The following is a 72,089-nucleotide window of genomic DNA, read 5'->3' as shown; positions in this document are numbered from 1 at the left end:
AAAAATTTAAATTTTTTTTTCTTAAAGAACCCAAAATTTTAAATTTTCGGTTCTTCAACCAAATAAAATTCTAAATTTTTGGTTTTTCAAGAACAAAAATTTGTGTATTTTCGGCTGATAAGCAACCGAAAATACTTTAAATTCGGTTGTTCAACCATCGAAAAAAAGTAAAGTCATCTTTATTTTAAAAAATATTACATTTTGACAAGAAAAAAAAGAAGGGACATCATGGTAAAAGCAGAAACAATTCGGTAGAGCCGTAATAACGAAAACTATAACGAATATATATGTAATTTTCCCTTGATTAAATATATACTACGGAATAACTCAACCCAACCACCCAAATAAAAAGAACATAACCAAATTTACAATCCCAAACCCACAAAGAAGAATGAAAAACATAAAAGAACCGATTGAAAATCAATAAACGGATTTACACAGCTCCCTCAGAGAGAGAGAGAGAGAATCAGGGTTAATATCTGATGGAAAGAAGGAGGGAGTCTCCCTTCTAGAGAGAAAGAGAGAGACCAAATGGTGTTTCAGTTTCTCTCAGCTTGATTGTGGATATCATTATCTGCCTTAGCGTTGCCAACATTCCTTAGAAGAGGAGGATAAATTGGGTCTGGTCTCCCCTTCACATAGGTGCAACCTGATGGCTCAGAGGGAGCCACCGGCCTGCTCTTCATTGCTCGCAACATCCTCACTTCTTTCTCTCTCTTCTCCCACACATCACCATTCAATACTCTTGATCCTTGCACACTCTGCAAGCACATTAATATCACCAACACAACCAAACCCATGCTTCTCAGCATCTTTCCAGGAGAAAGAAAGGGATTTTTTTTTTTTCTTTTTTCTCACTTTTTCCTGATTGGGTCTCTGGTTATAGGATTTCAGGTGATAGAATATTGCTCCTCGCGACGTTGATAACGCGTTTGATTCTGAGGAAAGGAAAGGCTGGGGACTCGTCCTTTTTCACCGTAGTTTGGCTCCTGGTTCCATGCTCCCTCATGGAAGTTGCGTTTCGCCCCAAACTCATCTTTTAACGCGATTATTACTCGACCTTGCTATAATTTTTAATATTTTATTTGTTGGTCCTCTTGACAGTAGAAAATTGGCAAATTTTAATTTTCTAGGGTATAACTCACTTTGATATTTGCAAGTATATGCTCCCGTGACATACATGTTCAAGGGTTACTATATTTTTTCTTTCATTTTTTTTTTCAATAAATTTTATGGAGTATTTCATTCAAAATAATAGGGCTAAAATATCTGGTTTTGGATGAATTTCAAGGGCTAAAAATGAGTGACCTCTTAAAAATCTGTTTTTGAGATAGATTTTTTGCCCTACTTTCTTAAGACATGTAATCGCTAACTTAAAGATCATGAATATGAAAATTAATAAATCTTAAAAAACATTAATAATTTTACTAAGATAACATTTGGATGGTTAGTTTCAATTATTTTTAGATGAACCACGGATTTACATCCATATTTAAAATGAATGCTGTATGTAATGCAAATATAAAAATGTTAATGTGTTCCCTGCCGCGTTGAAACACTTTTCCAAAAGTTATTGATCAATTTAACAAAGAATGACACCCTGACCCTAAAATATTTTTGATCTATTAGATTTTAGTAGTTTACTAAGTCTAAAGCTACAAACTAATAGGAATTATCATTTACTATAAAATAGCAAGAAGTCATTAGGGTTGCTCTATGGGATGAATATGAAGTAAACTGGTCAACTCTTAAATGTTCTTGAGGTAAAAAGAAGGAAAGAACAAATTTGGTAATAAAAATCATTGCACTCAAGGGTTGGGAAAGTAGAGAGTTAAAGATGCCTAAATCCCCTTCCACTGCTCCAACTAATTTATATATGGGAAAATTTATAAGAGGTTGCAACTTTAAATTACAGAATCCAAATGATTTACATATGGAAATGTTTATATGAGCTTGTAACTTTAAACTATAGTGATTCACCTCAAAAATCCATATGCGAAGGCTGTTTTCACAAACAAGGCAGTAATTATTGCAAAATTACACATTCAGAGCACACAAAGCATGCGATGTGCATGTGCATGCATATGCTTGTACGAGGATGTGGGTGCAAAGTGTTTGATGACGTATTTTGCACTTTACACGCTTTTATCAACATATGAGGCGTCTTTCATCTGAACACTTGTACCTTACACGCTTCTATCAACACATGAGCATGAGGCGTCTTTCATCATCTGAACACGTATACTGGTCGGGCTATATATTTTTTGAGCATTGTGCGTGTGGGATATCCAGCGCTCACTTTCCAACTGTTCTGTCATTCTACAAAGATGAGAAGGTGAGGTAGGAGAGATCACGAGATGAAACAAGTGTGAATAATAAAATTAATTGATTATAATGAATCGTTTGATTAAATATATACAACCGAAGAACTGAACACCAACCACACAAATAAAAAGAACAGAACCATATTTACAATCACAAACCCAAAAAGAAAAACATAAAAGAACCGATTGAAAATCAATAAACGGATTTACACAGTTCCCTCAGACAGAGAAAGAGAATCAGGGTTAATATCAGATGGAAAGAGGGAGGGAGTCTCCCTTCTAGAGAGAAAGAGAGAGACCAAATGGTGTTTTAGTTTCTCTCAGCTTGATTGTGGATCTCATTATCTGCCTTAGCGTTGCCAATAGGTGGAGAACTTCGAACTCCTGCAACATTCCTTGGAAAAGGAGGGCAAATTGGGCCTGGTTGCCCCTTCACATTGGTGCAACCTGATGGCTCAGAGGGAGGCACTGGCCCGCTCTTCATTGCTCGCAACATCCTCACTTCGTTCTCTCTCTTCTCCCACACATCACCATTCAATACTCCTGATCCTTGCACACTCTGCAAGCACATTATAATCCCCAACACAACGAAACCCATGCTTCTCAGCATCTTTCTAGGAGAAGGATTTGAGGACAAAAAATGGGATTTTTTTTTTCTCACTTTTTCCTGATTGGGTCTCTGATGATAGGATTTCAGGTGATATATATATATAGCTCCTTGCGACATTGATAACGCGTTTGATTATGAGGAAAGGAAAAGCTCTTTTTCACCGTTGTTTGGCTGCTGGTTCCATGCTCCCCAATGGTAGTTGAGGTTCGCCCCATACTCATCTTTCAACGGGAGTATTACTCGACCTTGCATCTCATCTCATGATTTTTAATATTGTATTTCTCTTCATAGTACAAAATTGACAAATTGTAAGTTTCTAGGGTACAACTCGTGGGTTTCTTAGTGAAGGCCTTACGTATTTTAGCTGTAAGTGATGGTCTTTAATATAGTAAAATGATGGATTAAGATTCATGTAATCGACTCCAATTAATCAGAAAAAAACTAAGATGAACACAACGCAATAATCCCTATTATATTGATACTCAATCAATGCTTCAATATATGGAATTATTCAGACGTATGCTGGGTCTCCGTATCTCTTTCCATAAGTAGCGGAAAATATTCAACACTAAACCGTTATCAAGCTCAATGCATTTTCCTTTGCATTTTTTTTTCTTTTGAATATTAATTTGGGACAATTTCGACAAATCGGCCGGTCCAACTCAAGACTGGGCATTGGGCGAGCCAGTTTTGGCTTGTTTACATGGTCATTGGTTGCGCCAGTTTTGGCTTGTTTGCATGGTCTGGCCTGTTATTTTTAAAATTGATCATCTCAACTTCAAGAGGCATGGGCATGAAAAAAAATGGACTTCAAGTTTTGGAAAAAGTTCATCTTGGAACACATTTTTGGACTATCAATTTTCAAGATTTTCAAGTTTTCATAGATCTGCTTAAAAGTTATCTATGGGGTAGCGTTGGTGACAGTATCTTTTCAACACGTTTTCAAGGAAGCAAATAGAGATGCTGATGGCTTGGCTAAAAAAGGACCTCTATTTGACTCAATAGTTATTTCTTATGCTTTATTGTAATCGATGTTTTAAAAACTATCTTTCTATCATTAAAAGTCAAATACTCTTGTTAAAAATAAAAAAAATTTCATATATCTGCTCAATCTATACTATTTTTTAAGCTTCAAATTTTATAATTAAATATGAAAATTATATTTTAAGGCTATCAAGAAGATTTTCATTATTGAAACCACATTTCTCGACACTATTTGAAGGTGCGCTTTACTTTGATTGTTTAGACCCTCGGCTTTATACAAACTACACCCTATATATATAATCCCAAAAAAATGAGGGATTTGTTTATAAGGTTTTTTAATATTTTTAATCATTTTGACAATATTTTGGTCATGAATACCTATTTTTATATTTTTCCTTTTTCCTAAAATACCCCTGGCTACAAATGTTTTTTTAGAATCCATTTTTTTACTACTTTTTAAACTTCATTTGGATGTGTTTTGCTTAATTGCACTTTAAATATACTTTTTACGTTTTGTTTTGTAACTTTTAACACTTTTTGGTCCTCCCAAGACCTCCCCAGTTAGGCCGGGTGAATCGGCCGATTCTCAAGTTGACAGACTTCAATTGTAATTTTCAGATATAAATGGAGCAACTCGTGTTTTCCTAACTCGTATTTTCCTAACTTAGATCCATACATAAATAACTCTAAAAATAGGCTCAGGCTGGGACTTGCTAGAATCCAAAACTCGCAATGCCCAACCCGAGTATTCTTTTTTGGATTGAGCTACCACGGAAACAAGCACTCGAACCCAAAAATCCTGCCCATATTCTGGAAGGAGACCTAACTAGTGTTCAACAAATTGAACCGGACCTGGAAACCAGCCAAGCGCCAGTTCACTTGGCGTAACTGGGCAGGTCCCGAGCAGGACAAAAAGTGTTAAAAAACCTAAAAAAATACATACTAATCCTAAAAAATATGAAAAGTATGCGAAGCGGGAAAGGTGTATATAGAACCGAAGTTCTAAACAATCAAATTTAAGCCTACCTCAAAACTTTAAGATGTTGTTTTGATGCTCAAATATCCTCAAAGTGATCATCTCGACATCAAGATGCATCTGCATGAGAAAAAAACAGATTTCAAGTTTGGGAATTAGTGTATTTTGTAACGCATTTTTATACCGTCAATTTTCAAGAATTTCAAGTTTTCATAGATCTGTCGATCTACACTATTTTTGAAGCTTTAAACCTTATAAATAAAGATGAAAATATATTTTAAGGCTATCACAAAGATTTTCAATATTGAAACTGCATTTCTCGACACTATCTGAAGGTAGGCTCTAATTTGATTATTTAGAGCCTAGGCTCTATACAAACCACACCCATTTGAAGCAAACTTAAATCAAGGGTGCTGTAGAGGTAAGGTGTATCTTTACATTTTATCATGGTATATAATTTTGATGTAAAACGTTTTTAGGATTATCTCAAAATATATTTTTATATCTAATTATAAAATTTTAAGTTTAAAAAATGGTTAAAATTAAGTAGATCTATAAATATATGAAAATTTTGAAAATGGATGGGTCTAGATAATATGTTGTAAAATGCACTATTTATGAGACTTAAAATCTTTTTATTTTTCATGGCTATGCATCTCGATGTTGAGATGATCAATCAAAGGGTTGTTCAACATTAAAACTATCTTTTTCGATGAATTTTTTAGGTGCATCCATGACTGTAGAGGTAAGGTTGCAACCTTATATAAACTTTTTCCTTAAATCAAATACATCCAAATGAAGTTGAAAAGTGGTGAAAAAAAATGAATTCTAAAAAATAGATTTGTGCCCTGAGACGAAGAGAAAGGTCTATCTATTTGATTTAGTTATTCAGTTAAACCAATGATTTGTTATTGGAGCAGATAGCAACAACCATTTCATCGGACATGCGTATTTTTTCTTTTCCAATAGATTTATTTCATTAATGGAAATTGTTTGATGTAGTGAGTAATAGGTTTTGGTTGTTCGCCGTTCAAGAATTCTTGTTTAGGCAGTTCATACCATCCATACATAGTTTTTTTATCTAAGATTTCAATTGTTCCATGTTTAGCATATTGTTCCGTGGAGCTAAGGTCCAAAATATGGAACTAGGGTTATTTTAGAAATAATTAAAAAAAGAAAAAAAAAGATGTAAAAATAAGTATTCATGGCAAAAATACATTCCAATATTTGTCAAAATGATAAAAAATATTCAAAAACACATTACAAACAAATCTCTTATTTTTTTGAGATTTTATATAATATTTTTGAATTATTTTTAAAAGAACCAGCCCGACCACTAAAACCAGCCAAAATCAGCTCGTTCAGTGGCAAGTTCCAGTTTTTTTTTTAAATAATTCAAAAAATAAGGAATTTTGGCTAGTTTGTATAGAGCCGAGGCTCTAAACAATCAAAGTAAAGCGCAGCTTCAAATAGTATTGAGAAATGTGGTTTTAATACTATAAATCTTTGTGATAGTCTTAAAATATATTTTCATCTTTAATTATCAAATTTACAGCTTAAAAAATAGTGTAGATTGAGTAGATCTATGGAAACTTGAAAATAGATGATCCAAAAATGCGTTACAAGATGCACTATTTCCAAAACTTGAATTATATTTTTTTCTTATGTCCATGCATCTTAATGTCGAGATGACCAATTTGAAGATATTTGGGCATCAAAACAACTTCTTCTAGTTAAATTTTTGAGGTGTCCTATAATTTGATTTTTAGAGCCTTAACTCTATATAAACTTTTTCCGTTTAGATATCATAAGACATATTAGCTTCCAAAGTAACACACGTTCACTATATTTTTAAGCAGCCGCAGCTTCTATACCGCCCCATAGAAGCCACGGCTTCTGAAGTACCCCTTCTACCAATTAAACTGGGTTCGTTTGACACGTGGAGTTTCTAGGAGTAGGAGGGACTTTTGATGTGGATAAAAAACATGTAGATTCAAAATTTTATTTTATTTTTTATATTTTTATGTTTTTAGGGATGTAGGTAGAATTTTTATTTATTTTATTATTTATTTAGGGTTCAATGTTACAAAATAGATTTAATCTAGGTTTTAGGTTTAGTAAATAAGATTCGTCTTCTTGGATTGTGTCCGTTTACGCTTCTGGGGATATATTAGTTAGAGTATGTTTTTTTAGAGTCTTGTTTTAAAATAAACAGATAAGTACAGGAGGGGTTAGTTGGAGGTTCCTTTTATTAGGGAATGATTTAGTTCTTGGTGCATGAGAATAAATGATAAGGGTGTAGTATGTTAATTAGGAAGGTTTGATAAGTATTTTTTTGTATAAGTTCGTTTTTAGTACGTGATGGATTTAGATCGGGTTGGTCTTTTTGGGTTGGAATGCATTTTATAAGATGAGGTTTACCTTTCTTGTGTTGGAACCTCAGATATTGTGGGGAAAATAAGGAAAGTTGGGTTTTGAGGGGAAATCATTTAGAAAATGAATAGTTATCTTTCTATGAAAAATATGACTTATCTTTATGTGGGAAGAGAATACCTTTTTATTTATGCGAAGGTTTTCTATGTCACCCCACCTATATATATATATATATATAGTATATGTGATCCCTAGATTTAGTCATGGCTAAGATAGTTTAAGTCACAATGTCTGGTTTTTAACAATCAGTCATGGGCTTATTGTTAACAATCAGATATAAACATTGTTAACAATAAAAAAGGTAATGGCCTTTGAGGCATGGGCTTATTACACCCCACAAAAACCACAAATTGGTTTTTTATACCTTTTTTGATGTGACATTGGCGCATAAGCAATCGTTGCCGTTCGATTCAGATCGAACAACTAAGAATTGGGATCATATAACTCGTATGTTGTTGGGGTCACATCATTAAATTTCCCTTTATGGAATGCATACCAATGTAAAGAAGAGATTGGAATTTATGAAATAAAGAAATCGATCTTTTCAGATCGTAGAGAGAAAGAGAGAGGGAGAGAGAGGCTTTTTGTGGGTATTTTCCTCACATTTTTTATTTCTCTCTAAAACGAGGTCATTTTTGCCGGGTGTTATTCGCTGGTAAATTTATATTACGTCAGGTGATATCAGAACGTAGTCGATTCTTGTGGATTGTACGTTCTGATTCTTGTGGATTGTGGGTGTTTTTTTTTCTTCTCTTTTGCTTGTGGGCTCGTGCCAAAAATTCGGATTCGCACATTTTTGTTCTTTCTTCTTATAATTCCCTTCACGATTTCATTTCTCTTTATAAAACGTGCCAATTATTTTATATTGCATCACTTTCCCACAAATTATGGAAGATTGGTCTTCCATCATTTTTTATGCGAGAGATTTCTTCTAAAAATGATACTATTTGAACAGTAAAAAAAATTGTGGAAGGTCGGTCTTTTACTTTATAGCTTCCGCACAAACAAACATGAAACTGGGACATTTAAGTCTCAGTTATAAACGCGCAGCGCCCTCAAAGTAACCAAAGGCTTCTGACGATCCACTCGCAAATGTGAGCCACTCAGTAGGAATGCTTTAGGGCATGTTTGTTACGTGGAAAAGTGAAAGCCATCATTTAACAAATATGGGAGTGCTTGTGCTTCCACACCTGCCTAACAAATATGGGAGTGCACAAATAAGGTTCCAAAAAGTTCCACCTGCCCTCCCTCCCTCCCTCCCTTGATATTAACGGTGGAAATAGAATCCTAAACATCACCGCCACCCTCTCTGCCTTGATCCCATCCCATCCCCAGTCGTTTTGACAGTTTTGCACCAAGTATGGACCCACGGTCAAGTCGGTCGGGTCTAGATCCAGTCCAGACCAACGACCCATTATTTTTAATATGGAATATCTATTTTTCCTAAGATCTTTGTTTAATATTTTGACTCAGATCCAACCCGACTCAACATCCGAGTCCAATCGGCTGGACCCAAGTTCAACCTTGGACTTGTCACCCCTGGTTGACCCGACCCATTTACATACCCATTGTTGGGGCCCCTGCCTGCAATTAGGAAAAAGGATTGACAAAGTTAAATATAATAAGGGACACTTACAAAGCCTCGCAGGGAGGCCTGCCTCTCTCTCGCTCTCTCTACCTGGGTAACAAAGGCATGCTTTTGGAACAATACTTGCTCGGACATCTTATGTTTTTTTCAACAAGATGGGTACCTTATGTGACTAGTTTTGGGTATTTTGGTAATTGAAGCTGGCGGTTCGATAAATCGAACCCGACCCAAAACTGGTCAAGGGCAGGGTCCGAGTAACTCGGAAACAATGTAAAAAAAGAAAAATCTTGGGACCGTGAAAGCAAAATCCCTTGAATTTTTCAAGAGTGTAAGGGGCGTTTAAGGTATATATTTTACACTCAAGTCCTACTTATTAAAGTATATAATGTATTTTAATTTTATTGTTTTCACTATACATCGGATTAAGTTTAAATTTGGTACATCTAAATTTTTACCATCACACACTTATGAAAACTATTTTAAAAATAAAATACATAAGAAAAATGTTCTCTATACATCAGATTAAGTTTAATTTGGCACATCTAAATTTTCACCATCACACATCTATGAAAAGATATTTCAAAAATAAAATACATAAAATTATTAAATTACCCATGAATATTATAGAGGTATTTGGATCATTTATTACTATTTCAAATATTTTTGTATGATAGTGAGAAATATGAACAAACCAAATTTGAGCTAAATCTAATGCATAAAAAAATAGATGAAATTAAAATGTGATTTATGCTATCAAAAAGCAGTATTTAAATGTAAAATATGAAATATATAAAACTATTTTAAAATTTGATACATAAAACAAGCTTTTTCTGTAAATTTCCCCCCAAAAAATAAAAATTTGGCCATTTCGAGCAAAGGAAGACTAGCTTGTGCCGAAAGAAGAGATGTCATTGAGAAGGAGAGGAATAGAAATTCATGTGTTTTGAAATAAACAGAGAGTCAAAACATTTTTCTTCCTTGGACCACATATATTTCAATGGTGAATTATATCCTACAGCCTTTTAATACTTATCACCAGGCCTGTTTCTCATCCCCACGCTCTTCCTCTCTCTAAAGTCTAGAGCGTGGAGGTGAAAACCTTGGTTCATACGTTTTGAGTCAAAAAGGAAATGAGCTTAAAATTTTGTTAGTAAATACTTGTTAGCATTTATTTTATCAAAAAAAGATTATATTGTATTTCAAAATCACATGATTTAAATTTCTCTTAAAATGTTTCATTATTGGGAGAGAAGACGTGGCTTTTTAATCCCACATTGAAAACAGATAAAGGAAAGTGGTATAATACTAGAAAAAGAGCCCGGGCTTAATTTGTTAGCTTTTGACAATTTACATTGCTATGTTTTAAGCTCAATTCCTACTAAAGATAAGGCCCTTCTCCCCACTTATTCATCCAAAAATAAGCTCAATTCCTACTAAAGATGAAGCCCTTCTCCCCACTTACTCATCCAAAAAAAAAAACAAAAGTGGTATACCAATATAAAAAGACTTTTTACTTTTTAAATGGAAAAGTGTGAGGGCTTATTTGAAGCATTGGGGGTTGTGCGGCCCCCCTTTGTACCAATACATGGTGCTCAATTCCTACCAAAGATAAGGCCCCTCTCCCCACTTACTCATCTAAAAAAACCTAAAAAAAGAAGAAAGAAGAGATGGTATACCAATATAAAAACACTTTTTACTTTTTAAATGGAAAAGTCTGAGGGTTTATTTGGAGCATTGGGGGTCCCTTTTGCACCAATACATTGTGTTGGTACCCTTAGACATGTATATGGCATCTCTAAAGGTCTACTATTGTATTTTTTAAGACACGTTTCTTTTTTTAAAATGACTTTTTTTAAAGAAAACTCCATTATTTATTGAAGATTATTTTAATTTAAAAGTAACAAATACTTTAGAATAAAATAAGTAGTTTACAATAAAAAATATTTTTATTTGTTAAATTAGGATTTTCATAAGCCATTATTACTATGAATTAAGTTTATTTCAACTACCATAAAACTTTCTAGGGCTTCTCCATCCCCAATTAGTTTCTCCCTTTGTAAGTCGTGGATCACTAGTTTTCCTGTCCGAGCCCGTAGACCACTAATTTCTCTCTCTCCAAGTTGTGGACTACAGGATATTCATTTTTTTTTTTCAAGTTTTCTCTCTTCCCATTCTCGGTGTGTCATATGCCATGTAAGAACTTTATTATTTTATTTTTTTGTTATTAATAACATGAATTACATTGTACTTTGTCTCATCCTAACAATTGACTTTTCCTACTTTTGAAAGGTTGTATTTTGGATGAATGCATAGGAATCTTTTTAGTAGCCAGACAATAAAGATGCTATATTTTGAATTAAAAATTAGCCAATATTTTGTAGCTTTTTTTTTGTATTGTTATGATGCAACGTTGGATTGGTCTATAACAAATTTTAAAGAATAAAATTGAAATTTATAAAGTAATTTTTTTTGGATTATTAATTTAATCATTATTTTTTTGAATGCTTTACTATTGTTGTATAACATGAATTGTTGTACGTATAAATATATATATATGAACTGCACATAGATTTTAAGATATGTATATATAGACGTACAAATGATCCAACCGTATGGTCTTTAGTCCTTGTAACAGAGCTTTTATTTCAGTTTCACTGGTGGTTTCCAAGCCACAAGGACCTCAATATGACATTAAAGTGCTCTCCATGTAAAGACAAATGTCTGAAAGGTGAGTATTCTTAAAAGAACTACCACCAAAATTGAGTGCATTTCGCCATTAGGCGGAGGCTTCCAAAACCCAGCAACTCTAATTTTCATAACTCCCAAATTGCAATTTCTTCCAAGTTGCTAAAGAAGTCAATTTATGACAAGTACTACACTCTTTCCTCACCAAAATGCAGATGATAAAAAACTCCATAATTCTACATTTAGGATTATCTATTTCTATCACTGTTTAGACCCAATTCCAAGACAAAAGAAAATTGCTTAAAATCCATTATGTCTCTGATTCGTGTCTAAACTAAGTTAATTTGAACCGGTAGAGAATGGGTTCCGTCAATTCAAAGAACCTATTCTTCACAAACTGTTGGCCAGGGCCAACTTAGGTTCGTGTAAAACCAAAATAAAATATAAAAAACAAAAGGAAAATAGATTAACAAACTCAATCAAACGTGAATGGATAGGGCGAAAATTAACATTACCCTTATACTATATTAGAGTCTCAGGTTTCTCTGAAGCAATTCTTTATGTCCATTTATCAATATGAATATACAAGCTTGTCTTATATAACTAAGGGTGCGGTTTCTATAAGGTTGCAACCTTAAACAATTCAATTAAGGCACACTTCCAAATTTTATCATAACATGTAATTTTATAGTAAAAAATTCTTAGGATTATCTCAAAATCTATATTCATATCTAATTAAAAAAATTAAATTAAAAAAATGGTTAAAATCAAGTAGATATATAAATATATGAAAATCTTAAAAATGACCGGTCTAAATAATGTGTTACAAAAAACTCTATTTTTTTTCATATTCATACATCTCGATGTCGAGATGATCGATTAGAGGGTTTTTCAACATTAAAACATTATTTCCGATAGATTTTTGAGGTGTATCTGTTATTCTACATTTTAAGGTTACAACCTTATATAAACTTTTCCCTATAACTATATACAGATGACAAGAATAGAAATAAACCATAGACACATGTACTATATCTAGACTTGCCACAGAATATAGGATATTGCACATGTCTTTCCTATGAATATTGATTATAATAAAGGGAAATGATGGAGTAGGCCCAATAGCCTATAGCTACATATGAGTCCAACGACCCAGATTGAACTTGCACTGATCCAAAGGTCACGAATGTATTTCTTATTTTAATTTTAATTTTTTTATAAATCCAATTTACTTGAAATTTTAAGCGTGTGTTCTTTAAAATAGAAAATTCCAATAAAAAATATCAAAAAAATATTTAGTGTAAAATAAATTATCCAAAATACCCCTGAAACATTTTAGGGGTATTTTAGTCAATTTATATTTAGCGAATTATTGTTTTAATATTTTATTAGGCGTGCCTTGATGAGAAGAATACGCGCTTAAAATTTTATGTGATTTGGATTTGTAAAATAAAATTAAAATTAAAATATAAAATGAGGTTATGACCGTCGGATCGAACCAGAATAAATCTGGACTGGTGGACTCATACCTTATACCTTCTATTTAAACACATACACTTTTCTTAACATATAACTTGTATGTTTTAGTCGGTCTTAAAGGTTATGAGGTTATGACCATCGGTTTTAGTCGGTCTTTTTTCACAACCATTACATTCAAGTGGAGATGATCGATGCAAAGGTTTTCCAGTGCTTGAATTACAATTTTAGATGATTTATAAGTTGCAATAGTTATGAGGTAAGGCTTTATTTACTTTAATAGGGATGCAGCCCTATCAAATCATATTCATTTATTTAATATTTTAGTTAGAAAAAAAAAAGTTTATATAGAGCTGAGGCTCTAATCAATCAAATTAGAACCTACCTCAAAAATTTTAGAGGTTGTGTTGATGTCCAAATATCCTCAAATTGATCATCTCAACATCAAGATGCATAGATATGAGAAAAAAAATGGATTCCACGTTTTAGAAATAGTACATCTTGTAACACATTTTTGGACCATCAATTTTCAAGATTTTAAAATTTTCATAGACCTACTCAAACTACACTATTTTTTTTAAGGGTGCAGTTGGGATACGGATGCATATGTAAGTGTAGAGGTAAGGTGCACCTTCAAATTTTATTATGGTATATAATTTTGATGTAAAATGTTCTTAGGATTATCTCAAAATCTCTTTTTATATCTAATTATAAAATTTTAAATTTCAAAAATGGTTACAATCAAGTAGATCTATAAACATATAAAAATATTGAAAACAGACGGTGTAGATAATATGTTGTAAAATACACTATTTTTTAGACTTCAATTTTTTTTATTTTTCATGGTCGTACATATTGATGTCGAGATGATCAATCAAAAGGTTTTTAAACATTAAAACTACCTTTTCCGATGGATTTTTGAGGTGCATCCGTAGTTCTATATTATAAGGTTACACCCTTATATAAACTTTTTCTTTTTTTTAAAGCTTTAAATTTTATAATCAAATATGAAAATATATTTTAAGACTTTCACAAAGATTTCCAATATTAAAACCATATTTCTCGACACCATTTGAAAGTGCGCTTTACTTTGGTTGTTTAGAGCCTTGGCTCTATACAAACCGCACCCTTTAGTTTGATGCCCTTAACTTGAAGTCCATCCTCCTCGAGATAGACGTCGGATTCTCACAAAAACTTACTCTTATCGTAAAAGTCTAATTACAATGAAGAAAGACTTACACCCAAAGCAGCCGAACCGTGGGACCGTCAAAAGGCTCAAAATATTACGGCCCATTCCCAAAAGGTAATATTTCATAGATTGGTTATCCCTTGGTTCTGAAGATAAGGACACTCACAGTATTGAAAGGGAAGGTAAAGGGAAGGAAAAGGAATAGGAATAGTAATAGGAATAGGAATAGGAATAGGAATGGAATAGCCCCCCTTTTCTGAAGGAAAGGGGACACAGTATCGATGGGAAAGTAAAGGTAGGGCAATGCGTTCATACCTCTTTTCTCTCCTAAAAGCCATCACGTCGGCGCATTCCATCTCTTTTTTTTTCTTTTTTTTTGGGTAGATTTAGAGGCAAAGTACCCTACTCTGATAAACATAAAACTTAGGTATAGTCAAGATGTCATCATGAAACCATGTCGTGGCACCCTGTATAGCTTTAAGTTTATTTTTGTACCTCTCGGCATATTTGGTTCGCATGAAATTGTTTTTTAAAAAATATTTTCATAAGAAAGAATTCTTTCGTGTGGTTAGGTGTTGAAATATTTTTTTATCAATTAGTTGCTAATGGATGTGAAAAGATGCACTAAGACTAATTGATATGAAAATAACCCCACATTTAACCGTATGAGACGATTCTTTTCATATGAAAATATTTTCTACAAAACAATTTCACATGAACCAAACTTCACTAATTAATTATCTTTTTTGTTTGTTCCTTTTCCCTTCATGACAATGCTGTGGGCAAGATTATTCAGGATGCCAAGCTAATTCAGCTTACTGTTTTACAATACGTTTCCTTTGTGGGTTTGGGAGCCATACCTTCTGAAAGATGGACCGTAAGTTTGGTTCTGTTCTTTGGGTTTATGTAATCAAATAATTATTATAATGAGTGATTTCATTTTCCGCTCCTCATACATTCTGTGATCTCTTCTACCAGACCATCTCGCATTCATATAATTACAAAAGTTTTAACTTCTCTCTCTGGGTGGTCGAATAGAAACTGCCCATTATTTTCCATTTTTATCTCTTTTACTGAATCTTAAACAAAATTTAGAGTTCAAAAGAGCTGTTAAGACTTAAGATACATTATCAAGAGATAAATTAGCAAAACTCAGATCCGGGCTGTTAAGTGGATGGTGAAAAAGTTAAATTGTTTCGAAAATTGAAAAATTAGGTGACAATCAACTGTGCAAACCAGTCCAGCAAGGGATGGTATAGAATCAACATTACATGAGACCCTAAGTTGTGCATCTGTATAAGAAAAAACTGCATGGCCATAATTGTATTTGGTAATTCAACTTTCAATTTTTAATTGAGATTTAAGTTATAGGAAATTTTGCATGTGTTTAGTCCGCGTTACTGGTTTTGAGAATCCGGGAAAGATCGCGGGACCATGACAGCAAAAATCCCCTCAGAATCTGAGAATGAAAGGGGTGTTTTAAGATTTACAACAAAAGATAAAGCCACAATAAATATTTTGGGGTGGGAAACGGGTCGAATGGACCTATGAATATGATGGTGGAGACAGCTGGGTCCAGGACCTAGACAATGGACCCGAGGGATCGGTCTGGGTCCACTTGAACTTGGCTCGAACTATCAATTTGGGTTTGGGTCGAGGCGGACTCGATCCAATTTATATGTATTTGACACATATAAATATATACTAACCAATGGTTTAAAAAGCGAATCGGTGACCTGGAACGGGTACCTCAAAAACAGATCCGGATCGACGAATCGGCGATCCGGATTGAAGAATCGACGATCCGGATCGGGAATCAAGTGAATCGGTCAGAATAAAGCTTCAAAAAAATCCGAAAAAATTATTAAAATTCATTATAAATATTTTTTTTTAGGAATTCAATAAGAAATGAGGGTACTTCATTAAGAATTTTCATGGTTTTGCATGAATATTGCGAATATTGATATGTTCTTTCCCTGCATGAACTACTATTCAGCATTTAATTTGCATCACACAAAAGGATAAACATAAAATTATCATGGAATAAGTATATCAACGTACATGGACTACAATAAAGCATACAATTAGTAACATACGATCTAAAAATAAAATGACAGACGACGTTGTTGTTCTTCTTGATCACGCTAATGCCATTGATTGAATTCGTTTGACAATTCATTGATTCGATCTAAAAACGAATCACCGATATTAGCAGGTGTCTGACTATACCCAAATCCCTGAGTGTTAGTGTTTTGTTGTGTTTCCAATCCAAAATCCTCGAAGCTTGTCCATCTGTCATGCTCACCTACACTGTCGTGCTCATCTCTACATTGTTGCTGTTGGGACTCGATATGTGAATAATATGGTTGGGATAGGGTGGCCTCAGAATCATCGTCTCTCTCATTTTCTCTTAGACCCTCGTCCCACTCTCCCTCATTAGGTGTAATATCACCGACATCTCCGACGAATTGTGGATACGTTGGCTGGCTGCTTCCTCTTTCATGCTGCTTATCACCTTCTTCAATATCTTCACCACCGATAGCTTCAAGGAACGTTTTTTTGTGCAACATTGGCTCATCCTCTTCTACTACCCATTGGTCTGCTGTGTCTGTGACAAATATTGTGTCTAAGTCTATCGGTCCATAGTCTTCCAGCTTCTTTCTTTTGGTCGCTCTCGGAGGTTTAAATTATAATAAACGTACACTAGTTTATGAAGCTTCTCAGAAGCAAGTCGATTCTTCCTAGTAGTCTGCAACCATTGGAACGTACTCCAATTGCGCTTACAGCCAGTAGCAGAACATGTTTGGGAGAGCACCTTGATTGTTATCTTCTTTAGGTGAGGTGCATCAGTACCATTTATCTCCCACCATTCAACTAGATTAAAATGCAAAAAGCATTGTAAGGGCAAGAACAATTCATAAGATTAAATATATGAATGAACAAAATATTAGTGAGGGGATAATCTGGATCCATCATAGTTCGAAAATTCCTAGAAAGTTTAGTTCCGAATGATCCTATAGTATCCCTATACATAGCAAGCTAAAACAAATATATTACATTTTAGTGCATTATTCCTCACAAATATAACAACTCAATGAGGTTCTTACCGAAACATTAAATAATACCTCTTGTATTGCTGTTATTTGGTTTCGATGGCTTCTCTCCAACCTTGCAATAATGTATCTAACCCCTTCCATAATCTTGTGGAGATGTTCAGGTATCAAATAAAAAAAATTTGGATTGAAGTAGTAACCTACAAAATATATAAATAGAAAATTGTCATTTACAATTTCATAAAAAAATGATTTAAAATGAAACATTGTAATGATATAAATATATATTTACCACCATAATGAATTGGACGTCCAAATTTGGTGTTCCACCTCCTTTCTATAATCTTGATCACTTTGCTAGCAAAACTACACTTCTCCCCAATAGCTGATTTCGCCCTCTCAATACCTTCATAAAGGATACCCATGGTAGCTTTCTTGTCAGCATCCACCATTCTTAACACCGTGACCAAAGGGGCAGTGGCCTCTACAACACTGGAACATCGAGACCAGAACCGCCTATTTGAGACTATGTTGTCCACTTTTATACCGGTACTGGACTTCGAGAGGCGGTCATTTAACCACTCTTCACAGGTAAACAATCTCTTTAATGCACCTTCAGATTCTCGAATGGAGTCCACAGCTAAGTAATCAGTTGCAAAGCGGGTTATGGCAGGCCTGATTATCTCTTTTTTCTTAGAGTATTCTCTAAACAGAAATAAAATTTTAGAGTGGTTGTATATAAATCTCGACACCAACCTTGCTTCCTTTAGAGTCTCCTTCACAATTTTGATATCACCAATCTTCTCTAACATAAGATCGATGTTGTATGCAGCACACGGGGTCCATACTAGATGCTTCCTCTTATCCATCAACTTGCTGCCTACATAAACACATGCACGGGCATTGTCCGTAATAAACTGGACTACATGCTTATCTCCCACCTCCTCCACTATCTGATCATATAGTCGTACGTAGAAGTTTGCATCTTTCTTCGTCTCTGATACTTCTTTGCTAAACAAAAAAGCTGTACCTTTTGAGGAATAGCCCAAAAAGTTTAAAACTCATTTTTGCTAACTTTATTCAACCAACCATCACTCATGAGAGTAATGCCTGTCCTTGGCCAACTCTGTTTATATTCTTCAAACCACTTTGTAACTCCCTCCACCTCTTCATCTAACATTGGCCCACTGAGCTCATATGTCGTCGGGGGTTTTACCCCCGGCTCGACTCTCTGGATTGCACTGACTATAGGTGGAAAATATGGGCTATTGGCTACATCAAAAGGAATCTCTTTATCGTAGAACCATTTACCAACATATCTCCCCAATATGTTTCTTGTACCTTTAACCATGCCTTTTAGGGTCATCTGTTGTGACTTAGGCTTTGAGAGAAATTGGTCTTTACGACCATGACCTGCAATACTGGCACTCCTAGGTAACTTAGAAACAATTTCTTCAATATCTGATTCTCCTTGATACATATTGCCACCAACCCCTCCATACATATTTGGGCTGGGCCCGCCATACATGCTCGAGCTGGGCCCGCCATGCATGTTTGAGCTAGGCCCACCATGCATGTCTGAGCTAGACCCACCGGGCATTCTAAACCCACGTTCCTTCTGATATTGTTCATGTAAACTCAATCTTGTGGCCATGTCCAGGTCATTATTATATTGCTCTTGTAGGTCATTATTATATTGCTCTTCTGTATCATTCATGCTTGATGGCATATATAAACTAGCTATCTCCTCATTCATCTTATGTTTGGCAATTTTTTTACCTTTGTTAGCATTAAGAATTGCCGCCATCTATTTTTTTACATTATTAGGGACACTAGTGCATGCAGAAACATCTCCCTTAACCCCTGCCAAGTGTTGCTTGAACCTATGTACCCCACTACTTATCACTCTTTAATAGTAATTACAAATAATTTTGTCTTTTTTGTTGGGATCAAGTCTGACCCCATGTTGTCATGCAGGGTCTTCTGCAGATCTTGACATGATTCAACTGTTTTAAGATGTAAAAAGTTAAAAATTAACCTGACAGTTCAACAAGAAAAATAATCACCATGTGTAGTGATAATATGTTGAGATAGTTCATGTAGTCATATTTGTTATTATTTGTTATTGCAAAATACCTCTATTGACAATAATATTTTCGTACATATCAATTACAAAAATTTGGGATAATATAATACAAAATGCAAGCTCCAAACATGGCTACAACTATTTTATCAAGAACATACATTTTTTGCATTAAAAATTAATAATAAAAACAATTCTTCACAGAGCCACCTAACATCAGTCATTCCAACTAAAAAATGCATTAACAACAGATTAAAAAAATACAGTTTTGCATTAAAAATATAATAACATGCATTTTTTTGCATAAATAATCTATCCACATACAATTTGTTCAACAAAAACTTTAACAATAAAAATTTTAAATATGGTTTAATACCTCATGATAATTAAAACCTTGTCACGATTTTCACATTTTTTTGGAAAATCATCATTTTTTAAAAAATTCGATCGTGGAAAAAAAAAAAAAATACAGCAAACTCAAACAATAAAAATTAAAAATTGGGTTTAATACATCATGATAATCAAAACCTTATCACGATATTCACATCTTTTCAGAAAATCATCATTTTTCGAAAAATTCGATCAAGGATAAAATAAAATAAAAATAAAAAATAAATCAAATTTTAAAAAAATTCGATCATGGATTACAAAAAGAAATTCGATCATGGATTAAAAAAAAAATTTAACAAATTTTCAAAAAATTAGATCATTGATTACAAAAAAAAATTCGATCATGGATTAAAAAAAGAAAAATCACAAATTTTCAAAAAATTCGATCATAGATTAAAAAAAAAAATCACAAATTTTAAAAAAAATTCGATCATTGATTACAAAAAAAAATGTGATCATGGATTACAAAAAAAAAAACACAAATTTTCAAAAAATTCGATCATAGATTACAAAAAAAAATTTGATCATGGATTAAAAAAAAAAAAATCACAAATTTTCAAAAAAATCGATCATAGATTACCAAAAAAAATTTGATCATGGATTAAAAAAAAAAAATCACAAATTTTAAAAAAATTCGATCATGGATTAAAAACAAAAAATCACAAATTTTCAAAAAATTCAATCATTGATTACAAAAAAAAATTCGATCATGGATTAAAAAAAAAATATCACAAATTTTCAAAAAAATTGATCATGGATTAAAAAAAAAAAAATCACAAATTTTAAAAAAATTCGATCATGGATTAAAAAAAAAATTACAAATTTTCAAAAAATTCGATCATAGATTACAAAAAAAAAAGTTTGTTCATGGATTAAAAAAAAAAAATCACAAATTTTCAAAAAATTCAATCGTGGATTACAAAAAATTCGATCATGGATTACAAAAAATTCGATCATGGATTACCAAAATTCGATCATGGATTACATAAAATTCGATCATGGATTACAAAAAACAAAAAAAAACAAAAAATTCGATCATGGATTGCAAAAAAAGAAAAAAACAATTCGATCATGGATTACAAAAAATTCGATCATGGATTACAAAAAACTCTATCATGGGTTACAAAAAAAACAAAAAACAAAAAATTCGATCATGGATTACAAAAATAAAAAAAAAAACATTTCGATCATGAATTACAAAAAATTCGATCATGGATTACAAAAAATTCTATCATGGGTTACAAAAACAAAAAATTTGATCATGGATTACAAAAAAAAAAAAAAACAATTCGATCATGGATTACAAAAAATTCGAGCATGTATTACAAAAAATTCGATCATGGATTACAAAAAAAATAATAATAAAAAATAAAAAAAAATAAAAAAAATTCTTTTCTTCACAGAGCCATCTTACATAAGCCATTGTAACTCAAAAATCCACCTCTAAGTGAATAAATGACATCCAATTGAGTACATTTTCTGATAAACAATAATATAAAGAATCGAAACCCTAAATTTTGAACACATTATCATCAATAAATCAAATCAAATCGATTAAATTGAGCAAAAAAAAAAAACACAGTTCTTTTCTTCACAGATAACAGTCATTGAATCTAAAAAATGAAGCTCAAATTGAATAAATCAGATCAAATTGAATACATCTAATTATAAACAACACTATAACGATTAAAAACGCTAGAAATCTAACACATTATTTGTAATATATCATGAACAAAAAATCAAAAGGCGGAAAAAAAAAAAAACAACAGATGTTTTTTTCCACATACATCACTGAGTTCATCTAAAAATTCATGTTGTAATTGACCAAATTACATAAAATTGAATATGTTAAATCATAATAGACACAATAAAGATTAAAAACCCTACAAATTGAACTCATTATCTTCAAAATATGCAGTGAAATTAATCATATGGCGGAAAAAAAAAAAAACCCAAATTTCATACCTGGTTTTGCGAACCCTAGCCTTCAATCTCCAAATAACTTTGTTTTTCTCAACGATTATCACAAATTTGTAACAGAAGGTTTTGATGAACAACTTTATGATCAAAATGCCTACAAATTTTGACGGATTCATGCCCTACTTGGCATGAAACACAAGGAAAGGCGGAAACCCTAAAAATGCAATTTTCGTGATCCAAAAACACAAAATTTCTCAACCATTTAATCCGTGAAAAAGCTGAATAAAGCTGTTTAAAACCTGCATATTAGATCACATGCTAAAAAAAACAAGAAAAATGATCAAAAAATGAAAAATTTTGAAGAATCCCGTGAAGAACACTGTGCCGCCCATGTTCTTCACGGGACTCGCCGATTTCGTACAGTGAATCGGCGAGTCACTGTACAGACTCGCCCGGTTCTCTATAGAACCGGGCGATTCCCAGTTTTTTTAGCGATTCGAGATGCTACTGTCGATTCTCGAGTCGAACCGGGAGAGTTCGGTTCGACTCGGCGGTTTTTTAAACACTGATGCTAACTATATATTATGAATTATGAAATATATAAATATGTATAAGTATAGGATTATCATTTATTTTTTGTTACAAGGAGGTCACAATTACTCTTAACCATTAGACGTCAAATCAGATGGCATGAGGTGTGTCATAAAGTTCAAGAATTTTTTTTTTTTTACTCTAGAGTTTAATCAATGACACATTTAGAACCACCTATTTTGAAATCTAACATAGAAGAGTATTTGTCACATCATTGTACCAAAAATAAATGCTCTCTTTATATACTTTTCCAGTAACTCTATATAGTATAATATGAAATATTTTTCTATGTTTTCTTATTTCCAGACCTAGGTTGGGTTGGGATCAATTGACTTTTGACTTGAGATGGATCCTGGTCAGGTCTGACTCTAACTTAGACCTTGTTGGGGTGGCCAGGCCCGACCCAACGCATTAACATCCATAGTTTGGAGGGTGGTTAGGTTGTTTTGGGAATTCAGCAATGCGACTTGGCTAGCGAGATTTGTTTGAGCAAGTAGGTTTTTTATTTATGATAATATCATTTAAAGAGTTGAAACCTCTTACAAAATCATCAAATGGATCAAACGATCTCAATTAATATTCGGAGATGTTACTTTTTTCCTTTCATTTCACCAAGTACCTACTAAAAAATATTGTATAAATTTTCCAAATTACCTTTGTTTAGATTTGGGGAGGAGGGAGAAATGGCATTTAGTAATTTGACTCCAAGAGGCCCTGCCTGGATGACGAAAATACCCCTTCTTAAACACAATGTTCGGGAGTCCTTATGAAGAACAATTAGGGGTAATTATGTCATTTGATATGCATAAGGAACTTTGGTAACCCCGGGTAGTTCCGAGTACTAATCTTGAAAGGTGTATACCCTATTCGTATCATGAAGAAGTAGAGCTACTTCGGTCATTTAGTTGGGCACATTTGGAGGTCAAATTATTAAAATGCTCTTAATTATTCCCCTCTCCCAATCCTGAACAAAGGAAACTTGGAATTTTTTATTTTATTTATTTTTATTTGAGGAGGTACTTAAGCTAAATAAAAAAGAAAATATAATTCTGATATGCTACCTGACATGTTAATTGAAATCATTTGACTTTTTTAACAATTAAAAGAGTTTCAACCCTTTAAATAATGATTTTCAAAAAAATAAAACAAAGTTTGAAGCTCGAGCTCTTGTAAACTGAATCTTACTTACCTAATGATAAAAGTAAAAAAGAAAGAAAAATAAATAAATGCTAAATTTTTTAGAATGACCGGGAAAAGGTAGTATAAGATTGTGTCGGAAGGAGAGATGTCATTAAGCAGAAAAGAAACAGAGAGAAATTGATGCATAGAATCAAGGTCTTCCTATTCCTGGCCACGTACATCCATTGGTCAAGACTCGAGAGTATATTTTATCCAACGACCTTTTAAAACTTATCACCACTAGGCTTGTTTCTCGTGTTTTTTTTTTTTTTTTGAGCCCATTTTTTCAAATTGATTAAGAGTTAGTTTTTAGGGGAAAGATTCTTGCCCTTTTGTCACCGCATGGCAATTTGCACTTGTGTGTGAACATTTGCCCACATAATAGAGAATAAGAGTACTAGGACACGTGTGTATTATATTCTTAATTTTTTGTAGCAACGTAACAACACGTGGCAACTCCACTTTAAGCCATTTAGCAAAGGAAAAAAATTTTATGAGAGTAAGATTCTAAAAAACTTAAAATTTTATCAAAAAATGTTGTTTCGATATCTTAAAAATTCTCAAATCGATCATCTCGACCTGAGTTCAAGAAGGAACAATGAAATGAAACTAGACATTCAAAGTTAAAGATTTCAACCTTAAACATTCAAAGTTAAAAATTTGAACCTCCCCCACCTTAGAAGACTAGTCCACCATGGCCTTCTTAGAAAGCCTCATATTTCTCGATCCTATGCACCCCTTAACCCAGTCAAAACAAACAAGAGACCAAAGGGCATTAAAAAATGAAAGGCTCTTAACTATATAAACTAGCCCAAGTGCCATAACTCTTCATTCCATTTGTATATCAATTTCAAGTTCCTATCTCCCAAACAAAGAAATCACCTAACCGTTTTTTCTTTTTCTTTTTTTGAGAATTAAATCACCTTAACTTCTCCTCTTGGGCTCCATCACTTTTATGGGGTTTTGAGCATTAGACTCTGTTGAGACTACTGCAACTCAATCAGCAAGCCAAAAGACCAAATCCCTTGGCAAGATCAGCTCAAGTTGTTGTTGTTTCTATCTCCATAAATGGAATTCCCAAGAAGCAAAGAAATTGGGAGAGTGTTCATAATCTTCTGCATGGTACTCTTGAGCAACATCCATTGTAGAGGAGCCACTAGGGTTTTGAGTAAGGAGTGGGAGCTAAGAGGAGAATTGGTGTTTCAATCTCTGCAAAGGGGCCCTGTGGCCCCTTCTAGGGCATCTAGGTGCACCAATGTCCCTGGGGCCCCTTCATCTGGTGGTGGAGGGTGCCCTCCTCTTGGTGAAATGAATGTGGCAGGTCATAGAAACCCTGCTCCAATTGCCTCGTTTCCCGGTGTGGTTGGCCGTTTCGGCATTGCTAGCAGCTTGAATGATGGTCGTCGCTGAGAAAGCTACTCTTCTTCTTAGAACTAAAACTGTTAAAAGGCTGTAGGTTTCACTTGAACCTTTTTTTTTTATTTTTTTTTTTGGTGATATGTAATCGTTGTGCATGGAGGGCAGGACGTTACGTTGAGGCATCGGCCCCCTAACCACTCGTGCCCCACCTCCATTCCCATTTCATTTCAACCATTGTTCATGCATTCATTCCTCCTCCTTTTTTTTTTTGGATTTATTGATGCATTTGCTTATTTTCTTCTTTTTTCATTTAGGGATTTGTAATGGAGCACAAGTGTTATAAAAGCATGGTGTTACTTAAACCACTGTTCATGCATTTTTTTCCATTTAGGATTTTTGATGGGCATCACTGGCTGGCTACTGTCTTGTGGGATAACTAGTCTTAGAGAAACAATACTGACTTTTGAATTTGGAATAGCTCCTCTAAAGTTTGAAATATTTGAGAGATTTCGTTGTTTGCTATGATTTTTTGCTTGGGGACCGGTGCGTCAAGAGTTGGTGTGAAGTGACGCCACGGTATTGTCATTTCTCTTTGAACCATGTCAGGGGTATTATGGCTAAAGTTTGAACTAATTAACACAATCCTACGAGCAAAAGTGGAAAATTCCGGTGATTTATGTAACCTGGATTAGCCACCTCAAAAACCAGCTTAGATCAATGTATCGGCAGTTCAGATCGCAGTTTTACCGTACAGAAAAAACAACGAATCGGCAAAAAAATATGTGAAAAAGATAGTGAATATGCTAAAAACCAGTCCGGATCGATGAATCCGTAGTCCGGATCATCGTATTACTGCAGAGCGTTGTTTTATTGTGAAGAGTTGTCGTTTTATTGTGCAGAACCGTCGATTCCTTTTTACACTCGACCGTTATTATGTACAAATATGTAAACCAGAACAGGAAGACCGATTCTTAGATCGGATCAGACAATGATTCCATGTCAACCGGGCTTTTTTTAAATCAATGGAAAATTCACATCCAAGAAAAAAGACATGACCTCCCTCCTAGACACGACTTTTACGTGTCCCTAGACTCATTCGTACAAATATGACGGACTAATAATCTATTTGTGAAATGGATCTTTAGCGCAAATTTTGAAGGAATGTACAATCTCTAACATGGAGATCGTTAATACGTAAAATTAATATGTAAAAAGAAAAGTTTATATAAAGTGGCAACCTTAAAATGTAGAATTACTTATGCACCTCAAAAATCTATCGGAAATGTTGTTTTAATCTTGAAAAAACCTTCTAATCGATTATCTCGACATTGAAATTTATAAATATGAAAAAAAAAAAAAAAATTTGTGTCCCGAAAATAGTTCATCTTGCAACATATTATGTAGACCGTTTATTTTCAAGATTTTCATCTATTTATAGATCTACTTGATTTTAACTATTTTCATAATTCAAAATTTTTTAATTAGGTATGAAAATAGATTTTAAGACAATACTAAGAATTTTTTATAACAAAATTGCATGTTACGATAAAATTTTAAGGTGCGCCTTGATTGGATTGTTTAAGGTTGCATCCTTATAGAAACCGCGCCCATATGTAAAATATGTACATTTTTAAAAGGGTGTGGTTTGTACAGGGCTTCGGCTCTAGACAATCAAATTTGAGCCTACCATCATATAGTGTCCAAAAATGTGGTTTTAATATTGAAAATCTTTGTGATAGCTTTAAATTTTATTTTCATATTTACTTATAAAGTTTAAAGCCTTCAAAAGTAGGGTAGATCGACGTATCTATGAAAACTTGAAAATCTTGAAAATTAACGGTCTAAAAATGCGTTATAAAATACACTATTTTCGAAACTTGCAATCCATTTTTTTCTCATGGTCATACATCTTGATGTCGAGATGATCAATTTGAAGATATTTGAGCATCAAAATAACTTCTTCTAGTGAAATTCTTAAGGTAGGCTCAAATTTGATTGTTTAGAGCCTCGGCTCTATATTAACTTTTCCCCTTTTAAAACTAAAAAAAAAAATTTAAGGAACTTTTTAATTATTTTAAAGGAACTACCATTTACCTCAATCTTTGGTATGCATGGTTTATGCCTCGAGATACAAAAATGCAGGAAAGTGTCCCCCGATGCATAGAAGACTTTTTTATATTTAAATAAAGAAAAAGTTTATAAAAGGCTACTATCTTATTGGTAAATGGTCATATGTTTTAAGATAGAATAATGGTCCTACAAGACCCTCTCACATTTATGTATGTGGGACCTCAAAGGATCATCATTAAATTTGGTACATATCTCTAAAAAAGTTATCACATGGGTGTGGGACTTGACTTTTCTAAAGATATATGTCAAATTTAATAGTGATCCTTTGGGGCTCTACACAAATGGATGTGGGATGATCTCACAAGGTCATTTCCCTAAGATAATATGAAATTTTTGAGATTATTTTAGAAGGCGTATTAAATCTACATTGTAAACTACAACTAAAAGGTCGTCATATTATATGGAAAAGGTTTCTATACTTCTCCTATAGCATAGAAGAACTATCCTCCCCCTACCATCCAACCGTCCAATTTTGATCAAGAGAGCCACTCACCGTTTGATCTTAGATCCAACTTCTCAAAGTATTTTATTTTTATTTTATTTTATACAAATTATATGAATATGAAATTCGATAAGTGTCATCTTCTCATTGGGGCGCACCTATAAAAAAATATTAAAAATAATTTTTCAATAAAATATAACAACCAAAATACCCCTTGAAACTTTCATGGATATTTTGATCATTTTATTTTATTGAAAATATCTTTTTTATATTTTTCGCTAGTGTGAGTTTAAACGAAGATTGAACATCCAAAATTTGGTGTTAAAATGGTTTATAACAAAAAATTAAAAATAAAATAGTATAGAGATGTGATATTGTGATTGGGGCAATCTTAGCCCTCCATTTAGAATAGACAATTGGATAAGGGAAAGTATGAGTTTTATGCTGTAGAGAAAACATAAAATGCTTGCCCATATTATATATAGATCTTGCCTTCTAAATAAAAGACCAAGTGACCTATCATGATTCTAAATAAAAACGTTCATATAAGGTGTTACCCCTATAGCATAGAAGTGAGATGCACCACAAAATATCCATCGAAAGAGGTCGTCTGAAGCTAGAAAAATCTATAATTGATCAACTCGACCTCAAAAATGCCAGATATGTAAAAAATTCAAGTCTTCAAAATATTATATGTTGTAACACATTATTTGGAGTCTTGAGCTGTTGATTTTCAAGATTTTAAAGTGTTTGTATATCTATTTTATCTACACTATTTTTTAAGCTTTAAATTCCATAATTAAGATTGGAAAAGGATTTTCAAACCATTGTAAAACAATTAAACATGAAACTACATCTTCGAACACGGTTTGGAGATGCGCCTTACTTTCATTATGTAAGGTGTGCACCTTATATAAACTACACCTCTAAGAAATAAAAGCTTTTTTTCTTCTTATTGTTTTTTTAATTTGCTAACTACAATTATACTGAAGAAAATACCCTTTTGCTTTTCTATAAATTAGAAAGAAAGAAGTTTATATAAGGTACCAATTTTATACTATAGAAGTAAAGTACACTTCAAAGATAGTTATTCCAACTTTGAAAAACCCAATAATTGATTTACCTCGAGATATATAGACATAGAAAAAAATAATCCATTTTGTAACATACTCTTAGATTGTCTATGTTCAAAAAATTAAAGTGTTTATAGATTTACTCAATCTAACACTATTTTAGAGCTCTAAAATTTTACAAGTAAATGTGAAAATAAAATTTTAGGCGATCTTAGACACCAAAACTCCATCTCTTAGCAAGACTTTGAAGCACACCTTACTTTGACTATATGAGATTGAAACCTTATACAAACCGAGCATAGTTATCATATTTCTTATGGAAAACGTCTCTCTTTTCCCTTCGACTATTTTTTCATTGCTGAGAGTTAGATGCATAAATGAGAGAGAGAGAGTGTGTTACGAAAAACAAGCAGTAATTGACCCAACCGGTCGGGTTATATCAAAAATTGTCATATATTGAATAAAAAATATGATGAATAATAGTAATTTATAAAAGATAATATTATTACAATAGAACAAATAGTAAGTCTAAACCATACAATACAGGTCGGATCAACCTAGACCCAAACCCGATCAGAGCTGACCTAATGTCAGGTCCCTACTTCTAGACCCAGAATCGAACCTTTGGGTACAGAAATAAGATCCATAACCAAATCCAAACCCGAGACGACCCGTTTCCCACCCTTACATAGACCAACCACAATAAAAAAAAAATCTCCAAATTCTACCGTACGTGCACTTGAAAAGTTAGTGTCTGAAGATTGAACATAAGAGTGTTGAATTTCTGGACAGATTCAAGTGCAGAAAACTCGAAATTCAATGTTTTTTTTTCTAATTATTTTGAAAATGATCCTGATTCTTAGATGGCCTCCCAAGTCCTCTAACCAAAAGAAGAATGTGTACAAAATGCTCCCGTGGAAATATAAGAGACGTGCTCTAAGACCAAACCCATCTTCAAACCACCTCTCTTTCTCTCTCTGCCAACCATTTCAAACTTATCCCCCTTTTCCTCATCAGCTACGCAATTTTAACCCAACTATTCTACACCTGTTCAAGCATAGCAGGGCTTTCACCGATTTATATATTCATAATACATTTATTCTTCACTTTCCTCTCCGTGTAACCTCCATATATCTCTCTAACAATCAAAGCTCTTCTCTTTCTTCATTCACAAAATAAAAGATATCATATTCATCATGGTCATGGTCATGGTCACTCATTTTATGAGTAGCCTGAACCGGCGGGTTGACTAAAGTCTAGATCCATGAATGCGCTAAAAGAATTGTTTTCACATTCCTGGAAAAAAAAAATTAAGGCAATTTTCTAAATGAAAAACAAGAATGTCTTGTGAAGGAATGATATGTTCTACTTTAAGCTTCAAATAAATAAAAGTACAAAACTCACTTACATAATAATGAAGGAGGAATTATCTCCTTATCCCCCATTTTTTACTTAAACCTAAAGATTGAAAATATTACTTGTAATATAGGATCTCTATCTTTTTTATCTTTCAACCCCCTGAACCACTTTGACCATGTATTTTTTAATCAAAAAAATATTAAACTGACACTATCTAAAAACTATTTTCTTTTCAGCTAATTTCACCGTCTATCTCTCTTAACACCATATCTCTCTCTCTGATATCCAAAATTGCTAATAAATTCCACAAAGAAATTTATTGATACCATTTTGTGACCTCCAAATGATCAGTGGGTTAGGGCTGACCTCCAAATAATCGGTGGATTGGAGCTACAACATGACAATAAGGCTTCAGATCTATGGGCTTTTGAGAGAGAATTTATAGTATGTTGGACTGCAAAAGGGGCTAGATAGAGAGACATTGTTGCATTTTGAGAGAGAGAGAGATTATGTAGAAAGAGGAACTTCTTGTATCAGTTTTGTGTATTTAAGAGAGAATGAATATACCATGTTTGAGGCTCAATTTTGCGACTTCCAAATGATTGGTGGATTGGGGTTGCAACAGTGCAAAAGAGCTTCAGATCTATGGGTATTTTTAGAGAGAATTGATGGTATATTGGAGCTGCAAAAACGGCTAGATAGAAACATGGTGTTTTTAAAGAGAGAAACTTCTCTACAACTTTGAGTATTAAAAAGAGAGTTTTGAAAGAAAGACTAATTTGAGAGAGAGAGAGAGAGAGAAATAGATATATGGTACTTTGAGAGATAGATTGTGAAATTAACGAAACAGAAAAGAATTTTGATACGGTGTAATTTTAGTATTTCTTTGGATAAAAAATTTATTGTCAAAGAAATACAGGGGTTTGGAAGATAGAAAAGATAAAGACCCTATACTACAAGTAATATTTTCAATGTAATAGAAGTCAAATATAAGGAATAAGGACATATTTTCCCATTATATAAAGTAAATTGCCATTAACTGTGCTACTTCAATCCCAACAACAAAATATAGCATGCAGGAAAGAGTGTCCCTAATGGAAGCTAAACCTTTTAAATAGCATCAGGACCCAAGTGCACACAAAACAGCCTAACTAAAGATGACTCAGTTCTCACAACTTGATACCTTTGTCAACAATTTAACAATGGGAAATAGCACTCACTTGACCGCAAAAAACAGGTCTTCCCCACAACGATTAAAAATACAGCATGCTACCCACACACACACAGAGCGCGCGCTAAGATGGGGCACCCAAATAGGAGGCCAACCGTAAGATATCGCTGAAAATTCCACCTGCAGTGACCTCTGCCCCAGCACCTGGTCCCCTTACAATGAGAGGCTGTTGCCTGTATCTCGAAGTAGTGAAGGCGATGATGTTATCAGAGCCCGACAATTGAGCAAAAGCATGGTCTTTGGGATATCTCCTCAATTCAACACGCCCCTCGTTCTCAACAGCATCCACGACCCCCACATACCTCAAAACCTCCATTCAAAACCAAGCAAATTTATTGGTCTTCTATACGAAAACTAAGAACTTATTGGGTGACATATCTATGAGTAAACTTCACAAAATATGTATCTCATGTATATGTGCTCAAATTCAGTAACAACAAATTCGTTCAGGTAAGGGTAAAATAGCCATTATGCACAGGCAGATTTGCGAGATTAATTTTTTTTACAATAATCAAAACATAAAAAGGGAAAATTATTGAAATGCACACTGCACCAAAGAGATTCACTAGTTAACATTGCACCCATTCTCTTTGTTTACATTGCACCCATACCCTTTGTCCTACTTTCAAAAAGCCTATTAGGCAGCACCCATTCTCTTTGTTTACATTGCACCCATACCCTTTGTCCTACTTTCAAAAAGCCTATTAGGCAGCAGGTACACATCATAGGGATCACATGTTATAAATGGGCAATTTCCAATTGTTCTCCAAGACCAAAGAGATTTATAAGAATACCACTCATCTGATGTATTGGTATTTTCGAGAATACTAATATCTCATTCAAACACTAAGGATTGAAAAAAAAAAAAAAAAATCTCACAATGAGATATTGGTGTTTGAAAACACCAACATCCCCTGGACATACTTATTTGGTGGGATATCAGAGTTAAAAATAGCAATATCTCATTGAATATTAAGAGTGAGACATTGTTGGTTTGAATACCAATAAAACTTGAACACCCATGAGATATTGGTGTTAAAAAATACCCCGATCTCACAAGGTGACTCTTTGGGATATTTGTGACTCAGTGAGATATTGGTCTGTGAAAAGACCGATATCACATAATTTAATGAGTCATTGATGTTCAAAAATACCAGTATCTCATAAAGTGTTTTTGAGTGAAATGTTGGCATTTGAAGTATCCAAGCTAGCCGATTTTCCTAAAAAGTAATTTCATTTTAATGGAGGGACAAATATGGAAATCACCCCTCCAACACTTCCTAACCCTTTATTGACCCACTATGGCATGTCCTTGAGGACTTTCTGAAATTAGGACACACAAATATCCGTGATATGTTAAATAGTGCATCTGTTGAAGGTGGTTTGCTAAATGTCCCATATAAAAATAACTATAACTACAAATAAACAAGTAATTTTCCATCTGATATGACTGAATGCAGAACGGAAAACTCACCTCACCCACAGCCTCCGCATCTGCTCTTCTTTTTGCTATTTCACCATCAAACTTTGGGAGTTGTTGCATGAACTCCTCTATTGATGCACTCTCCTTCATTCAGTGATAAATCCCACATAAATAATGGAAATCATAGAATTCAGGCCTTTTTATATATCATATGTGCAAGCAAACACACACACATATACGCCCAAGCACATGCACACGTGCACACACACACACACACATTTGAAATATGGATTTTGGATCCAAAATTCTAGGGATCCATGATCTAGACAATAGTGATCATGAACTCTAAAAATAATTAATAAATTATCAATTTAAAAGTTTTCTTTTGAATTTATCTACACCATTTATTTTAGATTTTGGTCAAGTCCTTTTGTTTTAACCTGTGGACTTTAAATGATCAAAGGAAACATGCATCCCCTGATTCATAAAATACTTTTCCACATACATACACACATAATATGATAACACTTATAAACACTCATGACGAATTTCTATAGTACTTCACTCATGGTTCATCACCATCCAACGTCCATCAGATGGCCATGATTACCCAATGGTATTTGAATTTTACAAATCTAGTTCATTGGAAATTTGGGACATCTAACCATCTTGCAATAAAATAAAGTATAAAAACAATCTATCAAAAATAAAATGACAAAAATACCCTTGAAATATTCATGTGGGTAATTTGGTCATTTTTATTATTTGATTATGTGCTTATATTTTATGTAAGTATGTATGTCTCGCCGAGGCGCACACACCCAAAAATTTGAGGTTAGCCCGAATTGTAAACAAGTATTTAAAATTCAAACACTATCAGACAATCGTGATGTACTTTGGACGGTGATGAGCCATAAGTGAAATACTATAGAAGTTTAGTATTTTCCACACACACATGCATATGTGTGCGTGCACACACACATTGCATACTCCCTTGAGCTAACTTCTACAGCATTAGCTCCTTAAACAATCTATCAAAGGAGAATTATTTCACTCCAATTTTTGCACAAACACTCTCTTGAAGTAGGCGAACAATCTCAAAAATAATTAAACAACAAAAAAGGACCAAAGAAATAAATTTCTTTAGGAAAGTGAAATCTATTGCAATTAATTCAAGGCCCAAAAACTCCTTTAAAAAAATCTATAAATGTTTCACCTCAATTTTTAAACACGTGCGCTTCATTGAACCAGGCGAACAATCTCAAAAATAAAAATAAAAAGAACCTAGAAAATGGATTTCTTTAGGAGAGGGAAACTTCAAGGAACACCCATCCATTCTTTATCTACATCTTAGAAAATTCAGTGAGCATCCTCGAATTGTTTATATGGCGATGATGATGATAGCTTCAAACCCATTTTAGATCTAAACCTTTAAAAGTTCAAAATCAACTCTCTATTTTTTGTCCTAAAAAATGAGGACATCTACAGACTTTGGGGTTAAATAAATCCCTATAAGGCCTTGATCTAAGACCATTTTTTCTTTTCTGAAACATCTGGTCTTTATTGATAGTATTTTCTTCAGAAAAAAAACATTTCGTAGGTTTCTTTTCAGATTCTTCTTCATGAGCTTGTTCAATGGTATGAATTTAGGTCATCTGCAAAATCTGGGATCAAATAGAACCCCTGCAAAGATTTTTTAAATTGGCTTCGGGCCATGAGATAATCCTGCAGAAACTAGCTCATGCTATGTAATCTTTTCCTGACACAAGCTTGCAAACACATGTATGAAAATATTAATAGTCTATAAGTGATTTCTAGTTGCATAGTTCTTAGATCTTTAATATGAACTATGTACTAGTATTGTAATATTATGTAATACACACATGACAACATAAACATAAAGCAGAAAAGGAACCAAGCATAAAATAAAAACATTTTACCAAAACCACCCCCATTGCAAGAACATGCTATTAAGAAGTGGAAATATTATTGGTTGCTTTTAGAGTCATCAGTACCAATTTGATTGAAAGGATTTGCTAGCCTTTGCTGAAAAGGAATTTTCAAACTGCTAACCTTTGCTAAAAGAGATTTTGATGGTGTTGACAATAAATACACACGCATAAGTGAACATGGGTGTGTTAGTATTTATGGGTGGTATGTAAGCATGCATGTAGTTGGGATAAGGCTATGATGATGATGATGATGTAAGCTTACATTTCTGTCTGAAGTGTAAAAAAACAAGTACATGTAAAGGGTACTTACTCTTAGAGGAGCAGGAACAAGGCTCTCAACTGGGATATCACTGAGCTCTAACTTCAGACCAGATTCTCTGGCTAGGATTATGACCTGAAGACCAAATTGGCTTTTGTCATTAGTGAGATCCATAGGCATTGGAAGAAAAAAAAAGGTAAAAGAAAAAGAAAATATCTAATTCATAAACTATTGGCAATTCAACATTTTACCAAATCATACACAGGATAGAGGCGAGACATTTGCCAAATCTGACATAACCAAGGGGTACTTATGCATAAAATGAAATCATGACTCCTAATAGGTTCAAATAACTAACTGCATGCATGCATGCAAATTTAGGAAGGGTTTGGATATTTATATAGCATTTGATTTTGTGCTGGCACCACTGTTCCAAACCCAATGCTACCTAGTATATTTTCCCATTTAGAAATTGACCAAAACAACTTTTGGTTGACGGATAATACTTCCAGCAAACAGGGAACACACCTTGGACAGAACAGTATTAAAAGCTACAAACAATACTAGCTCAAGAACGAATGAGGACTTCGAATAGGACATCTTCGATGGATATTGGAGAACCAAGGAATTTCTGAATATTTTTCAGAAATTGAGATTAACTAAAAAGGTTGAGGAATCTCATGGTCTGCATCACCTTTCTAGCGACATCACTTCCCGAAAGATCATCCCTAGGATCTGGCTCAGTATAGCCAGCTTGTTTTGCCTCTGCAACCACCTCACTAAAAGCCCGATTCCAAGTAAAACCATTGAAGATATAACTCAAAGTTCCACTGCAACACAAAAGAACCAAGGAGCATTACTCCCATGATACACATAAACATCATAAATGTATAGGGAGACTGATAAAATTGCAAGTGTAACAGAGTGATGCTTAGAATTTCTTTTCTTGTGTGTATTTGTGTGTGTGCATGTCTAAAACAGAGAGATGGTTAGATTTTTGAATTTTGTGTGTGCACGCCCGTGTGTGTGAGCAGGTGGGGGCTGTCAAAAAGATCAAAAATCAACATGAGTGCCTAGAACAGCCAACTGTACTTTTCATGATGGTTTTACTCCTATGTGAACATAGATGAAAAAGGTTGAAGGATTTAAAACACATTTTGAATATCCCAGTTTGTACTATATATTATTTTTTAATTCATTCTTTCACAAAATAAATACTAGTGGGCAATATGATAAAGTAATGTTTTCAGACACCCGAGTCAACCCAGACTTGCCCGAGGAACTCAGGCTCGGCACCCCCACAAACTCAGGGGTATATCTAAGTCTATAATTAATTATAATTTATAATTAATTTAATCTAAATCAGTTAGAACTAACTTATAATTAGTTTTTCTATATACCTTTCAATGGTTTTATGATTTTTTCTATTTTCTCTAAGAAAATGATTTTTATTTTTTAACTTTGTCAAAAGTTTTTTCTCATCCTTCATATAAGTTTATGTTAATTATCAATTTTTTCCTAACTTTTACAAATTTTTCAATTTGTTTCCTTTTTTTGAACTTTTGGCTCTTTGGCCGGCTCAGCACAGACTCGAGGGGGTCGACCAGACAAGGGCCCAAGTTCCAAGCCTGAGTCGAGTTTAAAACCACTGCGATAAAGCGTAAAAGACGTAGAGTTCCAATAAAAAGACTGAAATTCCCTTTTAATGTGATCTTTTAAATAGTTTTTTAGCCAAGTAATTGTTTATGTTGTTACAAGGGGTAAAATCATTATAAAAAGAATGCTTTGACTTGTCCATGAACTTTTTAGGACATTTGGATTCTTTGACAATTCATATCCTGTGCGAGTATTTCATGCACTGATAAGCTCTATCAGGATATTTCATGCACTGATAGGGATTTTGGGCATTTCTAATGACATTTTACTGCAGCACTTCGCCAACATGGTAATACAGCTCAACAGCTCAAGGAAAAACAAATACACCTGAATATGCCCTCTATGCGCAAAATCTTGTCACCAGTCTCCAAGAGCCCACGTAAGGTACTGATGATTGGGAGACCTGCTCCAACAGTTGCTTCATAAAAGTAGTGTGTGTAAGACTGCCTCTGAAGTGTTCTCAACTTTAGGTACTGCATTAGGAATGAAAATTCCATTAAGGCAGAAGAGAGAGAGAGAGAGAGAGAGAGAGAGAGAGAGAACTAGCTATTGTACCCATCAAATCACAGAAATTCATTTCAAATAAGTTAAAATCAACAGGCAAACATGCCCACAATGTCAGAAGGCAATGCAAACGCCCTGAAATAGTAATTCCAGGGGAAGATATGATTTGAATACACATGAAAAGATGAAACCTAAACAAACGCCATGTGAATCACATATACACACAAAGTTTGGAATTTGTGAAAGACAGAAGAAATATTAACATTGAAACACAATTGTAACCAGATGGTTCATAGATAATAAGAACATCAAATTCATAGATGGAAATGGAGCTGGAGACACATAGGTAAACCTAGGAAATCAAATGCATTCAGTTCTGTAGACAGTCATTAGGTTGACATATGATTCCCCAGGGACGCTAAATCGACCAAAGTCCAAGTGCAAAAAGAAGAAAAGATAAAAGGCTGTCTTTCATCCAATAACTTTCAGGTGAATTGACAATCAAACAAAATATTCTAAAACAGGGAAGGCTGTAACATCACTTTTTTTTACCCGGTCAAGTGGTCCAGAATTGGCCTTTTTATTGGGTGTGATCACATGAATTCCTTTACGTAACCAGTCATAGTAATTGCTTGCCATTTCTGAATCGGCAGTGCAATCTACCAATACAGTATTTGGAATAAAGTGATTTGCATGCACATGTTGGGTAAATTTCTCCAAATCAGCCTCTTCTCCTTCTTTTTGAAGTTCTCTCCACTGTGATAAATCAATTCCCCTACGTAAAGACGCAAAGGAGTGTTTATTGGTTGATCCAAATACAAATTTTAAAATAAAAATATAGTTAAGTGGTTCTGAGATGGGGGTTTTCTGATTATGGTACTCACACATTGCTCAAAATCATTTTTCTTGAACCTATGATCCCCATCACACGCAAATCAATGTTGAAATCTTCCTTAAGAATTGCTGCCTGCCAAGATACTTCAAGAAAGGCAATTAGTTACAAATGAGTTCTGGCTCAAGTGTAAATCACAAATAAGAAAATTGACATAGTGCAGAAAGAATAACTACATGTAATTATTTTGTGGAGTCAAGCTACCATACAAATATACAGAAGAACAAACTGAGATATACAGTAACCTGAAATCAGAGTCCAAAAGTTGAGGTATTAAATATACCCAAGCACCAGGAACCAATATATTCAGTATTAGCCAATGTTGTTAGGATCAGACCGGTAACTGAACCAGTGAGGGCACCAGTTTGGTTGGACCGACTAAACCGGACTGGTTCACTAGTCAGACCAGTCCAAGAAATTAAACAATTAATAAAACTAGTAAAATAAGAAAATTTGGGGAAAAGTAGAGAAAATTATAGAAAATAGGTAAATTACTAAAAACAAGGAAAAGTTCAATTAGCAATAACTCAAATTTGTAAAGAGAATATAAAACAAAAAGCTCATAATATAATATTATAAACACCCATCATGAACCACAATCATAAGTAGGGAGAAAATAAGTACACCACCATTATTCAAAAAAAAAAATGAAAAACAGAAAATTCAAAAAAAAAAAATTTATTCTGTTTTTTATTTTTCTTTTCATTTCTTTTTCTAAATTTTCTGTTTTTCTTTTTTCTCAAACCGAAATCAAATAAACAAAATAAAATAAAATAAAACATACACAAGACATATTTCTTTATTTTCTTTTTTGGAATCTTTGGTTTATTTGTTGTTTTAATGGCTCTTACAAAATAGCCCTTGCGAGTTTTGGATTCACCTTTTAGGGTTTTTTATAATTTTTAGTTCTAAAGTCCCATACAAATTTTAAATATTAAAATTGTATATGTAAGAAAAAACCCCAAAAATATTAGCTTTTTCATTTTTTTATATTTTTGGGTAATATTTTGAGGAACTCTTACAAATTGTAAAAGCCCTTCAAACAACCTAAAATTGCAACTAAAAATAAAAAATAGCTCCAAAATTATAAAACCCTAATTTTTAATTTCATAAAATCAAAAAGGCAATATATATTTTCATTTATTTTTCTATTTTCTAATTTCTAAATAAAATAGTAAATAATAGAATAAATAAAAAATAACATGGAGTTGAAACTGGCCAGAATATCACTGGAATTTGGCTGGAAATCTCATTGGTTTCTGGCTTTGTTGAGCAGACGTGAGAGAGAGAGGGAGAGAGAGAGAGTATTGAATAAACCTCTTTCTCTCTTTCATCTCTCTTTAATTGTTTTTTACTTTTTTTCCTTTTGACCCTTCTCTATATCTAATAAGACCAAAGGCCCCCTCTGAAGCCCTTTTTTCCCGTATGAAAAGGTAAAAGAAGGGAGCAGAAAAAGACATTTTCTGCCCCCACATTTGGACCGGCCGGTTCACATCTGAACCGGTGGATTGGCCATTTCATCGGTTCAATCCCAGTTCGAAGCCTTCCTCGGCTTATTGTCTGGACTGGACCAGAGAAGGTATCAGTTCACTAGTTCATTGGTTGAACCGGCCGGTCCATTATGGTATTAGGCACTTCTCATTATGATAGTTCAGGGCAAAAGTTATAGCCATGAAAAGACCATCATAACTTTTTGGATATTTTACTATTAATTGAGATGATGCGATTTAGCCCATAAGGGAAGTTTAGTCATTATTTATCCATTGTAACATTTTACATATATTTTCTATATGGGCACAATCATAAATCTGATATAAATATACTCATAGGAATGTTAATGATTTCCAACTTGTCCATAAGAGATATTTTTCCTTTTTAAGAATCAGTATATTGGTGTCTATAGTACATGTTAGTAAAGGTCCAGACACATGATGCTTGAAGGCATTTTCTGCTTGATTTTTCAACAGAACTAGTCTTTGAAGTTTCTGCCAATGCCCAACACCATCAGGATTTTCATTTGCACTCATTCAAAACCGATGAAGCATTCTGGCATTAATTAGGGAACCAACTATTGGCAACAGGGCAAGGCATCTCAAAGTCAATTAATTAGGGAACCAACTATTGGCAACAGGGCAAGGCATCTAAAAGTCAATGGCAGAATAATTCGAGAAATCCAGAGAACCATTCTCAGCAACCCTCAATTGAGGCGAAAGCATAGCATATGATCCATAGAGATTATCCCAAATAGCAAAGGCCAGTATACTGTTCAGGTAGAAATAATATTGCCCAAACTGGTCACCGAAGTAAAGCAACATAAGGCATTATGGGGGGAAAAACAGCTCTTGCTTCTGTATTTGAAAAAGCACAAATGCATATGGCAATATGAATGAAAACTACATGGATTTACAAAATTTAAATCTGCATATATTATTAAAGAACCTGAATATCCGTAATGAATAAAAAGAATATGGTTAAACCACATGACTAGACAAAATTAAAATCTGCATATAATATTATAGAGCCTTCAATCTGACTGTCATGAATACAAAAGATTACTCCCAGGTATGCTAAAGCACTAATTGCATGTCATCCTAGAAAACGCTCGCTTACTAAAATTCTTCAGATTATTTACAATAAATAAAAAATGAAAAATAATGTTATGGACCTGACATTTCCAAATCTGCTAGCAGGACACTACTCAAATACATTTTAAGAAAAAAATTTCATAAAGGAAAAATATCATTTGTGCAAAGAAGGCATCTGTCCTTCAATCACAAAGCAAGCTGAAAAAAGATATCAGGATGAAAGAAAAATAAAGTCCAGAACACCTGATCTCGAAGTTGGTCAAGTAACGTGGCTCCAATCAAACCCGGTCCAATTATGCCTACAGCTAGAGTAGTTTTTGAGAGATAGAATCGTGAATGTACAGCCTTTAAAGCCCTAATGCAATCTTCTCGTTTCAACACCACAGTAATGTTGTATTCAGAACAACCTTGAGCAATAGCCCTCACATTTATGTTAGCCTGAAATTATAACCAAAAAAATGGAAGGAAAGATCATAATAACTGTAAGAAGAAAAAAAATAACAGAAAGGAGGTCTAGTAATAAATGGCAACCAAAAGGGATATTCATCTAGTGGTCAATGCATTGATGGAATTTTAAAAGTGTCACTGCAACTAAGGACATTTTTATGGATGAAACATAATATGCTAATACACGTAAATCTCAATGTAAGAGACTCTACTTGAAATCTAATCTCCACTTAAATACAAATTTAAAGAAACTAAATTATTCGCTCATGAGAAAATACCTTAGCCAGAGCATTGAAAAGGGTAGCACTGACACCAGGAGTACTAGCCATCTTCTGTCCAACTGCTGCCAAAATGCTACAATTTGGAATAACTTGGACCTGAAAAAGCCAAGCTATATTAACATTGCGTATCAATGACAACGGGTATCAGAATGTAGCAGAAGGTATCACCATATTGTTTGGAAACATAATATATCCAATTGCATTGCACAATAAATAAAGCAATTCCACTTTTCACACAATGGTAGCTACTTCAGGCATGACGAAGAAATACCCATCCCAAGACGGATGTCTTTACAAAACAAACTTCAGAAGAACTACAAAAAATGATCTTCCGAAGAAGTATCATGATTAAAGAAGAACAGCTACCATTCATACCATTTTCAATGGCATTTCACAATATTATATAGAAACCCATACAATGTAACCCGCAAACTGTGAGACAAGATAGAGAGGAAGAAGAGGACAAATGCAGGTTTAATACAACAGGGGAAAATACATGACACATATTGTTAACAGAAGATCAATCATTGAGAAAATTGAAAAGGAGCTTGGATGCTCCAACTAATGCAAGCCTTTCAAATCGAGTATAGAACAAACATGATCAACTAGATCAATCTCAACTTGATCATTTTGTCAGAATAAACCAAACACGAGTATTGTTCATTCAGAACTAAGAACCTGGAAATGCTAGAAAATTTTTATCTTTCGAGGGAAAGAACCTGAGAAAGACGCCCAGCCTCTAAAGCTTGATGAAATCTAGATTGTAAAGCCTCTGCAACTGCATTCACTTCCTTCTCAGGAACAGCAAAGCAAATAGAATGCTCACTACTAGCCTGCATTTGAACAATTAAATCAGTACAAGGATGAATCTTGAATTGAGAATAGAGCATATACACAAGGTTTACATACCTGCGATATCATAATAACATTTGCTCCCACATCTTTCACAGCACTAAATATTGCACTTGCTGTACCTGGAACACCAGCCATCCCAGTTCTACAAACAAAAAAGTCACACAAATCAAAGGAACCCTCAGGTCAAATGCAGTAGGAAAGAATTTGTACAGTCAAATGAATTACAGGAAAGCCATAGTCCATAGGATCATAACCCTCCCAGAAAGTGATGGGTGATGATAACGAAAGTGGGACCCACCACAGAGGACACGTGATGTTGGGTGGCACTCTCTCTCCTTCTCCATCCATTCATCAGTGGATGGTGAAGACACAATAAACTATGAATTTCTTGTAGTCCATAGTATTATAGTATATATGAAGGCTTAAGCTTTGTGGTGGACATCAAGAAAGAAGCATCTCAGGCAACCAAAAGGGAGATATTCTAAATTAAACTCACCCCTCAACATTCACCAGGGCTAAATTATCTATTGTAGCGAATCCCTTCACTAGAGAATCCATCCTCTGAGACTCTCCAAATTCATTTGCAGGAATACGACAAATCTTTGTTCCGGGAGATGAAATGTTGAAAACATTCCTTATTATGATGGGAATGTCATAACTCATCACCGGAATTATGGTGCGTGGGTGCAAGACATTTGCACCAAAATATGACTGCATAAACCAGAGCCCAGTAAGTCGGTATCCAGAAAGCCAAAAGAGAGAGATAGAGAGAGATAACAAACTTCATCTTGGGTAAATTAGATATCATACCCACCATTTCCCATGCCTCTTGATAAGATAGAGTCTTCAAAATAACCGCCTCACTAACTGCAGAGGAAAGAATGAGTTAACAAATATAGATGTATTCCACTAAATCTATGGACCAAAAAAGATCTTATGCCTCCTAGCAATATAATATACATGTGGGAGTGCATGTGGAGAGAGAGGTGGGGGGGCGGGGGGGGAGAGAGAGAGAGAGAGAGATTTATTAACGCAATTTGATAAGCTATAGCAAAGTGAAAGTAGTGATTCACTGAAGACAAGACGCTAACATAATGTGATGTGATACTCTAATTTAAAGCAGCAATCACATTCAATCTAAAAATTGCAATTGCAAAGGCTAAGATAAAATGCCTTGCTGACCTTTACGAGGGTCTGCACTATACACGCCATCCACATCAGTCCATATGGTAACTTGTCGAGCTCTGAATAGAGCACCCATTATAGCTGCAGAAAAGTCACTGCCATCCCTTTTCAAAGTGGTTGGGATATTTTTCGAAGTGGAAGCAATGAAACCAGTGGCAACAATTGTTTCAGATGGATACTTGGAGAACCATTTCTCAAGTCTCTTGTTTGATTCTACAAAATCAGGATCCACTTGGTTGGAACTTGTGGGGTTAACAACAAGGACGTCCCTTGTATCCATCCATTTGCAAGGTACTCCATACTACATACCAAGGGAATAAATTAGATTTTAGCACCTTAGAAGTCTAATTACAATACCCACATGAAGTAATATTATAGAAAGAGACTACCTTATTAATGACAGCTGATAGCATCTGAGCAGACCACAACTCTCCATATCCTGCAACAAAGTCTGAAAAGGACTCTGTAGCATGGCCAGCTGTAAATATGTGAAGCATATTAGTCAAGAAGAGAGACAATAAAGCATTTAAATATGCCAACGCTAGAATAACAAAAGAGTTGAGCCACAATTTGACCTTTCAAGCATTGAAACAACAAAAGTGAACAAAGCGTTAGTAAAATTACACACCATACAAGTAATAGAAATCAATGATTACAATTGAGAAGAAGGCAGGTTAACCTCTAAACTTTCGCAATACCTTTTCATCGTTGAGAGCTAAAACCAATGAAAAGGAAAATGCAGTTAAACTAACAGTGAGCTTCACTAACCTATGTAAATGGCACGAAGCATTGCTTTGAGGTTATTAATGTCATGTTGCAAACGTTCTAAGAAACTTTCAAGAATTTCCCCATCGATGAGCTCAGTTGCAGTTGACTTGTGCTGCTCGTAAACATCATCCAACACAGTCAAATAGGAATCATCCCTCGATTGTGCCTTGTGAATAAGGTCATACATCATATCTGTAACCTTTGACATAGCAGAAACAACTACAACTTTCCTCTCAGATGAATCATTCACAACTATTTGAGCAACATTTTGGATTCTTTTTGGTGTGCCAACGCATGTTCCCCCAAATTTGTGAACTGCCCACATGTCCCCCTTCGAAAGTCTACTTTCCTCAGTGGACATATCCATAACAAGATCTGCAGATGAACAATAAAACCATGATTCACGAAAAGATCTCTCGTTCCAGAAATCGAATGAGACCGACAAAATTTAACCACATGAATTATATTAATTGGAAGTTATATTTATGATAGAGGAAAGGTAAGAGAAAGTACCAGTAACAGAGTTGACGATGTGGTTGATAAAAACATCCTTTCTTCCACTCTTGGAAAAACAATCCATTCTGTAAAAGCAACATAATCAGCATACATGGTCCAAATACATAGGAAAATCAACATTCTAGAGAGATTTGTCCTTTAAAAAAAAAAAAAAAAATGAATAAGCAAAAGCTCCCAGGGAGATTGGCAACATGAGAATAAACTAGAAGTCCCTTCCTGTTTAAGGCCATAGAGAATGTAAAGTCGGTGACATCTACAAGCAATGTCCTTAAGGTGTTAATGCTACTCATGGCAGAATGTACATAAACAAATGATCACAGAACAATTAATGACAAAACAAAAGGCTCTACCAGAAAGGCAACTGAATTAATTGGCAAGAGCATTTCTGAGAGTATTAATTGGCAAGAGCATTTCAGCGAGTAGACACCGTAAAATACAGAGTTTCTTCTCATAAAACATATAAAAGACACACTCGCTTAACTACAACAATTGCCAAGATCTGAAATACAACAAGCTCACAATCCCAACTAAACCCATCATTCCATCTAAACAATATGCTTAAAATCCATAATTTTCAACAGTTGTGGAAAGAGAGAAGGCGACAAACTGAATACAATCATAGAAATAGAAGACACAGTAAATCCACAATCCCAACTAAACCCACACTTCCATATATCAGTATCATGTCGCATGTCATGAAATAAAATAAAAACACACACACACAGAGCACTCAATCGAATATTACACAAAACACCAAAGGGGGAACCACAGCAAAACCAACAGTCACTACCAAGCTTACTAAGCCATATCAAAAACATCTTTGCGAAAGAGAAAGCGTAAATTTAGAGCGAGAGAAAAACGTATCAAGCACCGAAGGCATCAGTGACCAAGAATGAATACACATTTCCCCAAAACACAGAGTCCATGAAAAGTAAAACAGATGAGAGAGAAAGAGAGAAACCTGGAAGGTGGGCAGACATGGTGGTTTAGAGAGAGGTCCTTCCCAAAGAAGATTCGGCTCAGAGGAGCAGGGTTTCTTCCCTGCTTCATGCTGGCGGCGCCGCAAGAGAAGACCGTGAGAGAGGAAGAAGCCATGCTCCCCTCGATGAGAGAGAAAGAAAGTAGAGAGAGAAAGACAACCTTGGAATTGAAAGAGCGGGAGCGAGAGTGACACAGTGACAGTGCCCCTCATAATGCAGGGCAGGCATTCGCACGTGCCGCATGACATCACTACCAAATCCGCGCACGTGTAAAAAAATCCATTGAATCCTGGGACCCGCTGGTCTCCAGCTCCAAGATTTTGAGTCCGATGGACAGCTCAGATCGATCTGAGACGTGACGAAGGGTAAAGGAGAGCCGTACATCCAGCACCATGTCGGCGAATAACAACAAAAAGTGGTATTATTTTATTGAGTGGTATCATGGAGTACGAAAAAAAACTATACCAAATGAGATCCACTTAGACGCCTTCAAATAAATAAATAATGAGAAATCATCAATGAGTTGCGGAGGCCAAAATAAAGGCACCAAAATATCTAGCACAAGGAGTATCTGCGATAAATTAAATGGTACCAAAGTTAGAGAAAGTGGCACTAAAATATAGCAATGGGGACTGTAAATGATAAATCACGTGGTACCCAATAGAGAGAAAGGGGGCATTGTGTTAAATGTATAGGGAATTCTAATTTCTAGATCCTCTTAAAGATTACCCACAAGTTCTTTTACAATAATGTCGCTTACTTTTACATTCTCATCGGAGTGGATGTTATGATTCCCAGCATTATGTAAAATTCATGTAAACTGAATAATCCCCCTCTCTCTTTATGCAAAACTAGCTTTACTGGAAATAGGAATCTCTCTCTCTCTCTCTCTCTCTCAATCTCTGGACACACGCACATGCACACCACTTCTTCTCTATGGGTGTGGTTTGTATAAAGTCGAGGCCCTAAACCATAAAGGTAAGGTGAGCTTTCAAATGTTGTCGAAGGATGCCGATACAACATTGAAAATCTTTATAATAGCTCAAAAAATTATTGTTATATCTAATTATAAAATTTAAATCTTTAAAAATAATGTAGATCGAGCAGATCTATAAACACTTGAAAATATTGACAATTAACTGTCTAAAAATGTATTACAAGATGCACTATTTCAGATACTTGAAATCCATTTTTTTCCATGTCGGTTCATCTTTAGGTTAAGATGATCAATTTAAAAAACTTTTAGCATTAAAACGACCCCTTCTAGTGAATTTTTTAGGTGCACTTTTATTTAATTGTTTAGGGCCTCGCCTTTATATATGTTAATAAGGATGCCTTTACATATGTTAGTAATGATTATCAACATGAAATTTTAAACTCAAAATAAATCTCAAAGATAGATTTTAGGAAAGAGAAGCTTTTGAATTCTAAGTCGAGTGACGCACCAAATCCCATCAATTAGTTTCTTTCCAAATATCATTGGTACAAAAGCTTCTTTGCATTTCCACTAAAGGCAACTATTTATTAATTGAAAGGTGTCAATCTTAAATAATCGAAGTAGGTCATACCTCAAAATGTGTCGAAAGATGTAGTTTTGTTGTCGAAAAGCCCTGCAATGATCTAAAAATCTATTTTTAGGTCATTTTATGAAATTTAAAGTTTGAAAAATGGTGTAGATCGAACAAAATTACCAACACTTTAAAATCTTGAAAATAAAGAGTCCAGATAATACCTTACAAGATGTACTTTTTTTACACTTAGAAGCACTTTTTTTACTTTCATATCCATTTATCTCGAAGTCAAGATAATCAATTAGAAAGTCCTTTGATGCCGAAATGACCTTTTCTTATGGTTTTGAGGTGTGCTTTTTACTTTTATCTTACAAAGTTGACACCGTGTATAAACTGCTTTTAAAATTTAATACTGAAGCTTACCAAGAAAAAAGCCTCTTGCTTTCCTTTTAACATAAACACTAATTTGTTGGATAAGTTTATATAATGTAGCAACCTTATATTATAAAATTAAGATACACCTTAAAAGTCCGGTAGAACATAATGTCCCAAAGTTAAAAAGCCTTCCAATTGATCAACCGTGAGAAGTATGTACATTGAAAAAAATAAAAAGAACTTCAAGTACTAAAAATAGTATATCTTATAACAAGTTATCTATAGACCATTTGTTTTCAAGATTTTCAAGTTCTATAGATCTACTTAATTTGCACCATTTTTAGAATTTTTTTAAATTTTCATTATTGGGTTTGGATACTGATTTTTCAAGCTATGAAAATATTTTCGACATCAAAACTACATTTTTTGACAAAATTTAAAGGTGCGCCCTTCCTTATGGGCACCTTAAACAAACCTCAGCCTGATTTGTTTAACAATAAAAGTTGCCTCCATATGGTGAGAGTTACTTATGTGAGATTGCCATTTCAATATGCTCTCTATTGGTGAGAAAAGTGCAGTTTGATGGATTCATCAGGACTCCATTAGGAGTTTCGTTCAACAAGAAAGCGATCATTAATTTCAACTCTGGGTCTAAAACCATAGATGGAAATTTCTTCTTCTTCTTTTTTTTTTGATAAATTAAAAAACCTCATGTAAGAGTAGAAGATATAATACACATGTAAATATCTATCACCCTTTTTACAATAAATCCTTGAAATTTTCCATAGGATTGCCCATAGGTTGGGCCTGGGCGGGGCAGGACCCTAGCTGGCCCAGCTGACCAAGCCGTGCCAGCCCACCCAGCCCATTGCCCCCTTATTTAACATTTTCCTAAGTGTTAGGGCTAGCAGCTAGCCACGTGGGCTGACCTGGCCCAGTCCAATCAGGACATGGGACCTTATATCCGACCCATGGCTGGATCTGTGCCTATACTTTGAGGCCTTTAAATCTTTTCCAACCCAGAAGTTCATGTTCTGGCTCGGCCCATAGCGTATAATAGAAAAGCCCAGACAAGCAGCAACTAGACAACGGGGCCAGGCCCCAGTCCAGGCCAAGGCTGTTGGCACAAAAACTGACCAAGCTCAAGCTCAAGCTCAAGCCCGACCCCCATTGAAAGCCGTGTCCATTAAAACGACAACATAAATAATGTGGTAGGCCCGCGGTCCCCGTCATGATCACTAAATTATTGGATTGACAATGAAACAAACAACAATCCACTTGGAAAGTATATTATCGTAGCAGTTGGGTTTCAAACACTTTTTTAGCAATTCCCAAGTCATCTAATGTCGACAAGAGATTGGTTAAAGTTTGTCGTTTCTCATCCAGCAGGCTTTGAGCCAAGGCACAGCACATCTCAGCCATCCATTAATGACATCAGACGACTAAGGAACTGCAAGCAAGCCGTTTATCCTTGTATACATTCCATAAATTTCCTAACCATGTGATCCACAGTTTGCAGCTCCAAAATTGGCAGTTAGCTTCAGAAATTGCAACCCAACGTTGTGGTTGGAGTGCGTTGCATCTAAAAGGTAGACAGGTCCCACATTCAAAAGAACAATTGTTTCATACAGGCTGAACCGCGACTACAATATGTGATACCTAAGGTATAAATGTTTTTTTAATATAATTATTATTTTTTATTCATGATCTCCAAAGATTATAAAATTTCCAAAAATCAGAATCAAATTATATTTAAAAAATATATTTATTGCCAAGCCCTCATTTCTACAATATACAGGCTGGCCGCAGGCTAACTGCGTCTTATTCAAAAACTGAATTAATCAATTCCACCAAAACGCAAACGTCATAATCCAACCTTCAAATGGACCCAAAAAAACCTTGTCGAAAAAGCCATACACAACGCTCTCCTGATTTTTATCTTCTCCCGCTATAAAATACAAACCAAAAATAATCCTTGAGATCTTCAAAGCACATGCACATGGCCTATTCTTGGAGCATAAAGGGTTAAACAGGCAACATCCAAATCCTGCCTGCCCAACAAAATTAAACATTCCATGGGTTCAAATCCTGCGTGCCCAACAAAATAAATGCATTCGATAGCTACTTGCTCCAGAAACGTGTAAAAAAACCTGAACATCTCAAGCCACATTAGAATTCCAATAGAACAGGCATAAGCAAACAAAATAAATGCATTCGATAACTACTTGCTCCAGATACATGTAAAAAAACCTGAACATCTCAAGCCACATTAGAATTCCTATAGAACAGGCATAAGCAAAGTTCAGACATCCTACAAAAAAAGACCAACAAAGCAATGATTATGATACAATGTAACATGGTATATAACTTACATCAACCAATCCAATCTTTGAACGCAAATACTTCTGTTTACACAAAATCTGAATCCCGCTCACTCATCTGACTTCAAAAAAGAAACAAGGAAAACATAAAAAAACGGAATACAGGAAGAAAATTTGAAACAAAATAATTTAAAACCCCCAACCAAATTGCCAATACCTTAAGGCCATGGCCCCTACTGAGCCTTGGGCTTGTTAATCTTCACATAAGGGAGTAGGCCCAAGAAATACTTGACCTGTGGGCCCCACCCCAATTGCTGGGCCCGACAAAACATTAAGAACGTGTTCGCAAAGTAAGAGTTGAATCCCATGAGTACATGCCAAAGAGCATGCCCCTGGGGATTCACGCTCCACTTTGATATCTTCTCGCAAAAACTACGGTCCAGGAGCCAACACATGCTTGCAAGGAGTATCGTGGCGACAAAGAGATGAGCCAGCCTCTTCGCCGAGGCCTCCCTGGTGTATATATAGTACTTGTACATCCTTGGAACACACAAGAGGCAAAGGAGAGCATAATGGACCTTGAATCCCATGCGAAATCGAACCTGAGAATGAAGTATAGCAAATGCTGCTCCATAAAGGAAGAGGAAGGTGGGCATGGTACTGCGATAGTGCCAGTCTGGGGAATATAAAACATACATGTAGAGAAGGACTTCCCATACCATGGGTGTCTCATCGCTTTGCTGTTGCCTGAAAAGAGAAAACAGGGTACACAACAATTACACTATTTCATTATGGCTTGTTTTTAGGTAAAAAATAGCTCCTTTTTTCCTAGGCTTTGTACAACGCATCAACCTTAAAACAATCAAAATAAGGTACACATCAAACTATGCCAAAAGAGATGTCACTTGTGGTGCCCGAAAGACTTGAGATGGCATGAAAATCTACTATCACCCCTAATTATGAAATTTAAAACTCCAAAAATGGTGCAAATCAAACGGATCGCTAAACAACTACAAATTTTGAAAATAGATGGTCCATATAATGTGTTACAAGATGCAGCATCGGAACAACCATATCCATACACACAAAAAAGTAAACACATATCCTTACATCTCGTAGTCAAAATGATTAATTTGAGCGTTTTCCAGCATTAGAACAACCATTTCCGATGGGTTTTTTCGGTGAGCCTTACTTCAATAGTATAAGGTATTAAGGTTGACACCTACTACAAACATTTTCTTGGTTATTAGACCATAGTTCCTTCATAGCGATAGAGACAATAAGACTAACCATTACGTCTAAAGAGGACAGCCCAAGTAGATTGAAGAACACATAATCAAACTATGGAGGATACAACTATATTCTAAACTTGAGACTTATCTGCATGTGAAGGATTCGTGAACATCATCAGCATCATCACCATCACCATCATCGTCAAAGCTCCCAACTAATTGGGGCCGGCTACACGAATCCTAGTCCGTCATTCTACTCTTTTGAGGGCCATACCCTTAGCGAGGCCATAAGTCCCCATATCTTTTCTCACTACTTCCTGAAGGATTCATGAACAAAGAGCATGTTAAGACCGATCTCCACCATCCATCAACATTGACCAAAGCTTAACCAAGTTGAGACAACCAAGTTGATAGATAGTGAAGTTCAGTCTTCAAATGCAATTTGTATGTGAAGCCTTCACATGCAATATGGTTGTTTTCATAAAATACATTCTACACATTATTTAAGGTTATCTGGTATTTGGATAGTTCTCAATATTAATATTGTGTCATTAACTAACAAATTCCTTTTTTGGAAGTTAATAACATTATATATTGGGTGTGATTTGTATAAAACCGAGGCTCTAAACAATCAAATTAGAGCCCATCTTCAAATAGTGTCGAGAAATATGGTTTCAATACTGAAAATCTTTGTGATAGCCTTATATTATATTTTCATCTTTAGTTATAAAATTTAAAGCTTCAAAAATAGTGTAGATCGAGCAGATTTATGAAAACTTAAAAATCTTGAAAATTGACTGTCCAAAAATGTGTTACAAGATGCACTATTTCCAAAACTTGAAATCCATTTTTTCTTATGTCCATGGATCTTGATGTCGAGATGATCAATTTTATGATATTTGCGCATCAAAACAACCTCTTCTAGTGAAATTTTTTACGTAGGCTCTAATTTGATTGTTTAGAGCCTAGGTCCTATATAAACTTTTCCCTTATTTTAATTGGACAATTAATTAATACTACACCAGGTCATTCGTATATTGATCCACCACACAGGACAATTCTAATATAGCAACTGATTAGAAAAAATTAACAAGAGAAACAAGAGATTCATAACATAACAGTTTGTAAACTAATTCATTCAAATGGTACCCCTGGGAGGGAGGCGAGAAAGTGTGTGAATTTAGAACTGGTCTTGGAAGAAAATAAATATTGAGAGTTTATAAAGTCTCAAATAGCATATTGCAGAGATATAGGACAGGTTTACTAGAATTTGCATTTGTCAGATGCTACTGGATGAGAACAGTGGTGGGCTCTAATTAAGATAAAACTTGCATGCATTTCTCAGAAAGTATGGTTAGTACAGGGTGAATAGCCATGCTGACAACTAGAGATACCAAAATAAATGAGGCTTATACACTTTCTATCAGTTGACTTAATTAGTTCAAATTCACAATAATTAAGGGCCCATTTGATAGCACCCTAATATCCTGATATTTTGTGATATTATAAAGATCTAATGTAATTTTAATCAGAAGTTCAAGAACCCTATTGGAGGATAGGGCCAAATCATATCTTTTAACATTCAAATAAGAGCCTAATACTCGAATCTCCAAAAATTCAACAATGACTTAATTTTTGAGGATACTGCAAATTGTATCATGCACCATTATGTTTCTCTGCCATAATATTTGAAGGGAAACTTTATATACATAAATATATATATATATATAATTTTATTTTTATTTTTTTTTCTTTTTGTGTGTGTGTGTATCCTTTCCTCCCCTCTCTACTCTCATAACTCCCAAGCCCTGAACAATCTGTCTCTCTCCTGCCATTCCCTTTCTCATCTCCATGCCATTAGCGTTTCCTTAACCTCTCTTCATTCTCTTAATCAGGACACCATCATCATCGCCCCTTTGCTTCAAAGCCCAAGAGTCTTTTTAGAGCTTCCAAATCTCTGCAAAACCCTAGAAACCACATTGCTCTTTTTCATTGGAGTCATTTCTTAAAAGTCAACGAAGAGGTCTTTCAGTATCTGCAACCCCCACAATGCCATAGAAATGACTCCGGGCATTAAGGATCCCGTTTTCAAGGCCAGATCTTTTATTTTTTGTTTTTTCAAGTTTTTACAGGCAGTCTTTGGGGGATAGGCGATCATGGCTTCTCAGTTTCTGAAGAATCAGTCATATAGCTTGATCATGGCCATGGCTTACAAAAACTATCATTGTTGGATTACAGCTCTTCGCTTACACTTTACGCACACAGAAAGACCGCTTTCTATAGGCTCAATTCAACACAGGATAAATCGTGGGTAAATAACAGAAGAATTCCTCTCACTTTTACTGATTGGTAAGTAGCGTATAGGGGCTTTTTCTTCTCAAGTCCACAAAAGAAGCCAATATAAATCCATATGGAGATAGAGGAGAAAGAGTCCTAGAAGATCCAAGCTTCCATTCATCAATTTGAGGCTAAAGGTTTACAAGGTTTTACAAGCATGAAAAATAGCCATTATCTATCTCACATGCAACTAAGTTGGCCTTAATGTTTGCAGCGACAGTAAGTCATAATGAACTTCAATGTAGTGGCTGGAATCAGACTAAACTATAGGGACACTGCTAGCTATTTACCAGAAAGATGGAAAAAACGGTAAGCTAACTCAATTGGTGATACTTGATGGGTGACATTTATTGACCAAACGAGGATGATCCCAAGGGACACACTGCTAGTTATTTACCAGAAAGATGGAAAAATGGTAAGCTAACTCAATTGGTGATACTTGATTGGTGACATTTACTCACCAAACGAGGATGATCCCATATCTCTCCTTAAATTTAAACTTTTCATGTAAAGTAATTAAAAAAATGGCCATGGAAAACCAGGTCTTAAAATCTAATCTCTCTCTAAATTACAATCTGCCCGTAAAGTGTTTAATAACAGGCCTATGGAAAACAGGTTTCTTAATTTATTGTACCGCGACGTTTGTTGTCTACTCATGCTCAGCGACATGGTAATGGCTCAAAATTTGTTCAAAAAATGCCTTGTAGAAATTTACATTCATATAAATTCAATTTTGACGACCAAATAGCCAAAATGTAAAATCTGTAAAAATACTGAAATACAGAGCGATGGTCAAACAGGCGCAAGAAAACACACTAGGATAATAAGTAATCCAAAATTTGAAAGCTAGTGCCTTTATTCATATTTTCAAAAATCCAAATATCAAATCTTTGCTTTGTCAAACATAGCCTAAATCTCCAATTTTTTTTTTTTTTGGAAAACCAAATTTCAATCAAACAATACAAAATATAATATTTATTATTCATATTTTATGAATTAACAATCATTAGCAGCCAATAGGTAGGATGCACACAGATATAGGAGCTGGAGGGAATTATCATTCAGGTTCTCGGGATCACATGCCGTTCCAACTTAAGTTCGAATCTATTAGGTTTCTCAAAAATTTAACCAACAAATCAAAACCAGTTATGTGTTACTGATGCTTTACTCTTCTGTTGATTCAACACAGAGGAAAGAAAGAAAAAGAAACACCTTTGTTACAAGGAATGAATGAGAGCTAGAGAGACGATGGCAAACCACATAAATGGTCAATATAGCTAAAAAGATGGATAATAACAGCAATTGATGAGTAGAAACTATCATATAAAATCTTCCTGGAGTTTTCCATGCCAGTTACATCATTGTCTAGTCATCATCATCCACAACATCATCATCATCATCATCATCATAGCTTTTTCTCAACTATTTGGGGTCTATAATACAAATCCTGGTCCGTCATTCTGCTCTATCAACAACCATACCCTCCAACCATTAACCCCAATATCTTTATCACTAGTTCCAACCATATCCTTATGGGCCTACACCCTGTCTTTTTTAAGCCTTCCACTTGAACCAAATCGCACCTCCTAACAGGTGTTGTACTGGATATGCGTTGCACATGGCCAACCCACCTCAGTCTACTTTCTCTCATCTTATTGCCCATTGGAGCCACACCTAAGTTCTTCCCAATGTACTCATTGCGAATTCTATCCCTTCTTGTCTAGAATGAAGCAAAAAATCTAAACTCCAGGTTGAAGTTCCAATATTTTTGAGGCATTGTAGGAAGCTTTAAATCTTGTATTAATTAGCATACCACCATCCTTTTTAATTGTTGTCGAATAGCATATGATTGTAATGATTTCATAGGTGGATAATTTATGTTCATAGTAGTAGAGTAAGGGCCGTCACTTGGTGTGACGGTAAAAGGCTCGGGTAGCCAGCGCAGGTTAGAGTTCTGAGAGCGGCCACTTTGTGCATAAGCCAAAGGTTAGAACCGTTTCCAGCCCACCCCTCCCAGGACCAGCACTGAGTTACGGCCCTTTTAGTAGTGGAGTAAGGTTGACCTTCCGATGATCTAGTATATCCAAGTTTAGACTTTTGAATCTGGTTGTTATCTACTTCTACAAATTATTACCCAACACAGGCACATAAAAAAGTAGAGTAACAAAAGTTACAACACCAAGGACATCCAAAAAAGTAAAAATTTGGCAAGTCTCTAATCATATTGCTGAAGCTTTAAAAAGCACAATACCAATTAGGGAAAGAAAAACATTTATAATAGGATGCTCAATTCCCCTTCCCAAAGGATGTCTACAGCTTCTTTTTGGATGTTTCAAGTAAGAACTTAGTGTTCACTTCCATAGGATCTATCACTGGGTTTTCAGTATATGCCTCCAAAAGTAAGCCCTTTAAAGAACATACCTCTTTGCCACAGGATGAAGAGAATTTGAAGAAATTTAATAGCACAAATCACAAAAAAGAAACAGCCATGAAGTCATCAAAGTTCAGATAAAAAATGGTGTTATCTCAAGGGCAACAGATTTGGAGATTCTGTCACAAGAAGGGACCTAGTTAGAGATTGTTGCAAAAGGTTTACAGTGAGACAGGATCTCTATGCAAGCCATCTGTTGTTTGGCCGTCCAACTAGGGTGCTCCACCTTAACTATTCAACTCTAGCTACATGGGGAACGTAAGAAGGGAACATTTTTACATACAGCTGTCAGGACATACATACAACAAACTGCCCTCTTGATAGCCCATGGATTTTTAATATTTCTTCAAAAAGACATGTCTTAGAGGACAAGACTTACTTGTCGCTATTTGATGGGCGCAATGTTCAAAAAAGAGCAAGTAGGCACCTAGGCATTTTGTAGGCCTAATAGGCGAACGCCCAGGCACGGGGACGGGTAGGAGCTATTCACATAAGAATTAAGATAAATGTTATAATATAATTATTATTTATTATTTAATATCCATACAATTTGGTTTTCGATATCAAAGATTCACAAAATATCAATTTCATCCAAAGTTTACGATATAGGTCCAAATTGGTAAATGTTCCATCTACAAATATGTAAAAATATCAAAAAAAGTAAAACAACACTAATAGGATATCCAAACATCACATATTGTATAAATTAAGAACCAATTATTAATAAAAGCATTCGATATAGGACCAATTTCATCGTCCAAACGAGTTAATAATCAATTAATCACAAAAAAAAAAAATTAATCATTCAACTACAAACATGCATGTAAATAAATCATAAACGACAAAAAAAAGTTAAAAAAAAAATCAAACGATTCAAAATATAAAACGTAAAAAAAATCAAAACCATTATTCAAATATCATAATGGCATATTGCTTTAAAAATATCAAAATGCAACGATATCGGCCCAAACCCCGTCTAGTCGATCGCCAAAAGTCCTCACTATTGACCACTAGAAGCTTCGAAAACTACCACGAAGTATTGCCTTTGATTTTTGAAAAAATCGAAAAAATAAAAAAATTACCGATCTTTCGATAAATCTCAAATAGAAGTTTTGGGCTCTCTCTAAATGGCACGGATTTGGTTTAGGGGTTTAAAATGTCTCCCAAAACCCTTTTCCCCTCTTTTTTAGGAGGAGGGGGGCTGCTATTTTGACTATAGCCGAGGGCATTTTCCACCTAGGCGGCGCCTTGACTATAGCACCTAGGCGGTGCCGTGCTCACCTAAGCAAGCACCTAGATGCAAGCCGCCTAGATTCCCTGCCTATGCGTTTTAGGCGATTGGCCGCCTAGGCTGGTCGGCCAAATTTCCGAACACTAGATGGGCACAAGAGGATATACAATAGGGTCTATTATCTTTGCTTAGGCGATGGCCAGATTTGCTCAAGGAATTATAGCCTACTCCAGAACCCCAAATCTTAGTCAGCTAGTGAAAATTTCCTTTCACTATATCCTTAGAGATAAAAATGCAAAAGTTGTTCAATTCGTCTAAGAGGAAAGAGGAAAACATAACCTGCATGCAGGAAACCATTTCCCACTTACCCAAATACCTTTCTGTTCTTTTTTTCCTTTACTTGTTTTGTTCACTTTTCCTCAAAGATATCACTGTTTCTGTATTCATTTGGTACAGCTCAATCTTACCTTTTCATCCAGTGAATTAAGGCTTAATCAATTGAAAAAAGTGGGGATAGAGAACACCCTTAAAGCAGTTTTCGTTTCATAACTTCCAAATGTGCAAACTATTCTCATCCTATATCAGAAATCAAAAGAAATGGGAAAATAGTTAATTTTAGAACTGGAAGGCTTTACTGAGCTCTCACAAAGGTTGACAAGACAGTATCATTCAGTTTTTCTTAGTAAACTAATGTAACATTTCTTCATCCAATACAATCATCCCAACGGAATTTGAATCATGTTACAGTTGGAACTTTAGAGAGAGGAGTTGTTGACATAAGATAAGAGGCAATGATTTGGTCGCTGAAATCTGCTTCCGAATAACCCAGTTGAGCAAGACTATCATTTCAAGGAATGAAAGATGAAAGTATCGATAACCATGATAGCTTCCGTAATGAGGGGAGTTCCTTACGATCCTTTCGTAATTTCTAAAAAATTAGTGGCATTGCAGTAGGGAATGAGGAGGAGACGCCGTCGTCTCCCTCCCTTTCCACCTCGTCCCCCTCCTTTTCTTCTCCCTTCTTCTGCTTCCAGACGTCTTTCGAACCCACCCCCAGCTCATCCTTCCTCTTCTGCACTATCTTCCTCCAGGCTTCTATCTACTTGGCCCCTGGCCTCCCCTTCTTTCTGGAGTAAGATTTACGATCTCTACCCTAAACCTCTCTGTGTCCCACTCAAGGCTTCTACTAAGGGACAGCAGTCCTCTACCCGTGGCTCTCCACACAGCGGGTTACCGTCTAACATTTCTGGGTCCTTTGCGCAAGTAGTCGCCCCCCGCCCTCTAATGGCAACCTGGTCCGCTCTAAGGAGTCCCCCCCTCCCTCTGCAAGCCTCCGCTCGGCCCTTTCTTTGTCTCCATCCCACCTGTTGAGTCCTCCCTGCTTAAGACTAAGTTCAGTCATCTTTAATAAGCACGTTTTGCCCGTCTTGTGATGATTTCAGAGGAGTTGAGACCTGAGCAAAAAATTTTGGAAGGACTCCAATATCACGGCTCGACGCCTCTCCTGTGGAGACTACCTCTTCACCTTTTCGTCACAAGCTTTCGCCTGCCAGGTTTTGCAAGATACCAAATCTGCAATGTTCAATGGGGCAACCCTTTGCCTTCGTGACTGAGAAAAGGGTAAGTTGGGGCAACCCTGAGAAAAGGGAACAGGGCGGGAAGATCCCACGCTTTGAAGAGGAAGCTTTCTCCATTGTTCAAAGCTTTCTTTGTCCACAAAGAGTCAACTTTCTTTGTCCACAAAGAGTCAGGAAGCTTTCTCCATTGTTCAAAGCGTGGGATCTTCCCGCCCTGTTCCCCCTGTGCTCTATTCTCTCCCTGACCTTCCTACCCCTTCCCTTCTTTTGCCACAGTGACCCCTCCCTGTTTGCTTCATCTTTGCCTATAGAAGTGCACCCTTCTCTTATTCCTTTCGGCATCATCACGATGCACTCCCTCCATCCTTCTCCCCTTGACCCTGCTCACCTGTCAGAGCTTCTTGGCCCTTGGCTTCCTCAGCCCTCCCTCCTTATCCCTCTTGGCAGGATTACGACGGTTCTCTTTCCTTATGAGTTCTCTCCTTCCTCGCCCCCTTAACCTTGGGCCCCAACATTTTCCTTATCACTTTTTATCTTTCTACACCCCCCCTCCTTCTTTGCCTTTTACCATTATCACGTGTCCAACTGAGTTCCTCCTCCTGTTTGGACCCCTACTCAGCCTGCTGCTTCTTCTGGGCACCCTCTTGGTTCTTCACCCTCTTCTGCTCCCTCCTTGGTTAACCCTTCTTCAGCATCTCCTGCGGTTCCATCGCTTGTCCTTAGCCTTTGGGAACCTGAGCCCTTGCTATCTGTTCCTCTTTCCCCTGTTTCCCCTGGACAGCCCTCCTCCTCCTCTGAACCTTCAATGATGGCTCCTAAATCACTACCTTTAGCACCCTCTTCTTCCCACTGCTACCCAAACGTCCCCCACTCTTAGGCGGTCGCCCAGGATTGCCTCCACCCCCGCTTCTCCCCGTAACTTATGAAGTTTCTTTCTTGGAATATTAGAGGGCTAGGTCAGAAGTCCAAAAGGGATTCAATGAGAGACTTTTCTACCAAACTATCCCCTCCGATCCTTGTCTTGACAGAGACTAAACAACCGGCGCCAACTCTGCAGTCCATCCGCAGTGTGTGGGGCAGAAGACCGTATCAATGGAAATCTTTACCTACGTCAGGGGGCTCTGGTGGGATTTGGGTTATTTGGAACCCAACTGAGTTTAATTTTCTATTGTCTCACATAGGAGATTTCTCGGTCACTGTCCTTCTTTCCAGGACAACAGATGGTGTGCAGCTTAAATTCTCCGCCATTTATGGCCCAAACTCAGCTTCCCTACACCCCCGCCTCTAGTCTGAATTGGATCTTGTTGCAGCCTTACCATTTTCTCCATGGTGCCTGGGTGGTGATTTCAACGTCACCCGTTGGTCTCATGAGAGAAACCTCAACACCAATGTCTCCCAAGGAATGCTAGACTTTTCTGACTTCATCTCACGATATAAACTTTTAGACATTCCTACTCAAGGGAATGCCTTTACCTGGTCTAACCACTCTGCTCAGCCCTCTCTGGACAAACTGGATCGTTTCCTTATGTCCCTGGATTCGGAATTTTCCTTTCCAGATTCTCATGCTCTTACCTTGCCTAAACCTACCTCAGATCATCGCCCCATTCTTCTAGACACACAAGCTTCTAGTAGGGGACCTAAACCCTTTCGGTTTGAACTAGCTTGGCTGGAAGAGCCGTCCCTTGCGACTCTCATCCCCAGTTGGTGGAATTCTTTCTCCTCCCAAGTCTCGAGTAGAGAGGGATTCAAGCTACAAACCAAAATCTAGCTGCTCAAAAGGTCCTTGAAAAGTTGGAGACAATCTCGGTCAGAGAATTACTCTCAATTAAAAAGCTCTTGGCTCAGCTGCATCCAAGACCTTGATAAAATTGAGGAAGTCAGATCCTTGTCAGACTCTGAAGAACAGTTATGAACCCAATCCAAGCTGGAATACCTTGCTACTCTTAAGAAATAAGAGCTTTTTTGGTAACTGAGATCCCGGGTTAAATGGCTAAAAGTAAGGGATCAGAACGCTGCTTTCTTTCATCGTATAGCCAACTGTAGAAGGAGAGAGAATCTGATTTCCACAATTAAGGTGGATAACAGCTTTCTTACCCAGCTATATGAAATTGAAAACGCCATCATGAATTACTTCATGGCCTTCTATTCTGCCCCAGTGGGACTCAGGCCTAGGATGACCACTTTGGATTTCCTTTCAATTCCAGACCTTTGGTCTAGCGAATTGGAAGAACCTTTTACAGATGAGGAAATATCTAGTGCCATTGATCAGCTAGCTAAAGACAAAGCACCAGGGCTTGATGGCTTTCCCATGGCCCCATTTAAAGCTTTCCTGAGTACTTTCCTACTTGACTTCAAGAGTTTCTTTGAAGAATTCTATCATAGGGGGATCCTCAACAAAGCTATCAATGCTACCTTTATAGCCCTTGTCCCCAAGAAAGAAGGTGCTGAAGAGCTCAAGGACTTTCGTCCAATAAGCTTACTCAACTTTTCTTATAAAATTCAAGCCAAGGTTTTGGCCTCTAGACTCAAGCAGGTCCTTCCTCTCATTGTTTTGCAGTCCCAATCAGCTTTCATCCAAGACAGGCTGATCTTGGATGGTGTGCTGATTGCTCATGAGTGTATTCACTCTAGGCACCTATCTAAGAAGCCAGGATTGATTTTCAAAATTGATTGCGAGAGAGCTTATGACCATGTCGACTAGTATTTACTTGGATGAGACCATGGCAAGAATGAATTGGCCCTCGATGGAGAAAATGGATAAGAGGCTATATTTCTAAACCCCATTTTTCAATCCTTATAAATGATAGCCCCAAAGGCTTCTTTGTTGCTTCAAGGGGGCTTCGTCAAGGGGACCCACTCTCTCCCTTTCTTTTTACTATAGTTGTCGAGGTTTTCAGCAGGTCTATCTCTCGTCTCTACTAGGAAGGACTACTCTCGGCTTTTCTCTGTAGCTCACAAGTCTCAAGGGTATCACATCTGCAATATGCAAATGATACCTTAGTTTTCTTAGATGCGGTCCTTAGCAAATTGAGAACCTCATAATCTTCCTCAAATGCTTTGAGAACGCCACTGGCTTCAAAGTAAATATGGAAAAATCTAAGATGATGGGAGTGGGCCTCACACCTCAAGAAATCAATTCCTTGATTCCTTCCTGGGACTGTAAAGTAGAGGACCTTCCTACCACCTACTTGGGGATCCCTTTAGGTCTTGGGACAAAGTCCGACTGCCTAAAGCTCAAGGTGTCTAGGTATCAGAGATCTAAGAAAGCATAATCAGGCCCTTCTGGGGAAGTGGTGGTGGAGGTTGGCCACCCAACCTAACTCCTTCTGGGCACAGGTTTTTCAGAAGAAATATAAAATTCTTGACCACTCTTGGGTTCCTGAAAGGCCCTCACGGAGTAGGGCTTCAGGAATTTGGAAGTCCCTTGCCTCCTCTCTCGCTCTGTTCAAGAAAGTGATTTGTTTCCATCCTAAACACGGAAACAGAGTTCGCTTTTGGTTTGATCTGTGGATTGGACATGCCCCCCGAAGGGAGCTTTTTCCTAACCTATTTCAACTTGTTTCCAACAAAGACTCCAGTATTGCAGACAAAATGGTCCTCCTTTCGAAGGAACTTTTCCGAAGAGGAAACATTACAGTTCTCCACCCTTTCGACTGCTCGGTGTTCCTGTGGCTGCTCAGTGTTCCTACCTCTATCAGGGAGTGACTCTTTGGTATGGACACTTTCCCAATCTGGTAAGTTTTCAGTTGCATCTTTCTATAAGCTTCTTACCCAACCCCCTACTTTCCCTCTTAACCCCATTTCTCCCCTCTTCAATGCGGAACACAATAGCTCCTCCAAAAATTCAGTCTTTCAGTTGGATTGCCAGCTGTCATAGGGCCCTCACTCTTGATCAGCTCCAAAAAAGAGGACTGCCACTCCCAAACAGATGTGTAATGTGTTTGACAGAGAAGGAGTCTAACCCCCACCTCTTCCTACACTGCAGTGTGGCTTTTAAGCTTTGGACACTGGTCCTACAATTGTTTAGTTTCAGTTGGGTCCTCCCAGATTCGGTAAAAGACTTATTGCTTCATTATTTTGAAGGTCCTTGGGCCAAAGCAGGTACAACCTTGTGGAAGGCAGCTATAGCTGCTACAGTTTGGGTTTTATGGCTTGAAAGAAATGAGAGGGTCTTTCAAGGGAACACAAATGAAGTTTCTGGGCTATTTAATAAGGTTACATCCCTTGTAACCTTTTGGGCCTCCACCCATAGGACCTTTGGTGGGATTCCCTTGAGTTCTTTCCTCAGACAATGGGACAATATTATCCGAATTCAGCCTCTCATGCTTCGACGACCTCACAACTCGTTACCTCCTCCAGATACTGCCATTAAGCTAAACTTCGATGGTTGTTCTATTGGTAACTTCTATTGGTAACCCAAGCCCTTCAGGAGTAGGGCATGTTTTCCGTGACCACAATCAAAATGTTCTATGGACATACTCAGAATTTGTTGGACATGGGGATTCACAATTCGTTGAAGAGTTGGCATAGCTTATGGGCCTAAGATTCTATAATCCTTCCTGGGGCCAATCCTTGGTGGTGGAAGGAGATGCAAAAAACATTCTTTCATGGGCAGCAGGCACCGCCACCCCTCCCTGGTACCTCTCTAGAATCTTCGATGAAATTAACCACCTTTGCAGGGATACCAACGTCCGTTGGAGGCATACTTGGCGAACGTCAAACGAGTTCGCCGACCTTTTCGCTAAAGATGGTGCGCGACAAAGACCACACTTGGATGACAATGAATGGTCCACCTCTTTTTTTGCACTGGACCTTCGATTTAACCTAGGGCATTAGTTTTTTTGGTTGTACATTTTTGTAAAAAGGCGAGCTTATAAGCCCAATTTTTTGTATATCCTCTCTTTTGGTTACAGCCGCTGCAAAAGGCTATAGATTGCATAGAGCTTTTTGGCTGCTTTTAGACTGAGATACCTGTCTAGAAGGTTTTCTCGGTCCTCTCTTCCCTCCTTCTGATGTATACTTCTTCTGCTATAGCAATACAAGGTTAACATTATAAAAAAAAAAAAAAATCTGCTTCCGAATTTCAGTTGAATTTGAATATTCACAACTCAAAAAAACCAGCAAAATACCAAAAGCACATGAAAACTGGTCAATAAAAAAATGTGGATAAGATCTTGAAAAACATCCAAGTTGCAAAATCTATTTTTGGGGTAGGTCTGTGATTAATCGTAGAAGTGGTCCCATCAAAACACTCATGTGACTTGGTATCTCCAAGACAAGTCATTATTCATTTGGAGCACTGAGTAAATTTGCACCAGGAACAAGAGCCAACAATTTAGATACAAAAGTTCCATGTGATTGAGAGGGGGACTAGCACCCCAAATTTTGTGATGAACTTAGGGGATAAGGTCACTTAGTTCATGGAGTGCTAATTCTATTGCTCTATTCTCATCCCTACCCTGGGCAAAGATGCAACGACCTGATGCCTCACCAGCTTTGGCAAGTTCACAGTTTTTTTACCTTTTCCTCTCTTTTGAATCTTACCTTGGGAATTGGTGCAAAGTGGAACTCTAGAGTGTAGATGCCAATTCATGGCATCCTCAACAATTAAATCTTTATGCCAGGAGGTCTAGGCCGACCCGACCCTCATCAAAGAGGTTTGGAATTAGGCTTGTTGTTTCAACCAGTAAATTCAAGCCTTCAGAATCAATGACAATGGATGCATTCTACACAAAGAAGATGGAGGACTAGTAACACATATGCTCATTTATTACAAGGCAGTGCACCATCTTTTGACCTACTTCCTATGTTTGTTTCATTGTTCATTCATTACAGGCTATGTTTGTTTAATTTCACATAGGCCTACGAACTTCAATAAACACCATACTTGAATTTTGGTCCTCTCTTCCTCTCCAACCAAATGGAAGAAAAATGACTTGTATCCTCCCCATCCCTCGGTTCTTTTTATTAGAAAACAAAAAAACAAAAAAAAAAAACAGAAACCAGCCAACCTAAGTCCACTTTCTCTCATCTTATCGCCAATTGGTGTCACACCTAAATTTTCCCAAATGTATTCATTTCGATTGTCCCTTCTTGTCTTGCCACTCATCCATCTCAACATCCTTATTACCACTACACGCATTCTATGGGTAAACTGTTTTTTGACCGCCCAACATTCGGCCCCATAGAGCAAAGCTGGTCTCATAGCTATCCTATAAAACTTACCCTTCAGCTTCATTGGTATGCAACGATCACATCAAATTCTGGTTGCACATCTCCACTTCGTCTGCCCAGCTCTGATTCTATGTGTGACGTCTTCTCCAATCTCTCCATTTTCATGGATTATCGACCCAAGATATCGAAAGTGTGCTCTTTTTGGTATTTCCTAGTCATCAATCTTAACTACTTCCTCGTCTCTACTCCAATTATTACTAAACTTGCATTCCATAAACTCTGCCTTAATCCAGCTAATTTTAAAACCTTTAGATTCCAAAGCATCCCTCCAAAGTTCTAACTTTGTGTTGACGTTGTTTCAAGTCTCAACGATCAAAACTATGTCATATGCGAGCAACATGCACCGCAGTACGTCATCTCGTACGTGCCTAGTTAGTTATGGACAAAGAGTTATGAGCTCAATGCTGACCCCTAATGTAGACCTATTATCACTTAAAACTCACTCGTCACTCCATTAGTGGTTCGTACACTAGTTAGCGATCCATCGTACATATCTCTCACCAAGTCAACGTAGTGTCTGGAGACTCCTTTTTTTCCATCACCCACCAAATCAAATCTTAAGGTACTCTATCATAAGCTTTCTCTAGATCAATAAAGACCATGTGGAGGTCCCTTTACCTTAAACTTCTCAATCAGTTGCCTACATAGGAAAATAGCCTCGGTTGTTGACCTCCCTGGCATAAAACCGAATTGGTTCTCCGATACGCTCGTTTCATGCCTTAGTCCTTACTCAATCACTCTCCCATATCACTCTCTCCCAAAGCTTCTTAGTGTGGCATATAAGTTTGATTCCTCGATAGTACGCACAATTTTGTGTCTCCTATGTTCTTGTAAATAGGTACTACAGTATTTTTCCTCCATTCATTTAGTATTTTCTTTATTCTCAACACCTTGTTGAACAGCTTCGTCAACGAGTCAATGTGAATCTTCCCCATGTACTTCCAAACCTCTATCGAGACACCATATGGTCCTAAAACCTTTCCTATCTTCATCCTTTTCAAAGCTGCTTTCACTTCCGATATCTTAATCCAATTAATGTATTTATGACCTCCGCCCTCATTTATGCCAATAGTTCTTTCTACCGCTATGTTCCCCTTGTGTTCATCATTTAATAATTTTTTAAAATAAACTCTCCACCTTTCATTGACTTCATCCTTCACAAAGATCTTTTGATCCTCACTCTTAATGCATTTAATAAGGTCTAGATCTCTACACCTTTTATCTCCCATTTTTGCTAATTTGAAGACATTTTTTCATCTTTTCTTGTTCCTCCAAATTCCAACAATATAAGGTCAAAACAATTTGATAATGACGACTTTGTTTGGGTAGGTACCATGACAAAAATATATTGAACCAATCCTTATTATATGGCATTAAGAAGCCAACAACCCTAGTTATTGGGATGAAAATGTGACGTTTCATGCCTGGACCTTGTCGGGTCAAAGAAGTTCCTAATGCGGATAGGAATGCTTAATCGCCATCTCTTTCTAGTGCAGAGATCGATGCAACAACTACTAGTTGATCTCCATGACTCGCAACATAAACCAGAGTTCATGTATGACATTAGCAAGAGAGCAAGGCTAACAATAGGCAACATGGAGCAGCAGGAAGGAATCTAAATACTACTACACGATTATGATATCAACATTTTTAAAAAGTGGATGCTCCAAAAATGTTAGTCCTGTCTCAACTTCAAAAATGACCGGAATTTCTACCGAGGACCACCTCATCAGTTCCCTTGCCGACCGATGAGGATGCAAGGTCGACAACTTACCCTTTACTTACCTCGGTTTGCCACTATGCATCAACAAACCCAAAAGGAGACAATGGGATCACATTATCGACAAATTTAATCGCAAGCTGGCGGGATGGAAAAGAAGATTCCTATCTACAGCAGGCGAAATCACCCTTATTAAGGAAACTCTTTCCAACATCCCGGTCTTTCAAATGTTCCTTTTCCCCATGCCAGCATCTGTGGTAGCCCGTCTAGAATAACTTATGAGGAATTTCCTGTGGTCAGGGGACAGACACCCCCGGAAGTTCCATCTAATTTCTTGAGAGAAAGTTTGTCACCCAAAATAGTATTCGCCGCCTCAAGACCAAGAACAACGCCCTCCCTGGTAAATGGTATTGGTGCATCCTCACTAGAGAGGACCACCTGTAGCTTCAGGAGTTGAGACACAAATACCACTGCCAAGCCCTTACCTCGACCTTATTTGTCGGTCCAAAAGTTCTTCCTCCTACTTCTAGCAGTCTCTAGTGTGTTGTGCCAACCATTTCATGAGCAACATTCGTTTTCATCCCCATTTTGATAATCGGGTTAAATTTTAGAACGACCGGTGGTTGGAAATCTCCCTCTCAAGAACCATTTCCCCAATCTCTTCCCCCTAGCCAGCAATACCAAGCCCACAATCGCCAAGCTCTTCATGGCACAAGGCACTACCAAGCCTTGGAGTGCCAACTTTAGCAGGCTTATTATCGACAAACAACTTCCTAACTTCATGGCTCTGTCTACCTTCATTCATGCAGTAACCCCCTCCTCCCGAACTAGAGGACCAAATCCTATGGGTCCCCAACAGTTTGGGATTCTTCCCAATTTCTTCTTTCTACCGCCACTCATGCCTCCCACCCTCTACTGCTACCAAGGCCTGGCTCCCTTTCATCCCTTCAAGTCTTCTCATGGATAGCCCTGCATGAACGAGTCCTCACACAGGACTAGCTCCAAATCAGGGGATTACCCATCGCCAACCGATGCGCTATGTTCACCTAGGAGGCTGAATCCAACGCCCACCTGTTTCTCCACTGCGAAGTGACTACTGATCTATGGGGACACATTCTACAACTCTTTAATTGGAGTTGGGTCACCCCTAGCCTCTTTAGTGAGCTTCATCCCCTACCATGGTCGAAGCCCAACATCCTCCTTTGGCGAGCCTTGGTAGCAGCCACGCTTGGGTTCATTTGGACGGAGCGCAACAATAGATTCTTCTGAGGAGAGAAGGCAACAATTGGAAACTTATATGAGCGCCTTACCTCGCTGGCCATTTTCTGGGCCACACACCAAAATTGTTTCAAACACCTCGCTGTGCTGATTTCCTATATAATTGGCGACCAATCCTCCACTTTAGCATTGGCTGCATCCCCTGCTTCTCTTTTTGGAGACCGCCTAACATTGGCCATTCCAAACTCAATTTTGATGGCTGCTCCTTAGGCAACCCAAGAGCAATGTGTATAAGGGGCATCATCAGAAACAAGGAAGGCCAAACCCTCACTTCCTCCTCGAGTCAATCAATATAGCAGATGCCACCACTACCAAGGCCCTTGCCCTCCTTGAGGGACTCAAAACTTCAACCTGCCCTAGAGTCCAATTTTGATTATAGAGGGAGACTCTAAGAACGTTATAGCATGGGGTTCTCGTTCCTCACCTACCCTTGGAGATTCACATACATCTTTGACGAAATCTTCTACCTTTACAGGCCTATTCATACCTTATGGACACATACTTGGAGAGAGTCAAACTCGATAGCCGACGCTCTAGAAAAAGCTGGGGCAACCCAACTCAGCTCTCAGTAAACTACCCCAGTGCCTTTTTGAGGCTATGGCTCCCTCTTTTAGCCTGCTTTTATGTTACACACCATTGTAAAGCCAATTCTTTTTGCGCCTTGTATAGCACATTTTCAGGTTTTTTTATCGGAGCCCCCAGCCTATGGGCTGCCCTTGCACTGTACATTTCTTAGCCTTTTAAGAAAGTTACATATTCAAAATATAATAAAAAATGTACAGCCAATACAGTCAATTATATGGATCCTTCATAAGCCACAAAAGACCCTAGTCCCAACTCTTAAACTTTATCCACATATGTGATAAAACATTTACCACTAGAAGTTCATCACTAAAATAATGTGGTTTTAATACCTAAAGTTCCCAAATGCGACCTTGTTTACATGGGCTTAAAATATATTCAAAGTTAAATCTTTTCTTTTTTTACGAAAACAAATGCACCATCAATATGATTCAATTTATGGGACTACAAAGCAAAGTAAGTTTAGTTGTAAATCAAAAGCACATCATTTTGCAAATGGTAAATAAAACCGCATGGCTTCAAGAAAATATAGTTACACACGTAATGAAATCAAGAGTGACCTGATAAGTAAAAAAAATCTAAGATGGTAGTGACAGGTGATATATTAAAGGAAAAAAGTATTGGAAAGCATAAGACATTTCCCGTCAATTTATAAAAGGGAGATAAAGGAATCTTACACATGTTGCAGTGAAGCATGATACAGCATGCTCCCAATAGAGAGTATGATATTTGATATATGGAGGACGCTAAATCTCTTCTCAAATCTCTGCCTTAGAGCATTTATGAGACCAATAAATGCCAGAAGAATGCATGGGATATTTGAAATTGTGTTGAAAAACTCTGCAATATAGGAAGAATAAGCATAATTTTCTTCACACCACTCAGTGGTGGACGTCACAGGACCCCAAAAACTTGAAGCCATTTCATAAGTCATGTTGCAGAGAAGAGGGGCTCCCCAATATTCAGGTACCAATGATCATCTGCCCATTCACAAGCAACATATTGGCTACTAGAGTCCACAATACTGGAGGAAGATAATCCTGCAAAGTATAAGAATGTCAAATAAGAATTGCACCATCATCTGCTAACGTCCACTTGAGTAAGTCTAGAAAAAATAATCAAAAACAATTTCTCAATACTAAGGGAGAAGGGAACAGAAACATGATATCAAACAAAATATCAAGAAGTTGTCAAATTTTTCCCAACCTATTACTCTTTCAATTCTTAAAGATCTCATTAATTCCCATGTTGACCTTGTCCACCAATGACCATCGCAAAAAGCTCAATGTGTTCCAACTGCCAAGTCCCTCAAGGAAAGACCATCCTAAAAGATCCAAAACTTTCCTAATGTATCCTTCTTGATCCATGATGGAAAAACCAGATGAGTTATAATTCATAGCTTCTCTACAAGGCCACCACTCCTCTTGACAAACCTCAAAACTTCATGTCTCTCAGAAACCATCCACTCCTTGTCAAAAAACCATCTCAAACAATTGCAAGTCTATCCAACATTTATAATTATCAAGAAAATTTCCAGCAAAATTGCAAAAAATTACTTCTTATAGGGTCCTCTTCAAAGATCCATGGTTTGCATATAAAACTTGAAAAATTCATTTCCAATATGATTTAGAAATAGAAGTCCAATAGAAAATAAACACAAACAAAAAAGATAGAAAATGTTTATCTAATTCTCTTCTGACAAAAAAAACTTGTGTAACTAATTCTAATAGAAAGATAAACATTTTAGATGTAATATGTAATAGAAACGCCCATTCCTAGTGAAAACTCCAGAGAATAATAGGTCAAAATTCAGGTGAATAAGATAATTCTCAAACTCAAACAACTTTTTTTATCAAATATCAAAAAAGAAAAAAAAAAAGAAAAATAACTCACTCACATATCATTGATATTTATTTCTAAATAAACAAGTCAACCTTTATCTTTATTGAGCCCCCCCATTTTTTTTGTACATCTCCATCAGATTAACCAGATGCACATCAATAGTATCCATCCAAAAAAGAAACTACAATAAAATGATATGATGGTAATATCATACACCAAGAAAAGTGGGATCCATAAGCATTCTATCTGATTAAAGGTAAGCAATTTCTTCGGGCATGCAGTAACAGATTCTACCTCTTGATAAGTGAATGCACATATAGATGTTTCCCATAAACAAGTCATTCATCATTTCCCAGCTAAATCTGGAACCCAATACCTTAGCATCCTCATTTAAAATTTGGGGATTTTTATGGAATTATTCATAACAAAAAAAACTATGCACTTCAGAATTCCTAAAAAACCGACCAAGCCCCTTCCAAAACCACCATATATGATCAAAAAGTTAAAATTTCCGAGCCTGCATGGTTTGTATTGAGCCAATAAAAAGTACCCCATAAGTAATCCACTAATACCTTTAGAGAAATCCGTAGAAATTTCGAAGTTTAAATTATCATTCTTATGTCTTATCATTTACGGTATAAAATCTGATCACTGTACAAACAATTCATTGTTTGGCAAGGTTTAGGGTTTCTGCATAAAAAGCAACACCACAAAGGATAGAAACAATAGAATAAAATGCTTAGAGATAAATCACCTGCACCTTTGGCAATAGCCACCTTCTCGGTTACTTGGAAGCAATGTTAGAATCCAGTTGCCAATGGAGGAAAAATAACAAAATTGGGTAAAAAAGAGTAAATCTACGTCAGTTACATAGAATGGAAGAGAGAGAGAGAGAGAGAGAGAGAGAGAGAGAGAGAGAGAGAGAGCATGTGAGCAACAACGATGCGCGATGGTTCATGTGTTCCATGGAACACACATGTAAAGGATTAATGCAGGCAATTCCATCACACTTTTCAAGGCATCATGCAATGATACAACCCCCGATACAAATATATATAGAGAGAGAGAGAGATTGGCGTACCTTTTTCACCTGTCACTCGTTATCTTTCCACCATTCTGTATTCCTTTTAGAGAGAGAGGTCGGGTTACAGAGAGAGAGAGGTCTCTCACTGGCGCGGGCGGTGTCAGGCTTGCCCTAGAGAGAGAGACAGACTGCGACCCCAGATAGAGAGAGAGTGCGAATGTCACCCGAGCCAAGGACGTGGGTTAGGGTTTCCTAGAGAGAGAGAGAGGGGTCAAGACTCCGGAGACGTGGGGTTAGGGTATGCCTAACCTTCACGTTCTAACCCAAATAAAATGCAATAATAAACCATGAATAAAACGCAATAATAAACCGGGCATAAGAATGTCTTCCTTCACGTTATATATTTTTATTCGAGGCGGGAAAGCGGGTTGTCAAAATCGTATGATATCCAGAGTAAAACTCGCAACTCGGGACGAAGTGTCGCAATCGTCACCGCGTCAACAAGGCCCGATGAAGAAAAAGCTCTTTTCAGGGAAGAAAGAAGTTTCTAAGAAGTTTTTTGGGTGAAAAAAAACTTTGAATAGTAAATTAATAGAATTTTGTAAACTGACATTTTTTATGTATGAAAAATAATGAAGGTAGTCTTAGATCCTTTAAAGTAACTATCCTACATCAATGAATTAGTCGTCCAGTAATGTATAACTAACTTATTTGATTCAATTTCTCCTAAAATATAGGTTTTAAAATTAATCTTAAGTAAATTACTGCTTAGGGGCAGTGCAATTTGTCATTTTTATGGTGGCACTATATCATGCTACCCGCTCAATTTGTATTAAAATTATTTTTAAATAGTATTAATCTATCAAGTAAACTACTCCCTAGAGCAGTGCAATGCATTATTTTTTTTTGTGGCACTATGTTGTGCTACCTGCTCAACTTATGTGAAATTTGTTTTAAAGAAGTTAAATTGAATTTAGAATTTATATAAATTGGACATATTATTTCAATATAGAGTT

General features: G+C 36.1%; 2 protein-coding genes across 24 annotated transcripts; both read right to left on the bottom strand.

The window, feature by feature from the left end:
- Window positions 1-30,834: 30,834 nt before the first annotated feature.
- LOC18429456 (bifunctional aspartokinase/homoserine dehydrogenase 1, chloroplastic) lies at window positions 30,835-45,524 on the bottom strand. 2 transcript variants are annotated; one of them, XR_016051795.1, is made up of 18 exons: window positions 45,360-45,524; window positions 44,396-44,463; window positions 43,883-44,257; window positions 43,504-43,592; window positions 43,112-43,415; window positions 42,744-42,796; window positions 42,426-42,640; window positions 41,984-42,071; window positions 41,794-41,907; window positions 41,072-41,170; window positions 40,590-40,784; window positions 37,754-37,847; window positions 37,422-37,644; window positions 36,693-36,838; window positions 35,404-35,539; window positions 34,761-34,844; window positions 32,550-32,642; window positions 30,835-31,385 (listed from the first exon to the last, which is right to left on the bottom strand). XR_016051795.1 is itself a non-coding variant. In XM_006838742.4 (18 exons), the coding sequence occupies exons 1-18, from the start codon at window positions 45,491-45,493 to the stop codon at window positions 31,140-31,142; spliced, it is 2,745 nt and encodes a 914-aa protein (XP_006838805.3). In that variant the 5' UTR covers window positions 45,494-45,524; the 3' UTR covers window positions 30,835-31,139. The 2 variants fall into 2 exon arrangements, 1 of the variants encoding a protein (XP_006838805.3); XM_006838742.4 differs by having other exon boundaries at window positions 37,754-37,836.
- A 3,465-nt stretch (window positions 45,525-48,989) lies between these two features.
- On the bottom strand, window positions 48,990-71,585 carry ATCES1 (Alkaline phytoceramidase (aPHC)). 22 transcript variants are annotated; one of them, XR_002280153.2, is made up of 5 exons: window positions 71,131-71,582; window positions 68,885-69,247; window positions 49,803-50,332; window positions 49,637-49,707; window positions 48,990-49,414 (listed from the first exon to the last, which is right to left on the bottom strand). XR_002280153.2 is itself a non-coding variant. In XM_011623284.3 (4 exons), the coding sequence occupies exons 2-3, from the start codon at window positions 69,139-69,141 to the stop codon at window positions 49,819-49,821; spliced, it is 771 nt and encodes a 256-aa protein (XP_011621586.1). In that variant the 5' UTR covers window positions 69,142-69,247; window positions 71,131-71,585; the 3' UTR covers window positions 49,587-49,707; window positions 49,803-49,818. The 22 variants fall into 22 exon arrangements, 12 of the variants coding, with proteins under 12 accessions (XP_011621586.1, XP_011621587.1, XP_088717591.1 ...); XR_016051787.1 differs by having other exon boundaries at window positions 48,990-49,315; XR_966504.3 differs by having other exon boundaries at window positions 49,637-49,703.
- Window positions 71,586-72,089: the final 504 nt, after the last annotated feature.

The sequence above is a fragment of the Amborella trichopoda genome, chromosome 3, assembly GCF_054954075.1.
Source record: "Amborella trichopoda isolate Santa Cruz 75 chromosome 3, AtrichopodaSantaCruz75HAP2 v2.0, whole genome shotgun sequence".
Classification (NCBI taxonomy): Eukaryota; Viridiplantae; Streptophyta; class Magnoliopsida; order Amborellales; family Amborellaceae; genus Amborella; species Amborella trichopoda.
This window is presented reverse-complemented; position numbering and strand designations above follow the sequence as displayed.

Bases quoted from the DNA above. Each gene is read 5' to 3' on its own strand.
- ATCES1 (XM_011623284.3), bottom strand. From the start codon at position 69,141: ATGACTTATGAAATGGCTTCAAGTTTTTGGGGTCCTGTGACGTCCACC. The intron at 50,333-68,884 runs GTAAGATTCCTT...TTCTCTTTTCAG, and splicing joins CATGCTTCACTGCAACATGT to GCAACAGCAAAGCGATGAGA.
- LOC18429456 (XM_006838742.4), bottom strand. From the start codon at position 45,493: ATGGCTTCTTCCTCTCTCACGGTCTTCTCTTGCGGCGCCGCCAGCATG. The intron at 42,797-43,111 runs GTCAGCAAGGCA...TTTCCTCTGCAG, and splicing joins TAGTGCAGACCCTCGTAAAG to TTAGTGAGGCGGTTATTTTG. The intron at 41,908-41,983 runs GTATGTAAACCT...GTTCAAATGCAG, and splicing joins ATGTTATTATGATATCGCAG to GCTAGTAGTGAGCATTCTAT.